General features: G+C 35.3%; 1 protein-coding gene, 2 non-coding genes and 1 pseudogene across 3 annotated transcripts; 1 reads left to right on the forward strand and 3 right to left on the reverse strand.

Annotated features, from left to right (window-relative positions):
- Nucleotides 1–31841: 31841 nt before the first annotated feature.
- Nucleotides 31842–35481, reverse strand: LOC112725214 (G-box-binding factor 1-like; annotated as a pseudogene).
- Nucleotides 35482–38078: 2597 nt separating this feature from the next.
- On the forward strand, nucleotides 38079–40576 carry LOC112725230 (uncharacterized). The gene is made up of 4 exons (XM_025775446.1): nucleotides 38079–39241; nucleotides 39330–39638; nucleotides 39730–39835; nucleotides 39923–40576. Exons 1-4 carry the CDS (start codon nucleotides 38079–38081, stop codon nucleotides 40574–40576), a joined length of 2232 nt encoding a protein of 743 aa, XP_025631231.1.
- A 25345-nt stretch (nucleotides 40577–65921) lies between these two features.
- Nucleotides 65922–66025, reverse strand: LOC112763885 (small nucleolar RNA R71). The gene has a single exon (XR_003182953.1). It is a non-coding gene; the product is annotated as a small nucleolar RNA R71 (small nucleolar RNA).
- Nucleotides 66026–71044: 5019 nt separating this feature from the next.
- Nucleotides 71045–71152, reverse strand: LOC112763074 (small nucleolar RNA R71). The gene has a single exon (XR_003182816.1). It is a non-coding gene; the product is annotated as a small nucleolar RNA R71 (small nucleolar RNA).
- Between the last annotated feature and the right edge of the window lie 937 nt (nucleotides 71153–72089).

The raw sequence follows: 72089 nt of genomic DNA on the forward strand, positions 1-72089 counted from the left end.
CCCACTAGCAACTGATCCGAAGTAACTGTGGATCGCGCCATCATGATCCATAGCATCATGATTGGAGAGGAAGTAGAAGTTCATGAAGTCATCTCTCTAGAACTCTACAAAGTAGCCGAAAAGCCATCCACCTTGGCAAGGCTAGCTATTCCTCATTTCATTTGCCATCTATGCAACTTAGCTGGAGTTGTTATAGAAGGAGACATCCTCATTGAAGAGGACAAGCCCATCACTAAGAAGAGGATGGAGCAAACAAGAGAGCTCATTCATGGATCTCAAGAGACGCATGAGGAAGATCATCATCAAGAAATCCCTGAGATGCCTCAAGGGATGCATTTTCCTCCAAACAACTATTAGGAACAACTCAACACTTCTCTAGAAGGATTGAGTCATAACATGAACCAATTAAGGGTGGAACACCAAGAGCACTCCATCATTCTCAATGAGATTAGAGAAGATCAAAGAGCTCTGAGGGGGGAGCAACAAAGGCAAGGAAGAGACATAGAGGAGCTCAAGGACGCCATTAGTCCTTCAAGAAGAAGGCACCACCATCATTAAGGTGGACTCATTCCTTAACTTCCTTGTTCTTATCTCTCTATTTTTCGATTTTATGCTATATGTTTGTCTATGTTTTGAGTCTTTACTACATGATCATTAGTATTTAGTAACTATGTATTAAGGCTATGAATAATTCCATGAATCCTTCACCTTTCTTAAATGAAAAATGTTTTTAATACAAAAGAACAAGAAGTACATGAGTTTTGAATTCATCCTTGAAATTAGTTTAATTATATTGATGTGGTGACAATACTTTTTGTTTTCTGAATGAATGCTTGAACAGTGCATATTTTTTATCTTGTTGTTTATGAATGTTAAAATTGTTGGCTCTTGAAAGAATGATGAACAAAAGAAATGTTATTGATAATCTGAAAAATCATAAAAATTGATTCTTGAAGCAAGAAAAAGCAATGAAGAACAAAAGCTTGCGAAAAAAATGGCGGAAAAAAAGAAAAAAAAAAGAGAAAGAGAAAGAGAAAGAAAAAGCAAGCAGAAAAAAGCCAATAGCCCTTAAAACCAAAAGGTAAGGGTAAAAGGGATCCAAGGCTTTGAGCATCAATGGATAGGAGGGCCCAAGGAAATAAAATTCAGGCCTAAGCGGCTAAATCAAGATGTCCCTAACCATGTGCTTGTGTCATGAAGGTCCAAGTGAAAAGCTTGAGACTGATTGGTTAAAGTCGTGATCCAAAGCAAAAAGAGTGTGCTTAGGAGCTCTGGACACCTCTAACTGGGGACTTTAGCAAAGCTGAGTCACAATCTGAAAAGGTTCACCCAGTCATGTGTTTGTGGCTTTATGTATCCGGTGGTAATACTAGAAAACAAAGTGCTTAGGGCCACAGCCAAGACTCATAAAAGTAGCTGTGTTCAAGAATCAACATACTAAACTAGGAGAATCAATAACACTATCTTAATTCTGAGTTCCTATAGATGCCAATCATTCTAAACTTCAAAGGATAAAGTGAGATGCCAAAACTGTTCAGAAGCAAAAAGCTACTAGTCCCGCTCATCTAATTAGAACTAAGCTTCATTGATATTTTGGAATTTATAATATATTCTCTTCTTTTTATCCTATTTGATTTTCAGTTTCTTGGGGACAAGCAACAATTTAAGTTTGGTGTTATGATGAGCGGATAATTTATACGCTTTTTGGCATTGTTTTTAGGTAGTTTTTAGTAGGATCTAGCTACTTTTAGGGATGTTTTTATTAGTTTTTATGCAAAATTCACATTTCTGGACTTTACTATGAGTTTGTATGTTTTTCTGTGATTTCATGTATTTTCTGGCTGAAATTGAGGGACCTGAGCAAAAATCTAATAGGAGGCTGACAAAGGACTGCTGATGCTGTTAGATTTTTACCTCCCTGCACTTGAAATGGATTTTCTAGAGCTACAGAACGTCAACTGGTGCGATCTCAATTGCGTTGGAAAGTAGACATCCAGAACTTTCCAGCAATATATAATAGCTCACACTTATTTCGAGTTTAGACGATGCAAACTGGCATTCAACGCCGGTTTCATGCTGCATTCTGGAGTAAAATGCCAGAAACACGTCACAAACCAGAGTTAAACGCCTAAAACACGTTACAACTTGGCGTTTAACCCCAAGAGAAGCCTCTGCACGTGTAAAGCTCAAGCTCAGCCCAAGCACACACCAAGTGGGCTCCAGAAGTGGATTTCTACATCAATTACTTATCTCTATAACCATAGTAGCTAGTTTAGTATAAATAGAACTTTTTACTATTGTATTGAGTGTCTTTTTTGACCGTTGGTCTTTTACCCTATTTTTGAATTCACATGTTATTTGGGGAGGCTAGCCATTCGGCCATGCCTAAACCTTGTTCTTATGTATTTTCAATAGTGGAGTTTCTACATACCATAGATTAAGATGTGGAGCTCTGCTGTTCCTCGAGTATTAATGCAATTACTATTATTCTTCTATTCAATTCAACTTATTCCTATTCTAAGATATTTGCTACACTTCAACATGATGAATGTGATGATCCATGACACTCATCATCATTCTCACCTATGAACGCGTGCATGACAACCATTTCTATTTTACCTTAGATCGAGCGTGTATCTCTTGGATTCCTTAATCAGAATCTTCATGGTATAAGCTAGAATTATTGGTGGCCATTCCTAAGATCCAAAAAGTCTAAACCTTGTCTGTGGTATTCCGAGTAGGATCTGGAAAGGAATGACTGTGATGAGCTTCAAACTCGCGACTGTTGGGAGTAGTGACAGACGCAAAAGAATCATTGGATTCAATTCCGACATGATCAAGAACCGATAGATGATTAGCCGTGCTGTGACAGAGCATTTGGACCATTTTCACGGAGAGGACGGGAGGTAGCCATTGACGCCGGTGAAACCCGAACATACAGCTTGCCATGGAAAGGAGTAAGAATGATTGGATGAAAGCAGTAGGAAAGCAGAGATTTAAAAGGAATACAGTATCTTCACGCGCTTATCTGAAATTCCCACCAATGAATTACATAAGTATCTCTATCTTTATTTTATGCTTTATTTAATTTTATTTTCGAAAACCATTATAACCATTATAATCCGCCTGACTGAGATTTACAAGATGACCACAGCTTGCTTCATACCGACAGTCTCCGTGGATCGACCCTTACTCACATAAAGTATTACTTGGACGACCCAGTGCACTTGCTGGTTAGTTGTGCGAAGTTGTGACAAAGTGTGATTCACGTTTGAGAGCACCAAGTCTTTGGCGCCATTGTTGATGATCACAATTTCGTGTACTACATACCAAACTAATAAGAAATTGAAATTACAATGACAACATGTGACATAAAACTAAGATACAAAGCTAGAAATGGACTATAGAATGAAAGAAAGTGACAAAATATAGAAATATAATATGTTTGTATAACCTCGCTAAATGGACCTCTATGATTACGTTGCATGTGATAGCAATAATCAAGAAATACACGCCCAATGGATGGTAAATAGGGGGAAAACACACAACCTAGCATGTAGGCTACAATTTATTGGTTATATTTAAATTGCTGGAGTACAGTTAAATAAAGTGAAAAAAATAAAGTTAGAACAAATATTGAAGGGCGGAATAATATATAAAATGGCAAGAAATCAGTGTAAGCCATAATTATATAACAGAAGAAAAAATGATACTGCATAAGGGTGAATAAGTTAGTGGTAGAAATTGAAAATAACAATTAAATCCATAAAAATGATCAAATGAGATAATAAAGTTATAATGTAGCTAATGATCATCAAAATGTTAAAAAATTTATATAACCCATTCACCAACTACATATGGAACAACAACCAGTAAATACATTGAATGTATCAGCTTAAAGTTATATCATGAGCTGGTCATTAAAAACTTGTAAAGCTTGATTGTAACATAAAGAATCCCAAAAATAAAAACAAAATAAAAAACTTAAATAGAATTAATAAGCATAGGCAGAATAATATAAATAAATGAATAATATATCTTACTTCAAGCACTTAACATTATAATTAATCATTACATTAATGGATGCATAATTTTTTTTACGTAGCTAGAAAAGCTTACAAAAAAAACCATGTCTAGATACTCATGTACCATGAAGATCATAACATGGTACTTGCATATCTAAACCATACAACCAAAATATTATGGGATTAAATCAATGACATGATATATCCATCAACTAAACAAAAATGACCGAACATGGACAATAAGGGAAAAAACTATCAAGGTTTAGAAATAGATAATGCTAAACAATACTTATTTTTTTATAATCTCTGCATACATGACTCTCTCATCTTCTACTGAAACCATGAACTTAAGCTTGTTACCTACACTTAATAAATTATTCCTAACAAATGCACGCCAGGCCCTGGTCATTAAAACTTCATAATATGACTTCTCTTTGTTAGTCCATCTGAGCACTATGTTGTAAGCATAGCCACCCTTCTGACGCAATCTTACATAATCAAATTGGAAGGAAATGCCTTCTTTGCAAACTCAGGAGGCAAAACTTGATGGAGAATTAATGATAATTAAAAAAATTGATAACAAAAATGAGATAATTTAAAATGCTTAAATGAACGCTTACCAAAGAACCAGACTGGATATCATTGACATCAAGAACACACACACATGGGAAATAAAGGAATGCTGGTATGGCTGGGGTTTAGGGAGAAACTCAATAAAAGTTGGCCGGTTGAGAGCAGCATCACATAGTGGATGGTTAGGGAGAAATACAACATGTTCATTGAAATTCTTTGAAAAAATGTCCTGGAATTTGATTGTACAACAAAACCAATAAATTGATCTGATTCCATGGTGCACAATGGAATTTCCTGAACAACCTGATTGTCATTGTTAACAACATTACATGTACTACTCTGGGCATGTTGATGAGATTGTTCTATCTCCATTAAATTACAATCAGGGGAATGAGGCAGATTAGAAAGATTAAAGATCTTCTTAGATTTTTTCTTTTTGAATTCAACTATAACATTGCTCCTAAAAATCTGTTCTTCATCGTCAGGCAATTTATCCTTACCCTTGTCAGTAACAGTAGCATGCAAATAGCCCGTGTAGCTACGTTTCAAGGCAACCATCGTTAACATCAAGTCATCCCTCACACTAAGAATATAAAAGAATTTTCTGCAAACATATGTTATCTTCAAAGAACCTCTGCATCCAATACCATATATCTCAATAATATTCTGACCCCATTTTTAGGATTTATCTTGTGTTGAATTTATAGAAGATTTTATCAACTTTTTTCACATTTATTCACTAAAATATCATGGTTTTGTAAATTCTCCTTTATTTGTGCTTAAGTGTGAAAACATGCTGTTTAGGTCTTAAAATAGCTAAATTTAATTCACCTTGATTCCATTCGATGCCTTGATATATTTTTTAAGTGATTTTAGGTTTAGAAGGCAAAGATTGGATTGAGGGAATGAAGAAAAAGCATGTAAAAATGGAGAACTCATAAAGAAATGAAGGAACTGCTAAGCTATCAATCCTGACCTCTTCGTACTAAATCAATCATAACTTGAGCTACAGAGGTCCAAATGAGATGGTTCTAGTTGCATTGGAAACCTAACATCTGGGGTTTCAAAATGATATAAAATTTGCTACTGTTTCCTAGCGTTAAGTGATGCCCACACGTCGTTCCACGTGCACGTGTCGCAGGACCAGCGTGGGCCATTTTAAGCAACTCGTGGCCAGCAATTTCTAGCTCATTTTGGACCCAATCCAACTCATTTCTAATGCTATTGAACCCAAGGATTGAAGAGGGATGAAAAAAGTAGTGTTAGTTGGAGTTTTCATCATATTTTAGGTGAGAATTCTAGAGAAAGAAGTTGTCTCTTCTCTCTAGAATTAGGTTAGATTAGATTCAAATCTCTTCTTAAATCTAGGTTTTAATTCTTATTTTCATCTACTTGTCCTTTCAATTTCTTGTTGCTACATCATTACTCTTTTAGTTCCTTTTGTTAATTTCTTATTCTAGTCATTTTTTATATTCATGCACTTTTGTTTCTTTTAATTTTCATTTAATGCAATTTATGTTTTATGTTTCCTCTTATTTAATTGATTTGTTGTTATCTCCTTGCTTGAGTAGTGTTAGATTTTATATTTCTTGTCATTTTATCTTGCTTTCCTTTTATGTCTTCCAAGTATTTGATAAAATGCTTGATTGGCATTTAGAGTAGATTTTTCTCCTCTTGCCTTGGGTTGAGTAATTGGAGACTCTTGAGTTATCAAACTCTCTTGTTGATTGATAATTGGAAGTTGCTAGTTGACTTGAATGCCACTAAAACTAGTATTTCACTATGATTTGACTAGGACTTGTAGACTCAAGTTGATTGTATCCACTTAACTTTCCTTCATAGTTAGAGGTTAACTAAGTAAGAGCAATGGACAATTCTTGTCACAATTGATGATGATAACGAGGATAGGACTTCTAGTTCTCATTCCTTGCCAAGAGCTTTCTTAGTTATTAGCTTATTTCTTTTGTTACTTACATTTCTTGTCTCTTATCACAAAACCCCAAAATATACTTCTCATATCTAATAACATGAACACTTCCCTGCATTTCCTTGAAAGACGACTCGAGGTTAGGATACTTCGGTTATTTTTATTGGGGTTTGTACTTGTGACAAACAAATTTTGATTGAGGGTTCATTGTTGGTTTAGAACTATACTTGCAACAGGAATTTATTTGTCAAATTCTTTACCGGCAAATTTCTTCCTCATCAATTCCGTCTATAATGTAAGCACTGATTCACCGCTAAGGATATGCAGCTCAACTTGATTGTCATGTTCATTAAATAGAATAATGGTATCATCAAAAAAATTCTTGTACCCGCTATAAAAAAGGCTTGGAATCCCATGCAGTGACGACAAACAAAAAATTAAAAAACAATTACTAAAGAGCTGAAAAAACAACTTTTAAAACAAAAGTCTAAATAAATCATAAATGCAACTGAATCAAGTAAAGGTCTCATTAAAGGGGATTCAATTACTGAAAAGGGGTTGCTGTTCAAGTAGAATCCTCTAGCATGCAATTATTGGATAGGTGCCACATTGGTGTTAGCCATTGACATAATGCTTACTACTGGAAGAATTAGAAATAAGTAAAATGATGGAAAGAAAACTTGGTGCAGAATAAATGAAGTAAAAAAAATGATAATGCAGATCTGTAACAAATAGGATTGTTTCAAAGCAAACTTTACTGCTTATGCCAAAGTAAAATGGATAATAATGTTACATATTTTGAAGTGTAGAAAACTTATATGGATTTATATTGTGAAGGAAACCGACTCAATTTATGTTAACTTGTAAGGGACACCAAGGTTTTTTAAATAAACTCATAAAATTAAAGAAAACTATATTTGTATATAGAAAGTGTAAATTTCACCAAGCAAAATAGTTGAGTAAATAACACTGCAAATAAAATATGATTATATCTATTTGATATCATGAACATGCATAATACTTAGATCTAAGATAATTACTTGATTCTGTAAAATGTGAATTGTAATCATAAAAAAAGGCAAGACTTCATTATCCTTTATTGCACTCAATGTAAAACTACTGGTGAATTGTTTGTTACAGCAGATAAGCATTATGTCAAGTTTAGAAATTGCTACTAGTCAGAACTCCAATTGGTTAGAAACACATCAAAAAAGGTAATGATTAGCATAGAGCAGTGCAAAAATCAGTTGAATTTGAAAAGGCTGGGAAGTTCAACAAAAGAGCAAGATAAGATTTATGAATAAATAAATGTTAAAAAGAGATAAGATTACTTAATAAAAAAGGATTTAAAAACATTGACGCATAAATATAATGAACTCCAACATGTCATCTAAAAATGTTGTATTAGACTTTTACTCATGTAATGCTAATAGTTAGAGTTATTTGTGATGTGAAAAATATATTAACTATAATAATTGCTATCCAAAAATAAATATACCTTATTAAGAAAATTTAAAATAGAGAGTGAGCTCATTAAAGTTCCAAGTTGAACATGTAACCAAAACTATTTTATACAAAAAACTATGTTTTGGATAAAATCAATGTGAGTTTCTATTAAATATAAAGATTAGGTAATGTGGTAAAGCTACATATATAGCAAGACATGTAAAAAAATGTATTTCATTGTAACTGTGCATTATCAACACATGTTAATGCATAATAAAATGTATATAATGAAATTGAACGCAAAATCATTGACCGCAACAAAAACATTGATATGAAAAGGTATATAAGAATATAAGAATACAACTAAAAAACACTTGTAGAACTAAGAATAAACTAGTAAAACTACAGGAAGATGTGACATGTGCGAATAAATGGGTAAGTTCAAAGGAATACACAAAATGGAGTTTTATTATCTACGTAACGTAAAAACTAATATTACTCCTCTAATTAAGACAACGTGCAAAAATGAAAAAAAAAAGACAAAAGTAGAATATTTGTCAAACATCATAATAATCTTGTAAGTGGATAAAGCATATAATTGTTAATTTTGTGGTCTAAATATGATAAGAGTAAAAGTTATTACTATATTAAAGCACTGAGAGGTTTAACTACTATAAAGTATTTGCATAAGAAAAATTAATAACAGTTATTTAGGATTGATAGAAAATCAAACCAATGCTATAGAAATGAGAAATAAACATGTATAATCTTATAAACATTAAACATAGATAAACTTAATAATTCCATTTCAAGAAAGTACTCATAAATAAGACCTCCATTGAAATGAATACCTTTAAAAAAATAATTATACCTCATAAAGAACCCGTTAACTGTTTTACATTCATAAGGACATAAATTACACTTGAAGAAATACATAAATGGTTGTCACTGCTAAACCTTTCAATGTTAAAGAATCTTTTGTTCACGTGTAAATTATAAAGTCATAAAACACAATGATAAACATATATGGCTCAAAAAGAGCACGAAGAATTTTACATATGAGATTAAGGTATTGCAATATAGTGATAGAATAATTTATATCATTAGCTGCTAACTTAATTTTAATTAAAAAGAAAATCGGGACAACTTGTATCCAAAATACATGATAGAATTATATATATATATATATATATATATATATATATATAATTTAAACAAAAAATAAATAACAACATACATATCAAAATTCGGTAACAAACTTAGTCTAAGATGCAAAACATGATAAAAAAAAACATAATAAATAAACACTGAAAAGAAAATTACAACAACATAAGTAGACTATTACAAATTAAGTAAACTGGTAGATCTAAAAGCATTGTAAGTTATGTCTCTCCGATCTTAACATGCATTATAGACTCGTCCAAACTACTAACAGAAAATTTAAACAGAGTACCACTCTTGAAACCATATATGGTGGCAAAATCCTTCCAACCCCAGTCAAGTACCGCTGAAACTTCTTAATTTTACCCCCACCTTAGACCCATTGGATAGGAATTCCTATTCTAAAAAACAACCAAAACAGAACCACACCTGCTAGGGAATGCTTTTTTCTGCAAATCTTGAAGGAAGCAACTAATAGATGTAAAAAATAATAATGATTAATTACACATAACTGAGGCATTAAAGGATTTTTCAATATAGTATAAAACAAACACAAATATTACCAATAAGCATATCTCTAATTAATTAGAGGTGAGTAGCTTCTCGCATGTAATGACCTCAGGCGATGGCTTGATTGAGTTGGTAGGTGGCTGCTGAAAAGGGTTAAACATATAACAATGATTAATTTTCTTCAAAGAATCTTTGGCAGGTAACTATAGTTTGTGATTGGAATTTTCAATAGATACGAAATTAAAACCCAAAGGATCACCATGCTGGAGTGGGAAAGGGGACTTGATTGAATTTTAGACAAGTGAGTAATTCAGAATAGGATAACCATGAATAAGTGAATTTTGTAAAACATGATGTTGTTGTCCTTGATGAAAATTGTTCAAAGGATTATTTATTGAAACTAAAGAAGTATTAACACCATCATTAAAAAGACCATTCGGAGGAATGGAGTAAATAACATCCATGTCTGACATGACACCATCAATGAAGAATTGGTCAAGAAAGGGTGGGACATCAGAGTTCATGCTAGAATCTGATGAAATATCAATTACAATATTAGGATTGGATTGTAATGAGAAAACATTCAATGAAAAATCAGTGACATTATTGTTAACAAAAAGATGGCACATATGATCAAGAAAAAGCTTAGTGGGTGGATAAGGAAGATGTTTCTTGAACATGCTAACATCTTTAACCTTGGTGATGATGAAGACATTTTCACCTACAAAGATTAGCTTGAGCCAGCCACCATTCTCCAAACCAAACAATCTAATCAGATTATCAAATGCAAATAGAATATATCTAGCAGATTGGCACATTCCAATAATCAACTTAACCAAGTTCTCATTAAGGTCAATGAAGAAAACTCTCTCACTAAGTTGGTCCTTATATCTCCTATAGAATATTGAAGGAAATTCAAGTTGAACCTACGTGCAACGAAAAATAGAAATTCAAAATAAATTTGAACTAAATCAATTGTAATGAGATAATGATTGAAACAAAATTATAAAATTGTATAAACATAGTATAGAAATATTGAAATAACTTAAACTAACCTCATTAGGATCAACTTCAAAGTTAAAAATCCTATCATCTTAAAAATCAGCAGGAAGAAATCGTCACTTATCTATTTCTATATGCAATAGATTGAACCAAAAAAACATATCAAGAAGAAGATCATCCACATGAACATGATAAAAATAAAAATGTTTGATATGTTTAGAAAAACAAAAAACTTACTCTGTTTGGAGGCCATTGTGTATATGCCAGTAGGCTGGGAAGTGTGTTGAGTATTGGGAAAAGATATTTATAGACCTTTAAAATTAATGAACTGCAGAAACTTTATAAGAAAGCCTCCTAAATTCTACGGTTAACATTAAATATAGTTTAAGATAGCATGGGCATAAAAATATACCGTTTGATCCATTAAGAGATTTTTGTATGATTTGTCAGATAAATCACAGTGTAATGAAAGCTATAATTGGACATAGATGTTGGCTATTGAGTAAAAGAATATAAATATAGAGAGAGGATTAGAAACTACATATCACTCCTATTTTGACTCTTTATGCAACTCTGTCAGTGAGTGATTCTCCACATTTATATATTGCAATATTGTGCAAACCTTTTCTACCTTTGTCTAATTAGTAAATATCATAACTAAATATTAAATGGAACATTTTTTAGCTTATTTAAAATATCTATTTAATGAATAATAACACAAACAAAAAAATGTTATGCCTAAAGTAACCTCTGATGATAAGTAAAAGTGTGTAATGTTAGGCATGAAATAACTCTGCACAATTATAAAGGAGACTTTTTGCATATTCTTATTTTTTAAAATTGTACATGAGGAAGAAAATTGCATTTACATGACAACTAAAGTAATACTCAGTAAAATATATAAAGGATATTAAAGGTAAACTAAACTAAACGTGAAAAATAAACTTCACCAAATGAAATAATATATAAAAATCTATAAAGAAACATTGATTATCAACTATAACATCTATTAACATATATATGCTAAAATAAAGGCCATACATTTATTAATAAGGTCAAGACACAAATAAAAAATATTAATACGAAGTTCAAGATACATTTATATTGAGCGTTAATTGTTCTGCTATGGAAAAAATAAAATTAAATCTAATAGATGTAGATACTAATAATAGATATATGCATGTGAAGAGTATTAAGAATAGAATATCAATTTAATACAGAAATATAAAGGAACATCTAATTGATCGTTAATGCTTCAAAGTACATTAGAATATTGCCATCCTACATGTAATATCAAATGGAAAAAAAAGACAACATTGCGCATATGCATAGAGAACCTAACTACAATAAAGTCATGCTAAATTAGCATGGTAACAGAGCCACATACATGCTTTATTCAAAGCAAAACCTAAAAGCATACATTTATTTAATGGAAATTAATTACAATGTAGATGGCTAAAACATGAGAGATCCTTGAATCTTGTCAATGTGCTCTTTGTCGATAGAGATAGTAGGCTCCTTTGTAATTCTTCTGGATTTAGAGCATGAAGAATTATCCAGGTCGGGAAACACTTCAGATAGATTTTTTGAGCACTCTAACGACGTTATAAAATGCTTAGGGATAACAATATCTTGAGTAGAATCAAGATTTATAATTTCACATGACTAGGAGCTATTGTTCTACAAAAATGAAAATATAATCAGACACATATTTGATAAGAACAAATTTAAAATATAAAAATATCTATACAACTAAACTTACTATAGGAGTAACATCGAATTCAGATTGAGCACTCTGTATTTCGGAGTTCTCCAGAGGCATATTTTCCTGACATGAAAAAAATAATTAGACATAATCATAAATAAATTAAAAGATAACAAAAGAAAACAAATTAAAAGCCATACATCATAAAGTTTGTATTTAAATGCAAATAAAGTTATTAATTGTAAATCTTCACATAGCTTCAGAACTGTGATCTTGCATGGTTGAAAAACATTCATGTCATCTAACTTTACAGAAATTTTAAACAAAAATTTCTTCCTTCTAAATGAATTAATCTCATCTGGAATATCATCCTTAGAAGATCCTTTAAAGACATGAGTAAAACAAAAATACAATAAAATGAATTACATTGTGAAAAGAAATCGATAATTGACGCATAAAACATGAAAATGTAAATAATAAAACCTTAGACAGCTAAAAAGCACGAAGATCTGAAGCAGAAGTGCAAAGAGAGTGAGAAGCTTCTTTGTCATATATGACAAATGCTACATTATCAGTATCATCACATACCCTGACCTGGACACAAAATCTGGATGGAAAAGCTTAATCAATTAGCATGAATACATTTACTTAAATATGATAAATGATGTTTGATAAAAACTGAATAACGCAGTTTGTTAAGACCTAGGGACATGAGTGTTTGGGAAGGAATCATAAAACATGCAGTAATAAGAACTCTCATCTTCTTTCAGAGCACGATAGCACAACTTGCAACCCTTATACCACCATCCATTCTTGTTTTCAACAGAAATAACCGTACCAATAGTACAGTAAAATCAACCCTGAAAAAAATATAAGTCCATCAATTAAAGTATCAATAAAAAATTAATAAGAAAGCTATCTAAAAAATACATAATAACATACATAAGTTAATTCCTTAATCTCACAAACAAATAGGCTTGTAAGGAGTTCTATTCAGCAAATCATCATCCATAGAGTATGCGGTGTGAGAAGGAATCTGAGTTAATGCATTTTTGGGCTTATTATTGCACATAATGAAACTGAAAATAAATAAAAACAACATTTAGAATCACTAAAATAAGAAGTAAAAAATAATAATATAATGCAGCTGATACATGTTGAACAATAATAGATTACCTCTACCGAAAATCCTTCACTTTCTTAAAGTCGGGATTAATTTGCAATAAGGAATTATAATTGGTGTTTGATACATCCATAGCACCTGATACGAATATAAAAAATTATAATATATACATATGGTGATAATATCCATTGAAACATATCTAAACAATAACACCAAAATATTATGTACTCTTAAATAAATTAAACTTTGCAAACTGAATAATTAAAATGTATTCAATAGTTGGATTATCCTGTATGTGCTGAACCAATTGAGTAGCAAACTCTTCCCAAAGAGTACATCTAATGGTACCTTTTCCTCTAAAAATTAAAGACTCATAATTAAACTGAGTACAAAAATAAAAATATGGAATGCAACATTATTAAGTAGGAGAAAATAAAAAATACTTACTGCATATCATCAAGCTCTACAATAATATAGATTGACTTCTTGCCATTTTTAGAGAATTCAACTATGTCCCCTTTGGCAGTAATAAGACCCATAACATCTACATTTACAATTCAAACATAAAAGAAAATATAATCTACTAAAATATATAGTAAACTAAAAAATATTAAGAAAATTAAATTAGCAAATATGACAGAATGAGTTACCTATCAAGTGGAATTGTGGATTCTGTTGAGAGAGAATGAGTTCATTTGGCACAAAATGAAAATATTAATAGGAAAAATAATATTCTCCATATGGCGTAGCTGAGTCTCCCTCTTAAAATATATACGAAGAGAATGAGTAGTGGACTTATATTTTTTATCATTAATAGCAAGGGAGAAGTTTGATATGGAGTAAAGTCTTTCCTCAATAATGTCATTTTCAAAAAGCCTTCTATGGGGGTTTTTAATGGAGCACTGGATTCGATGACCATGAAATATGTTGACAGAAAGCTTAGAGTGACTTGTTCTAAATGTTGTTGAAATTATTTTGCATAAATAAAAAATTTATAAAAATAATAATATCAATTACCAGTTGGTTCATAACAATTAACTCAAGCATTGATTTCTTGTATTTGTCTTCAACAGCAGATAATGACCATATCTTAATCACTCTAACATTGATTCGCCAATTCTACTGGTCAGAGGATACATCAAGATTCTAAAGCATATGGATGGAAGTTGCCATAAGTGGTGAAATGACGAAAATTTATGAAAGAAAAAGGATGTATAGAGTACACAATGTTCAGAAAGTAAGAATAAGCTCTAAATCAGCTATGGACCAACTGGAGAAGGAAATAAGATTATTTATAGATAAAACTACTGCACTTAAATATCAATAAACCTTAAGATTTAAACAATATATTTGACAAAGATACAAAGATAAAAAAAATAAAAACAATGTGACACATATAATAAAAGTCACGTTAACAGTGAAAATCAGGCAATTAAACCTCTGAACACATGACCATTTATGACATAGTTGGTCACCATAGCAGAATGACATTACTTTTCTGATAGGAATAAGATATAAAGTAATCATAGCAGGAAAAAAAGGAAAAGAACTTAAATTGTTAGTTGATAAGGATAAAAAGGGATAACATCTAGGTGAAAAATTATAACCTCACCACATAGGTAATAGCTAAATGTATCTTTACAGAACAACAAAAGATATACTCTAAAAATGAAGAAATACAACATTAGCAAACGTGAAAAACCATGCAATTGAGTGTAGCAGACAGCCAATGAGAAAGATATATTCAACTTGTAAGAAAAAATAATGATAACTATGCATTATAAGGTGGAAACAAATCAAAATTTACTGAAAATGTAAACTTTCAAGAACAATTCATTGGCTCCATAAAAAGAAATTACGATATAACTTATGCATAAAGAAAATAGTAAAATTTGTTGCATATAATTTTTTAATAGAAAATTTGAATATTAAAATGAAAATGGAATTCAATTTTAATTAGTTCATAATTAATTATAAACTACGTATAGAAAAACATTATGATATAGAGCATACATATGCATGAAGAGGAATGGTAATTCACGTTGTGATCATAATTTGAACTTTTAGACTATATAGAAAATTGGGTTCCCTGAATTATTTAACTAAAATTTACTATAATTAACTTGTTTATAGGATTATATGTAAGAAAAATTTAACAATTTCTATATAAATAGAATTGGAACATGAGTGAGCTTTCTAAAGCTTTAACATGTTATCAGGACATGAGTGAACTTCCAATCAATGTTTGTTAACAATTTTTTAACGAAAGCCAGGATAAATAAAATTTAACAGAAAAAATTAAAACCAGACCAAATCAAACTTTGTATAGTCACAAAAAAAATCAAGCTTTGTATAATTCACTGATACCAGAATTATATCATATTTAAAATGGTTCAGTAAATAACATTGCAAATAAAACATTATTATATCTATTTGATATCATGAGCATGCATAATACTTAGACCTAAGAAAAATACTTAATTCTGAAAAATGTGAACTGTACTAATAAAAAAAGACAAAACTTCATTATCCTTTATTGCACTCAATGTGAAACTATTGGTGAATTGTCTGTTACAACAGATAAACATTATGTTAAGTTTAGAAATTGCTACTGGTTAGAACCCCAATTGGTTAAAAGCACATCGGAAAAGGTAATGATTAGCATAGAGCAGTGCAAAAATTAGTTGAATTTGAAAAGGCTAGAAAGTTCAACAAAAGAGCAAGGTAAGATTTATGAATAAATAAATGTTAAAAAAGATAACATTAATTAATAAAAAAGGATTTAAAAACATTGATGCATAAATATACTGAACTCCAACATGTCATCTAAAAATGTTCTATTAAGCTTTTACTCATGTAATACTAATAGTTGGAGTTATTTGCGATGTGAAAAATATATCAACTATAATAACTGCTATCTAAAAATAAATACACCTTATTAAGAAAAGTAAAAATATAGAGTGAACTTATTAGAGTTCCAACTTGAATCTGTAACCAAAACTATTTTATACAAAAAATTATGTCTTGGATAAAATCAAGGTGAGTTTCTCTCAAATATAAAGATTAATAATGAAAGTATTGCAATTAATGAAAATGTAGGCATTGAAAGAAGGTAATGTGGTAAAGCTACATATATAGCAAGACATGTAAAAAAAATGTATTTCATTGTAACTGTGCATTATAAAAACGGGTTAATACATGATAAAATGTATATAATGAAATTGAATGCAAATCATAGAATGCAACAAAAACATTTATCTGACAAGGTATATAAGAATATAAGAATAAAATTAAAAAACACTTATAGAGCTAAGAATAAAATAATAAAACTACAGAAAAATGTGACATGTGTGAATAAATGGGTAAGTTAAAAGGAATAAGCAAAATAGAGTTTTATTATCTACATAAAGTAAAAACTAATATCACTCCTCTAATCAAGACAATGTGCAAAAATGAAAAAAAAAGGCAAAAGTTGAATATTTGTGAAACAACATAATAATCATGTAAGTGGATAAAGTAGATAATTGTTAATTTGTGGTCTAAATATGATAAGAGTAAAAGTTATTAATGTATTAAAGCACTAAGAGATTTAACTATTACAAAGTATTTGCATAGGTTCAATTGGAACTTCTTGATTTTACCCCACCTTAGACCTATTCGGTAGGAATGCCCATTCTGAAAAACAACCAACACAGAACTACGCCTACTAGGGAATGCTTTGTCTGGAAATCTTGAAGGAAGCAACTAACAGATGAAAAAATTAATATTTATTAATTACACATAACTGAGGCATTAAGGATTGATTAGAAAAATATTATACAATGAGCATATCTTTAATTGACTAGAAGTGAGCATTTTCTAGCATGTAATGACCTCAGGCGATGGCTTGATTGAGTTGATAAGTGACAACTGAAAAGGGCTAGACATGTAACAATCATTAATTTTCTTCAAAGAATCTTTGACAGGTAACTGAAGCTTGTGATTGGAGTTTCCAAGAGATATGAAATTAAAATCCAAAGGATCACCATGCTGGATTGGGAAAGGGGACTTGATTGAATTCTGGACATCAGGTGACTAATTTAGAAAAGGATAACCATGAATAAGTGGATTTTGTAAAACATGTTGTCCTTGATGAAAATTGTTCAAAGGATTATTTATTGAAACTATAGAAGTATTAACACCATCATTAATAGGACCGACGATTCGAAGGGATAGAGTTAATAACATTCATGTCTGACATGACACCACCAGACCAAATCAAGCTTTGTATAGTCATGAAAAAAAAATCAAGCTTTGTATAATTCACTGATACCTTGATTATATCATATTTAAAAGTAATTGACATGAAAAAAATTTACATATTTATATATATTGAATTGAAATTGATGATTAACAACATGTTGAATGATTAAAACATATTAATTAAAGACAAATTCGAAGAACATATCCAAAAGACATAATAAAAAACATAGGGAGCTCACAAAAAAACACATAGTTCGATCAAATTAATACAACTACTAAATTAACATGAAACTGCATTATATGAATAGAAAGTTAAGAACATATTCAACTGGAGAAAAACCATTGGACATTGATAAGAAACAAAATAAACATCTCCAAATGGTTACAAAAAAAGATACATCAACTTCTAGTAAAAATCAAAGGCATATAATATTAATTGACATCGTAGTCTCGTCAATGGATGACACACTAAAATGCAAGACGCTACCTTCCATAGCTTATGATTCCTGCAAAACTTGCGCCATCCTTTTGTGAGAAACACCTCGTTGGGCCTAATATCACGCCATCGAAACTTCATCCTTATAGATGGACCAGTTAGTTGAATAACATTTAAAAAATCTAATTTTCTAGGAAATGCTCTTACAGTAAACCTTGCAGGAAGAAGCTGGGAATATATGAACATGATTAAATCACAATTTAGCAAAAAAAATAATCAATATGCACTAATGATGAATTCAGAGTATATAAATGGATAGAAAACAATACGATTGCTTAATGTTTAGATTGAAAAGGAGATAGGACCTTAACTATTAAATACACAAATAGAGAAACAATTGAGGAGGGATGGGGAGGGGAGCAGGAGGAAATTTATTCGATGGGTTGGGGTTATGTGCAGGAACAAAATCATTGACTGAGTTCGAGATGTCATTGCCAATAGCGAAAGAATAATCATCATGATAAAGGGGGTGCGTCCTCATAACATAATGACATCTAGTCTTATAAAGATCAAGAGAAAAATTAGATTGCTTCTCGTTATGAATAAAAGGAAAATGAAGAGGTTCTTGGTGGAATTGTGTTGGGTTATTTCTGTAACGACCCAACTTCTAGCCTGTCATGACAAAGGCTAGTAGCCAGGCGCTACTATTTAGCTAACTTTAAATACTTTAGACCATACATTAAGTGTATACATATGAGCCTATAACGCTAGTCGAGGATCGTGTATCTAGTCGCGTATATTGGAATAATTGTAAATTAAGCAGTTAATACAAGAAACAGAAAAGCATAGCATATCATACTCATATCATACATGAAACGCCCAGAGACTTAACGCATCACAAAACACAAGTTCATACTTAATTACTTACTATATTATGTACATACTCCATCTTTAATGCTTATAGGCCCTGACTCACAAGAGCCACCCTAGACTGGGACCCGATCTACATTATTAAATAAATAAAGAGCTAGCCCTCTAAAAAGACTATTCAAGAGCGAGAGCAAGGACTACTATTATTAAGACTACTATCATTACTACTACTACTACTGCCACTGATATTGGGTCATCAGAAACTGCTGTCACAATACACTGAAGCGAGAGAATCACTCTGACGCGCCGGTGATGTTGCTGCTGCTTGCATCCTCTATGGAGTCCTCTTCCCCGGTCTCAAAAGAGCTAGAGTACAGATCCGTCATCATCTATTCAATCTACGCCTCTGAGCTAAACCTAATTGAAGGTGCAGAACTAGAGCATTCGGGAACCCCTAGCCCATCGAATCCTGGCTCAGCTGTAGGGGATGGTGGTAGAGCGTCGGGCATAAGTTCGTCAGGAACTACTTAATCCTCTTTGGAGTTGAACCATGGTAGATACTGGTGCACGTGTATACAAAACCCACACTAGTTCGTACAATAGCAGCAGTACCAGCAAGTGCACTAGGTCGTCCAAGTAATACCTAAGCGAGTCAGGGTCGATTCCATGAGGATTGTGGCTTGAAGCAAGCTATGGTCGTCTTGTAGGTCTTAGTCAGGCGGAATCAGAAGAAGTTGTAAATTAGCTATTAAGAAGTTAGCTATTAGGAATTATGTGAATGGAATAGAGTTGAGAGTTGGAGTTGTTTTGTCTTTTTGAAGAAACTCTGGTACTACTATCTTCTTTGCATGTGAATGATCTTCTTCTATGGCAGGCTGTAAATGATCAAAGCCACGCCAATGGTCTTTGATCTTCTCTACTACTGAATGAATGCCATGGCCCTTATCATTCATTCAAATGCAGGGTGAAGCTCTAGCAGGCTATTCTCTCGGTGATCTTACTTAAAATTCCATAGACAAGGTCGAATCTTTCGGATCAGAGAACGCTGCTTCTTTGGAATCTAGCCTATACCACAGAGACTTTAATCTCCCCGGAGATCGGCTGAACTGGTGTCTTGAGAAGTCCCCAACGAAATCCTGGATTGTAACACCCTACCATACAGAGTCTTATGCTTAAGTCATAATTCAGAGATGGCAAGGTATTACGACCTCTAAAATAAAAATTAGTATGTATAGTAGTATGAATAATTGATTATAACTAGGAGCCTTTGTAGAAAAAGGGGTAAACAAAAATCGCAACTCGAAAGCGCAACACTCCGATCGATAACGTAACTAACAAGTATAACCAACGCGTGATTATATATATACAAAGGAGTGTCAAAAACAGGAATATCAAGACTCAAGATCCGGCTGCGAAGATAACCGATCCGAGCATAACAATATATACATATGATAAAAATAAGGAAAACCCCAAAGGAAACCCAAAGGGACACAAATACACAAAACCTATTCTCCAAAATCTCCCATAAGAGGAGTCATCACAGTTTGTATTATTTAACGGAGATAAAAGTATCTAAGCAAAACATATAAACCAAAACATAGCCCCGAGAACAAAGGATCTTCGCAAATCAAGAAGTCGCCAGCATGCCTCAGCGAGAAACCTCACGTCCTGCATCTGAAAACCACAAAATCCGCATGGGTGAGAACCAGAGGTCCTCAGCATGGTAACAGCTTCCACATATATAATACATAATAATGGAGGAAAGCCAAAGGCAATCCTAGAACTTCCTCCAAATAATATCAAAGCTTATAAACAAGCTAAACCATAAAAGGGCATCTGACTAAAGATTCTTCAGTCTAACTAATACTTCCCTTTCCAATTCCTTCAAACCTCCCAACCACCAGCAGGATATATTGTAGCAAACACAGTTATATCGAACAAGAAATGTACAAATAGGAACAAGTAAGACATTTAGACAATTAGCAAGTTATATGCAGTCAAATAGGCAATCTCAAACAATTCATATAGTATGCATATGATGAATGCCTGTCCCTAGTGGCTGATGATATCATCTGTCAGTTATAGAGCCAACCCGACAAGTCCTGGTAGCTAACCATTGGACTGTCCCTCTGTCATGCATCCCCAACTCGAGTTATACTCATCATAAACTTGATCATAATCATGATCTATATCCATCACCCTCACTGGTGAATATTTACGGGGGCGAGCTCATCCGGGTCTTTCACAGTGCCCGGCCACACTTATGACATAGGGTCAAAAGAGCTTCGAGTCTCAACCTGGAGCACGTGGTGGCTAGCCACTGCTACTACCCAGGGAAACTCGCATCTCCGATAGTGGAAGTGCAAATCACAATTATCAATAATTCAGCATAAACATGCATGAATTCTCATCCATGGATCAACATCCATATCAGCCATCCGGCTCTCGGTTAAATCCATAACCAGCCAATATTCATAGCATACACAGCTATTCCGGCTCACGGTTCAATCCAGAACCAGCCAATATTCATAGCATACACAGCTATTCCGGCTCATGGTTCAATCCAGAACCAGCCAATATATAAACAATTACGGCCCTTCGGCCAATGGCATAACCAGCACTTCCACCACCATCCTCCGCATCTCACATAATCATGCTTGATCCTCAATGATTATTCATTATTCCCTTGCTTCACTCGCAAGTTACCTCATTCACTAGCCTTTCTCTCATAGCTAGGCATATCATAATGATTTAAGGTATAAGTGGTGAGATCGGAGGCTTAGAAGTATGAAATTTGGCTTTTAAAACTCAAAAAAATCAACTTTGGGATGAAAACAGGTCCGCGCGTACGCGCACTCCACGCACACGCGTGGATGGCCTCAAAAACTTCATCGACGCGCAAGCGTCACGCACGCTAACGCGTGGATTAAACATTTGCCAATCGACGCGTACGCGTCAACCACGCGTACGCGTGGGTACTCTCGTGCCCCAGGCACAAAACTGGCACAGTTCTGGCATAAGTCTCTGGAAAATGGCTGGGCATTGGGTGCAGCACCATCGGCGCGCCCGCGCACATCACGCTCACGCGTGGATGGCATTTTCGGGAAGAACGGCATGCACGCGCCAAGTGCGCCCACGCGCAAGGGGTCATTCTGCTAAAAATTTTCTAAGTTAAAAGCTGCAGAATTCACCAATTTAGACCCCAATCTTCCAACGGACATAACTTTCTCATTTTAAATCATTTTTCACCCGTTCTTCGAACGGCATGGACATCCCGGATCCAATTTCATTTCTAACAGATTTGGCACAAAACAGAGATCCGTAGTCCAAGTTATGTCCCATCAAAGTATGCCCAAAAATCATATTTTTCATAAAAACCACAAAGTGCCATTTTCAAACAAGCCATTTCCAACTCTTTTCAAAATCAATCAAAACATGCCATTTTCATCCCTTTTCTTTGAAATCAATCAAAATACATCAATTTCAACATCAAGCCTCCTCAACTCACACATTGACACTTTACCACAACTTACAAAATCACTATCTCATCATTTTAACCCACTTCACCCAAGTGGCTCAAACTCAAACATATTGACATATCATATACTCTTCCTCATGCCAATTCTCAACAACATCAATTCCACTAAATCATCATGGTATACAATCAACATCATACTCACCATCAACATGGTTCAACCCACAATTCAATCATAACCAATAATCAAGCATATATCACAACATGCATATTTCTCATACATCATACCACCAAGGCATCAATAATCATCATCACATATATGACCACATCATATATCTCAATCATTCAACAATATCAACCATTCAATGCCTATCTTAAGGCCTCTAGCCTAAGTATTTCCTACCACATTACATATTAGATACGGGAAACCGAAACCATACCTTAGCCGACTTTCCCAAGCTCCACCGGAGCACTTCCAAATCACTTATCCACAAGCTCTCAAGGCCTCACACCTCCAAGAACAGATTTTTCACCACCAAGCCCTTTCCAAGCTTTTCAAAATCACCAATCAAGCTCCAATATTCACATATACACAACCTAAACCACAACCATCATACCCATACACAACATCTCAAAACCCAAACATCATAAAATCACAAATCACACTAGGGTTGAGAATCTTACCACACCCAAGGTCCAAGGAGACAAGATTAACCTTCTCCTTCAAGAGAGTTGGGTCCTATAACATCAAAGAACCCAAAATCTCAACATTTCACCCATGAAACTCGAAAATAAGGGCTGAGATTTCGAACAGCAACACGTGGCTTACCTCAAGATTGGTTGTATGGGTTTTGTAGAGCTCTCCGCGGTGAACGCGTGGCCGCAAATGGGGCGGCAATCGGAGCTCTAGATCAAAAGTTATGGTGGCTTGAAGATCAACCAAGGGAGAGAACTTGAGAGAGTGTTCTTCCTCCCTTTCTCTCAAATTTCAGCTTGTGTGTGTAACAAATGAGGAGAGAGAGTGCTGAAAACTAGGGTTTTGGTTAAGTTATGTTGGGCCAAGGGCCTACTTTGGGTCCAATTGGCCCGGTTTGGCCCGTTCGGTCCAATCTTGGTCCGAATTCTATGAAATTGGTACCAAAATTCTCGTCTCAATCTCCTCTATCACATTTAACCATAAAAATCACATTTTGGGCTTTCTAGAATAAATTCTCATTTATGGGTTAATTAGCCGTTAATTAACCGGGTTTTACATGGATTAACCGTCTGAGAGATGTAAATCCATAGTTGTTGGCTCGTACTTTTCTTCCAGGTACTCACACGAACCCAAGTAGAAGCGGGTGTTTGTCAGGTACATTCATCTTAATATGATTAACAGAGCCAATTTGTCAGATTGTCCTATTCATCATGATGAAGATCGGGATATACATCTTAGAGATAGATCAAACACGGATCGAAGAAGAAGAAATAGTACTTTTATTAATTCATAGGACTCAGCAGGGCTCCTCCCCTCAACCTAGGAGGTTTAGAAACTCATACTGAAGTAAAAACAATGGAAAAGCAAAAATAATGGCAAACCTCCCTAGGGGAGTGGTCTGAAAGTGAAAAAGATCATAAAGGTATGAAAAAGGTACGAGTTACATAAGTTTAATCCCTTAAATACTAAACAGATGACTAGTAAGGGTAAAACAATCTATTTAGTGCTAAGATCCACTTCTGGGGCCCACTTGATGAGTGTTTGGGCTGAGCTTTGATGAGATCCACGTGCTTTGAGGCTCCTTGGGCGTGGAATGCCAGCTAGGGGGTCCTCTCTGGGCCTTTGGATGTTGGGCTCTGCTCTTTGGGCGCTGGACGCCTAGAAAGAGGTAGGTGGCTGGCGTTGAATGCCAGTTTTGGGCTTTTAACTTTGAAGCAAAGTGTAAACTATTATATATTTCTGGAAAGCTCTGGAAGTCAGCTTTCCATAGTCGTTGAGAGCGCTCCATTTGGACTTCTATAGCTCCAGGAAAGCTCTTCCGAATGCAGGCATGTCAGATTTCGACAGCATCTGCAGTGCTTTCTCTGTCTTTGAATCAGACTTCTGCTCCAGCTCCTCAATTTCAGCCAAAAAATACCTAAAATTGCCCAGAAACACAAAAACTCATAGTAGAATCCAAAAATATGAATTTAACACTAAAACCTATTAAAACTTAATAAAAACTAAATAAAAACTACTAAAAACTATATGAAAATGATGTCAAAAAGCGTATAAAATATCCGCTCATTACAACACCAAAATTAAAACGTTGCTTGTCTCCGAGCAACTAAAAACACAGTAGGATAGAAAATAAAATTAAGATACAATAAATTTCTAAGTTTCAAATGAAGCTTAGTTAAAATCAGATGAGCGGGACTTAGTAGCTTTTTGCTTCTAAATAGTTTTGGCATCTCACTATCCATTGAAAGTCATCAGAGATGTTAGCATCTTTAGGAACTTAAAATCCAGATAATATTATTGACTTTCTTAGTTAAGCTTATTTTGATTCTTGAACACAGCTTTCTGAGTCTTGGTCGTGACCCTAAGCACCTTGTTTTCTAATATTACCACCGGATACAATAATGCCACAGACACTTTAACTAGGTGAACCTTTTCAGATTGTGACTCAGCTTTGCTAGAGTCCCTAAATAGAGGTATCCAAAGCTCTTAAGCATACTCTTTTTGCTTTGGATCACGACTTTAACCGCTCAGTCTCAAGCTTTTCACTTGACACCTTCACGCCACAAGCACATGGTTAGGGACAGCTTGGTTTAGCCGCTTAGGCCAATATTTTATTCCTTTGGACCCTCCTATCCACTGATGCTCAAAGCCTTGGGCCCTTGTACCCTTGCCTTTTGGTTTAAAGGGTTATTGGCTTTTTGCTCTTGCCTTTTAGTTTAAAGAGCTTTTGGCTTTTTCTGCTTGCTTTTTATTTTTTCTTTCTCTTTATTTTTTGCCACTTTTTTTTCGCACGCAAGCTTTTTCTTTTTCTTTTTGCTGCTTTTTCTTGCTTCAAGAATCAATTTTTAGATTTTTTATATTATCAATAATACTTTTCCTTTTTCCTTATTCTTTCAAGAGCTAATATTCATATATTTCAACTTCAAATATGCACTGTTTATTTCATACATTCAGAAAACAAAAAGCAAATGACACCACATCAAACTAATTAAACTAATCTTATTTTAAACTTGAAATTCATGCATCTCTCAATTTTTTTAAAAAAATATTTATTTAAGCAAGGTGAGAGATATATGGAATATTTTACAACTTTTAAGACATCAAATGCAAATGATCATGCAACTAGAACAAGAAAACAGAAAAATAAAATAAATAGAAAATAGAAAAATAACAAGAAATGAGTAAAAGAGAATGAATCCACCTGAATGATGGTGGCTGGTGCTCCTTGATGCGTGGCAGAAGTTGACCAATTAAGAGAACAGCGTTGCACGTATAGCTCTTAACCAGCTAAAATCTGCCTCACCAATTTAAAAGGGGTTGTCACAAATTTTTTTGAAATAAAAATACTGGGGGTATGAGTCCCAGGTCGTCTCCCAACGAGTTGCAGGAAAGAGTGCTATTTTATTAACTAGGGGTTTTCAGAAAATTCGGGTTTTGATAATGAGTAATCAAAATGATTAAAGATTAAAGTAATAAAAATAAACTAAGAATAATTATTGATACTTTAAATGAAAGGTCTTGACTACGGGAATATTCAAGTGGAATTTCTATCCTTGTTGGGATCTTCTCAAGTTTAGTGTAGAGAGGTTGCTATTCTCACTCGATTAATCCTTACTAAGTAAGAAAAAGTATGGTGATTAAACTAACTCTTACCCACAATTCCTAGTCCTCTCCCTTAGGGAGATCTAGCGTTAGTAGGTGTAGAATTAGCTAACAGCGTCCAATTTAACTAAGCACTTGAGCATTCCAACTCAAGTGTCTTCTCTTGATTAACCCCCAAGTCAAGTGGAATTTCTACTCTATTGACAAGAATAAAACGCTTGCAGAAATAGTAGAAGAAAACATGATAAATAAAATAAGTATTGAAAATTGATTAAAGGAAATGGTAGTGAACTGTATTGATAAATCCAAACATAACATAAATATCTGAACAGGAATAATAAATAACCAAAAGAGTAGGAGAATAGGGAAACAAACTAGAATAGTACTTCCATGGAGGTAATGGCTCTTCAATATCCAAAGCAAAAGCAATTAACTAAAATCTTATCAACGTAGAGAAAACCTAAAGGAGTAGTAAGATTCAGATCTAAAACTAAAACTATCCTAATATCAATGTAAATGAATGTGTGTCGATCTCTCTTTTGAGTTTCTGCATGTTCCCTCGCTTTATTCTGTGTTTCTGGGCCGAAAATTAAGTTAAAATCCAACCCGCAATTATCTCTAGCGTATTCTGTAATTTCTGCAGATCGCGCAAGTCACGCGTACGTGTCGTCCACGCGTCGCGTCATTCAACGGTTTTCCTTGTCACGCGTTCGCGTCGTCCACGCGTTCGCGTCATTCATGCAGACTCCGATCTATGCGATTGCGTCAGGCACGCGTTCGCGTCACTTGCGAATTCTCTATTTCGCGCGCTCGCGTGGGTCATGCGCTCGCGTCAGTGTTCGCTTGTCATCTCCTTGTTTTCTTGTGCTCCTTTCGTTTTTGCAAGTTTCCTCTCAATTCTCTAAGCCATTCCTGCCCTATAAGGCCTGAAACACTTAACACACGGACCACGGCATCGAATGGTACAAAGGAGAATAAAAATACATAATTAAAAGATCTCTAGGAAGCAAGTTTTCACCATGGACAATTTTTTGGAAAGAAGGGTAAATACATGCAAATCATATGAATAAGTGGGTGAAGACTTGATAAAACTACTCAATTAAACACAATATAAATCATAAAATAATGGTTTATCAACCTCCCTATACTTAAACATTAGCATATCCTCATGCTTACTTGAAGGAGATAAAGTAAATGAGTAGGCAAGTGCAAAACTCATGAAATGCAATGCAACCTATCTATATATGAATGCAACTATATGTTTCTTGTCTAATTGGTTAAAAGTAAATAAGCTCTTCAAAACAAGCATAATTCAAATTCCACTAATTCAATTCATATAGTAAGAATAGATAAAAATGCAAGAAGATAGCTCATGAAAGCAGGGAACATAGATTTTAAGCATTGAACCCTCACTGATGGTGTATATGCACTCTAGTCTCTCAAGTGTATAGGGTAATTACTCTATTCTTCTCTAATCATGCTTTCTAAATTTTGTTCTACACCTAACCAATCAACAATATTTAATATACTAATGCAAACATTATGAGGTCTTTTTCAAGGTTGTAATGAGGCTAAGGTAAAGGTAAGGATGTACATATGGCTAAGTGAGCTTACAAATTGAATATTTAATTAACCTAAGCTTTCACCTAACATACATATACTCTATATATCTCCTAATTTCATACCTAGCTACCCAAAATTCCTCACTTTACATTACCTACTCATGCATAAGCTTTTCTTTAATTTTTATCACATATGCATTGATTTTTCATTAGCTTAACATTGGGATAATTTTGTCCCCTTATTTATTTATTTATTTATTTATTTTTATTATTTATTTTTTTTATAGAGACATAAAAACTAAAACAACATATCAATGCATATGGAATTTTTTTATTTTTTGTTTTACATGAGTAGGTACCCAAATTCCCATTATTTTATCATGACATATTTCCTTATTAACCCTTGTTCCCACAGTTTTCCCATACTTAATTAACACACAATTTATATCTTAAGCTAACCAAAGATTCTATTTGGGATAATTAATTTGTTTTTCTGCTTAAGGCTAGTGATGTGGTAAAATATAGAACAAATGGGATTAAAAGGTTCGGCTTATTTGGGATAAGTGAGCTAAACAAATAATGGCCTCAATCATATGCGTGCATATAACACATTAAACATTGGACATATAGGATAAAACAAAATATAAATTACAATCATAGAGAAGTAAACACACAAGAATAAAATGTTTATGGTTAAATAGTGTAACCATATAAATAAGCTCAAAATCTCACGGGTTGTGTGTTCTTTAGCTTAAAAACCATGTTCCAATTACAATCTTCAAACAAGTTTAACATTTAAATTTTGATTTAAATTAGTGAAATTCTTCAAAAATAGGGTTTTAAAAGAAACTTATTATATTTAAACTAAATAGAACATGCATGCAAATAATCCTATTTCTAAACAATCTATCCTAAAGAAAAACTGACTAAATGTCCTACTTTATTGATGTTAGGGAAGAGAAATTACCTCCAGAAGTCAGGTACTGACCAACCTCCCCATACTTAAGGCTTTGCACCATCCTCAGTGCCATCTGTCAGGAACAAAGGTGGGCTGGTAGCAGTATCTCCACAGTCGGGACCGTCATGGCTCCCTGTGCTGGTAAAAAAAAGTGGAGTCCGGAGTGTCTGGGTCTTTGTCAGGTCTGTGGTTTCCTATGAGCAGCTCCTTGAGGTATTTGAATCGGCGCTGGTTGCGACACTCTCGTAGCTTTGCTTTCTGTTCTTGCCGGTCCAACTTCTACGGTATTTGACGGAGCAGTTGACTTGTTAAAGGTGCTTGTTGTGTTGAAGGAGGAATGTCTTCAGCCTGTTCTATAGGTTGGCTGGTAGTGGCTGCTAGAGGTCTGATATATTTCCCGTTAGGGACGTACTGATCACTTTGTGGAAGCATGGCTCTGGTGTCCCCAGTCCTGTAGGAGACTCCAGCTGCGGAGACGAGATCTGAGACCAAGGCGGGAAAAGGTAAGTTGTCCGCAATTTGTACGTGTCCCATGGCATTCAGGATGTGTCTTTGTAGGTTTAGAAGCTGGTCTATAATGATACACTAGAGTAGAACAGCCATGTCTGCAGTGAAGGAGGACTCATGAGTGCTCGGAAAGATGTAATGGGACATAATCACTACAGAAAAAAAGTTATATTGTAGGAGTTTGTTAACGGAAGTTTTAAAAAAATCCTACAAATTTAATTTTTAAAACAAAAAGTTATCTTCCATTTTGTTAAGAGTTTTATTTACAGCAGTTTTTATTTTAAATAGTAGGATTTTTAAAACTCCCCCAAAACTAAATCAATTCCCCAAACAATTTGGCAATGCAAAGAGCTCTTTCTTCCTGCGAAATCCATTTTCCCACCTCGCTAACACCCTTTTCTGCTCCCACTCTCCTGATATAGTAACTGCTTCATTCTTCATTGTTCACCTTTCTTTATTGATTGATGCTGCTATTCGCGGTTGTGCCATTGCAACTGCCGTTCGTATCTTGTTGCTATTAGCGTTCCGATTGCTGCTGCTGTTGGCATTCCGGTTCCTGCTCGTATTGGTGTTTGCGTTTGTGTTGCTACTGATGTTCGTGTTCCATTGCTGCTGATGTACACGTTCTTAGTTGCAGCTGTTCTTCCATAAAAAAAGGTATGTATATGAACTAATTAGGGTTTATAAACTATTTATCCCCTTTCTGATTAGTGCTTTGTATGACAATATCATGAATTTATGGCTCTAAATTTAAGTTTAATTGTGTTTCTATAATTTTTAATTCCATTTCAGTGGGTAATTGCTATTCCAATTTTTTGTCTTCTATTTGCATGTAATGGGCACATTATTATTATCATAGTGCATTGGTGATTTTTTTTTTGCTTTTGATTGTTGAAAAGGAACGAAAAAAGGAATCTACAAGCATCTTAATCGATTTTCCATATCGAGCTCCTTAACGATATTTCTGCAAATTCTGCCATTTCACATTTTCACATTTGGCTTTTAGTTTCATATTGTTGATAGTAACACAAAATCATTTATCACTATTGCTTAAAAATTGTTTCTTATGGTTACCGTTTTATGAATTTTTTATTTTTTCTTAGTAACACCTACTGGTTTTTCTTGTAGTTCATTCCTGTTTTTTTTTTCTTCTTACTTTTGATGTATTATATGTTGCAGGTTTCATTGACAAATGTACAAGGGCATCATCCCTACATTGGACAAGAAAAAGTAAGTTCTACCTATATGTTTAATCTGTTTTTTAAGATTATTTGTGTACAACAATAATGATCGGAAGAAATAAAACCTGTGCACTTTGAATAGCTAATTAATTATTAGCTAGTTTCAAATTTAAAAAAACAGCTATAGAATATATTGCTGGTAATGTATACTTCTTCAAAAAGTGCTTTTTCTGCATCACTTTCATAATATATATATATAATCCAAATAAGAGGGAGTTTACTAAGGAGAACCAGCTGCCTGAGCCAATAACTATTAATAATACTATAACTATTAATAAGGACGTAACTAGTTTTTCTTTGCAACTTTATTAACATATAAGGACATAACTTGACTCATAGTATGACTATTAATAATACTAGAACAGGGTAAAATTAATACATGAAGTGTATATATATATATATATATATATATATATATATATATATATATATATATATATATATATATATAATTGGAATTCTTATAATGTGATTAGTAATGGACATTGGTGCTGTAATAATTGGGTATAGCTTTAAAAGAAACTTAGTACAATATAATCAAACATATATGGCTTTTATTTTCTTGTTTCTTTGCATCCACTTCACTGGTATTTAGCTAATTGAAGTTCATAACAGTGGGTGAAGGGTCTTGATAATTTAGTTAGTTCAATCTATTTGAAATCAAAGTATTTGCAAGCACTGTATATAGAAGTATTGTTTAGTTTCATGCATGACTTGGTGTCCTGTTTCAAAATAATTGTGTTTGGTTTGTATCCTATATTCTGCTCTAGTTGTTTTGTATCACAATACTATGAATTTTTGTTTTCAAATTTATTTTTAATTTCATTAGTTTTGATATAGTAATTTTTTCAATTTTCAATCTGTTTCTGAATACAAGCAGGGACATTAATTAATTAAAAGCATAAAATAGTTTAGCTAACTTAGTTTGGTTATCTTGCCATAGCTGTTGCCAGTTCATGCTGAATCAATTATTGTGGCTGAACAATTTGGACCAGAGTTGGTTATTCCTTCCCATAGAAAACATAAAATATATTCACTACTTTTTGTACCCAACTCACTTGTCTTCTCACTTCTCACACTACCATCACCAATATACTACTTTGCTCTTTTCTCATTTTGATTAATTAATTAACTAAATAAGGAGATCCAAAATTGCTATCATTTCAATTGTAGTCAATACTTATATTTTGTTGTTGTTATCACTTAATTAAGACACAATGACATTGGAAAAGCCTTGAACATCATTCAAGAGAAAAAGAAAATAGTTTCAGTCACAAATGACGTGTATAATAACAACATCAGGAGAATTACAATTGAGTGTTAATTAATGGTATGATAAAATTAGTGAACAAAGGAGAAAAATTATACTATATCCTATGCTCGATTAATTAATAGAACCGGCAGTGATAGAATTGCAGCTGCAAGTCTGTCTCTTCTAGCTCTGGGAATTGATCAGACCTCGGGGTTTCCTTATAATGAAGATAACAAAAAGGTAATTTATTCGAGGCTGGCAATTGCTTCTGGTCCACATAACCTTTCCAACTCTTCCTGTTGACTGTTGACAGCAAAAGTATTGTTAGAGGACATAATCTAAGGTTTTAAGACCATAACCTGGTCAATGCTAATTCAGTTCAATAAAATTTGGAGGTGTAATTTACCTTGATGGAATTATTTTCAGCAGTAAGCTTCTTGCATTCTTCTAATACTATCTGAAGTTCTTCTCTCAGAGTCTAGCTCTCGTTTCCCAGTGACTCCACCTTTCTTTGCAACTCCTCGCACTCAGCCTGGTGGATACAACAAATGAAAAACATTGAAGGATGTCAAATTGTAGCTTTGGAAACACTGAATATTATTGATAACCCTTAACCATTGCTTGCTTGAAGATAACTGTAAACTACCTGCTTGCGTAGTCTTGACTTCCTAGCTGATTCTCTGTTAGACTGTTTTCTTTTCTGTCTCTTCAGGTCACGTTCGTCCTAAAAAAACCGAAATAGGTAAGGAAAGCTAAGGCTCTGCAAGGTAAAGGAAATAACTAAGAGATGCACAAGATAAAAAGGAAACGTTTTTTAAAACAAGGAATATATGGCCTGAAGTTCAAGAAGATAATGTGTAAATCATACTTGTATCCACTGTTCACCAAGTGCAACTTCACGTCCCATTATAGTAGGAGGGTTGACAGCTCCTAGGGCAGGTTGATTGTTTCTCAGTTTCGTAGCATCAGCCTTTGCAGAAGATGCATTCCACAAGTCCATTCCAATATTAAGATTAGTTGCAGCCATTGACACAGCAGCCTTTCCAGAAGATTGAGTTATGGCATTGTTCTGTGCATTGGCTCCTGAAAATTAAGACAAAATTGCTTGAGTAACCATGTAAAAATTAAAGATAGGAAAACATGCAGAAGAATGCAACATACCATTAGCAAGCATTTTGTCAAAGCTTCCTTTCTTGTTTGTAGCTGATTCCTTTCTTGTTTGTCAAAGCTTCCTTTCTTGTTAAAAATTTTAAACTAATTTTCAATTATAGCTTATCAAAAGTCATAACAATTATGTTAGATAATGAGTAGTTTCTAATATTAATTATTGGCTTTTGCTTTGTGTGTAGACAACTCCTGAAATTGATCACACATATTGATTGATTGCTGCTGCTAATCACGGTTGTGCCCCTGCTACTCGCGTTCGTGTTGCTGCTGCTGTTCGTGTTCGCGTTCGGGTTTGGATTTGTGTTGCTGCTGCTGTTCGCGTTCCATTGCTGCTGCTATTGGCGTTCATAGTTGTAGCTGTGCTTCTATGCAAAGGTAACAATTTGATAGCATATATTTGAGCTTAGTAATTTGTTAATGTTATTGAATTTTCCCAATTTGATATTTGGCTTCTTGAAAGATGAAATTATATTTAGTTATTCCAAGTTCATTTGAAACAGAGAATGCTTCATGCTTCATTAACTTTGACCTTCCTCGGTTCCTAATTAAAATCTTATGAGAAAATTTGAAGCAAATCTAATCTTCAGGAATTTAAAGCTTTCAATTTTTAAAAGTTATGTTTTTTTTCCTCCTCTAGACCTATCATGATGTTCTAGACTGGTAGAAATGATTTTTCTTACACAGATGAATTTTGCCATGACCTGTGAGATAGAATTTGGTGCTGCGGATTTGATTTGTGGGAATAGATTAGGGAAAATTAGATGATGAATTCCTTTATAGAATAAAAAAATGTAGATAGTTAAATTGTGAATATAAAAAAATAGAGATAGTCAGTTTTAAATTATTTTGACATGTCTATATAATGGAACTCTTCTTGAAAGCTGCATAGAATACCTTGCCATGTATACATACGAGTCAGTGCCACAACCACTTACAATTATTATTATTAGTGGTAAGAATCATATTATCATGCCCTACTAATTAAAAACAAAATATTAGTTACATGCTTAAGATACAGTCTTTTTTACTTAACTAATAAGTATATTTTATAGATAATAATAGCTACCGTTGATATTGATTTTCTCCTGTGATGCCTAAGATGTAGCTTTTGTCTCGCTGTCACAGCTTTGTATTTAAATTGAGTTCAACCTCTCTCTTATAGTTGAAGTTAAAATAAAGAGAACATTTTTATTTGTGATAATTGTGCCTTCTGTTGCATTTTGTTATTTAAAATTAAAATTTTCTTTTGCTGATGTTCATCCTAAACTATTTTTATCATTTTCTTTTTTCGAAAATTGATTTTGCAGTATCTGAGTAGTTGATTTGGCATACTTGTTGCTCCTATATCACTGATACATTCGGATCTAAACCACACTATTCAGTTGATTCCTTTTATAAGGTAATTCTCTGCCTCAATAAAGTAATTACATGTTCTTTATTCTGAATAAAATAGTTATAGTTTTGAAATTCTATGTATATCATTTTTGGGATACTATTTTTGAAATATCTATTCTCCTTTTTATGTTTTAGTGATTTTTTTCTTTTTCTACTTTTCGATTTATTTAGTTGATTGGCAATGACTGAGCTTCAAAAATATTTTTGAACAGCATAAACTTTAACATAAAAAACATATAATAATATTCACAGGAAAACAAAATGTATAAAATATAACTCATTTTAGAATGTTTTTTGTCGAGTCTTGAATCGTTTAAAATATAATAACTTAATTATAACTTAACTTTTTATAGTTAGAATGCTTGTCATAAAATTTTATAAAATTTATTTTATTGAATATTGAATATATCTATGACTAAAAATTTAATTAAAAAACTAACCAAGTATAAAACAATACCCAATTAATTACATATAAAATAATTATTCAAATCCTTAAAGGTATTATGAAAAATTATATTTGCTTAGGATTTAGTTTAGAAGATTAAAACTTAAATAGTTGTAACTTGTTAAAATTTTCTATCACTCTACACCAATACAATGACACCAATACTTAAAGAATAATTTAGTATTTCTGTGTAAAAAATTAAAAAAAATCAATGTGATATAAAATAACATAAAAAAAATAAACAACTTATTATAATGATTACGATGGCGAGATTTAATGTATTAATTACTTTACAAAACTAAATTACCTATTCCTTCTTTATGTTACAACCTTGTTTACTTTTTGGTTGAATAAATTAGTTACAAATGGATAGAACTTGGATTGAAAAACCTCGAACAACAAAGGAATACATGGATGGCATAATTGGATTTCTTGATTTTGCTTTTGCGAGAGCGGCCATTTCGGATAGAATATGTTGTCCATGTCCACGATGTGCATTTGGAAAATGGCATACAAGAGACACAGTTCAGGATCACCTGCTCTTAAAGCCATTTCCCAGAAACTATGTGATCTGAAATCGTCATGGTGAGATACAACCTGTTGAGCCAAGTAGTGTAGAAGTGCAAGCGCCACCATCTCAAGAGAATCCGCTAAATACATTACTGCATGATGTATTCGGCCACCATGGGGATGAAGGTATAATGGGATTAAATGATGCAGTTATACCCGATGGAGATGAAGACATCGCAGATGGAAGATTACATGAGGGCTCCTTTGATGATGGTAGTGAGTTCAATGAATTTTTAAAAGACGGAAATGAAAAGTTGCACGAGGGCAGTAAATGCACAAAGTTGGAGTTTATAATCAAATTGTATCACATAAAGGTCTTGTGTAGAATAAGTGATAAGGCCATGACTATGATATTGACTTTGTTGAGAGATACTTTCGATGGAATACAGCTGCCTTCTAGTTTTTATAAGGCCAAGCAAGTAATTTGCAAACTCGGCCTAGAATATACTAAGATTGATGCTTGCCCAAATGACTGTATGTTATATCTAGATGACACTCCAGATAACATACAAGATACATGCAAGTATTGCGGTATATCTAGATGGATCCCTAAGAAAAAAAAGAAAAAGCAAGCTGCAAAAGTTTTGCGATACTTTCCACTGAAGCCAAGGTTGAAAAGGTTATATATGTGTAGCAAGACGGCTGAGCACATGCAATGGCATAATTCTGCACCTGCAAGAGATGGATTACTGAGACATCCAAGGGACGGTGAAGCATGGAAGAATTTTAATGCGATGCACACACTATTTGCCGAAGAGCCACGAAATGTTCGCCTAGGTCTTGCAACTGATGGTTTTAATCCCTTCGGAGCCTTGAGTTCTACTAATAGTGTTTGGCCTGTGTTCTTGATTCCATATAATCTTCCACCTTGGATGTGTATGAATCACACTTCTTTCATCTTATCAATGGTTATTTGATGAGCGGATAATTCATACGCTTTTTGGCATTGTTTTTATATAGTTTTTAGTAAGTTCAAGCTACTTTTAGGGATGTTTTCATTAGTTTTTATGATAAATTCACATTTCTGGACTTTACTATGAGTTTGTGTGTTTTTCTGTGATTTCAGGTAAATTCTGGCTGAAATTGAGGGATTTGAGCAAAACTCTGAAGAAGGCTGACAAAAGAACTGCTGATGCTGTTGGAATCTGACCTCCCTGCACTCGAAATGGATTTTCTGGAGCTATAGAACTCCGATTGGCGCGCTCTCAACGGCGTTGGAAAGTAGACATCCAGGGCTTTCCAGAAATATATAATAGTCCATACTTTATTCGAAGATTGACGACGTAACTTGGCGTTGAACGCCAAGTTCATGCTGCTGTCTGGAGTTAAACGCCAGAAAAACGTCATGATCCGGAGTTGAACGCCCAAAACACGTCATAACTCGGAGTTCAACTCCAAGAGAAGCCTCAGCTCGTGGATTAATCAAGCTCAGCCCAAGCATACACCAAGTGGGCCCCGGAAGTGGATTTATGCATCAAATACTTACTCATGTAAACCCTAGGAGCTAGTTTATTATAAATAGAACATTTATCTATTGTATTAAACATCTTTTGACAGTTTAATCTCTTGAATATTCGGTCACTTGATCATGGAGAGGGCTGGTCATTCGGCCATGCCTGAACCTCTTTTACTTATGTATTTTCAACGGTGGAGTTTCTGCACACCATAGATTAAGGGTGTGGAGCTCTGCTGTACCTCAAGTATTAATGCAATTCTATTTTCTTTTATTCAAATCTCTTTTATTCTTATTCCAAGATATTCATTCGTACCCAAGAACATGATGAATGTGATGATATGTAACCCTCATTATCATTCTCACTTATGAACGCACGTGATTGACAACCACTTCCGTTCTACATGCAACAGAGCTTGAATGCGTATCTCTTAGATTCCCCAACAGAATCTTCGTGGTATAAGCTAGATAGATGGCGGCATTTATGAGGATCCGGAAAGTCTCACCTTGTCTGTGGTATTCCGAGTAGGATTCCGGGAATCCGGAAAGTCTCACCTTGTCTGTGGTATTCCGAGTAGGATTCCGGTAATGAATGACTGTGACGTGCTTCAAACTTGCAAGTGCTGGGCGTTAGTGACAGACGCAAAAGAATCAAGGGATTCTATTCCAGTAGGCGCAGGAACCAACCAGTGATTAGCCGTACTGTGACAGAGTGCGTGAGCATAGTTTTCACTGCGAGGATGGGATGTAGCCATCAACCATGGGTGATGCCTCCAGACGATTAGCCGTGCGAGTGACAGCCGCATAGGATCATTTTCCCGAGAGGATTGAAAGTAGCCATCGCTGATGGTGAACCCCTATACACAGCTTGCCATGGAAAGGAGTAAGAAGGATTGAGTAGAAGCAGTAGGAGAGCAGGCATTCTTGAGCCATACAGCATCTCCATTCGCTTATCTGAAATTCCTACCAATGAATCTGCATAAGTTTTCTATCCCTTTTTATAATCTATTCTCTTATTTCTATTTTCGAAAACCCATAAACCATTTTAATTTGCCTAATTGAGATTTGCAAGGTAACCATAGCTTGCTTCATACCAACAATCTCTGTGGGATCGACCCTTACTCACGTAAGGTTTATTACTTGGACGACCCAGTACACTTGCTGGTTAGTTGAACGGAGTTGTGAATTCAAATAAAGATAATTATTGAATAAATCTATACAAGTGCAAAGAACAATGATCACAATTTCGTCCACCATTATTCCAGGAAAGAAGTCCCCGGGAAATAAGATAGATGTGTACTTGCAGCCCCTTATAAATGAATTGAAAGATTTATGGATTGATGGTGTGGAGACATTTGACTCATCATCCGGAAACACATTTAGAATGCATGCAGCTCTTATGTGGACAATAAGTGATTTTCCTGGGTTAGGTATGCTATCTGGTTGGAACACACACACCGGTTTAGCTTGTCCCACTTGTAACTTTGATTCTTTTCCTTGTTATCTCCGCCATAGTTCTAAATGGTGCTTCATGGGTCATAGACGTTTTTTGGGAAGAAATCATAGATTTAGACTGAATCGTGTTCGTTTTGATGGAAGCACAGAGGAGCGTGGTCCACCTAAGAAGTTATTAGGTTCTGACATTCTTGAACAACAACAGGATGTTGAAACACGAGATCAGCAACGAGAAGAATCTCGTAGTGGTGGGAAAAGACCTCGACGAGAAGTTAAGCAGTGGAACAAGCGAAGCATTTTCTTTGATCTTCCGTACTGGAAAACCAATTTGTTGCGTCACAATCTGGACTTTATGCACATTGAGAAGAATGTGTGTGATAACATTTTGTACACTTTGCTTAATGACAAAGCAAAATCAAAGGACAATCTCAAGGCACGGAAAGATTTGAAAGAAATGGGCATAAGGCGTGATCTCTGGCCAAGTGACAATGGATCATATCATTTATTTTTATTTTCACTAACACGTGACACCAAGAAGCTATTTCTTTCGGCATTGAAGAATGTTGTGCTACCAGATGGATACTCAAGTAATATTTCGAGATGTGTGGATGAAGGACAGAAAAAAATTTTTGGATTAAAATGTCATGACTGTCATATTCTTTTGGAGGAATTGTTACCAATAGCAGTTTGTCATTTGCTGCCGGATCATGTTACCGCAGTATTGGCTGAGTTTGGCTCATTCTTTAAGATCCTTTGTGGGAAAAGCTTAAGTAACTCTGAACTTGACAAGCTCCAACAACGCATAGTGGTCGTCCTTTGCCAGTTGGAAATGTTATTCCCTCCATCATTCTTTACCGTCATGGTTCACTTGACAGTCCATCTAGTAGATGAAGCAAAGCTCGGAGGTCCAGTGCATTATCGATACATGTATCCAATTGAGAGGTAAAATATTTTGTATGATGAACTAAAGATCGTTAGAATTGCATCTCTAGTCATGTCATTTTTACTTGATTTTTTTATATTATTTTAGGGAGTTAGGCCATCTAAAATCCCATGTGCGGAATAGAGCACAAGCAGAAGCATCTATTGCCGAAGGATATTTAGCTGAGGAATGTCTCACTTTTTGTTCTCGCTATTTTGAAGATATAGAGACAAGGTTCAATAGAGCTAGACGTGTATGTGATGACCCGCTTGACAAGGGATGCTCAGAATCTTGTCTCTTTCCGCCGGTGGGTAAAGCAGGGAGTTCTGGTACAATTTTTACGTTGAATGAAAAGCAAAAGCTACAAGCCCATAGATATGTGTTACTAAATTGTCCAGCCGTCAAGGATTATGTGAAGTAAGTAAAGATAGAGGTTATTTGCATTAATATATTCAAAATCTATATTCGTGAGTGACGTACTCTGAATCCAAATTAATTCCTAATGCAGTGAATTTAGAGAATACATAAGAAGAAGTTCAAAGGGAAGGAGACCGAACCCCACAGACATAGAGAAGAGAGTATTTAAGGAATTTGTTTCGTGGTTTGAAAAACGAGTAAGTTACTAAATTATTAGAGTTTATGAAATGGAAAAGGTGTTAAGATATAAATGTTTTAACCCTCATAACTTATCCCAATTTCAGATAATGAACCCAGATACCATAGAACAGTTGTCTATTGACATAAAATTTTTAGCACGAGGCCCCTTATCAAATGCAACGAGATATAGTGCTTATAAAATAAATGGTTGCACATTTCGAACTATTGCTCGTGAAGAAGGTTTGAGGACACAGAATAGTGGAGTATATTTAACCTCTAGCACACCATGTGTTGCAAGTCGAGTTGACAAAAATTTAAGACAAGGTGATGTACCCTATTATGGCAAGTTGGAGGATATAATTGAGGTTAGCTATTATGGGCGATTCACTGTTGTTCTCTTCAAATGTAAATGGGCTGATTCCACTCGACATAGAGGATATAGAAGAGATCAATGGCATTTTCATTGTGTTAACTTTGAAAGACCAATTCATACCGGTGAACATGAAGAAGATGAGCCTTATATTCTAGCGTCACAAGCATCAATGGTATACTATGTAGATGATGTCGTTAACAAAGGATGGAGTATCGTTGTTCATTTAAAACCAAGAGATTTGTATGAAATGGGTGATGAAATTGAAGAGGCTGCAGATGAGGACGAGCCACATCAAGAGCAAGCTCTTGATCAATATTTTGGTAACAGTGATGAATACATTCAATTGGCAACAAACCACTTGATCGATGACGTAGTTAACTCATAATGAGAAATCTAAGGTTAAAGCTTATTTATATATTTGTTAATTTTAAGGTTATGGTTAATCCGTTGGCTTGTTCATAAATTTTATCTGTGGCCTAATTTTTGTGTGAAATATAACATGCTTTTTGAGTTATTTTCTCTAACTATTTGTTGTTAAATTCATTTACAGCAATGCCGAAGTGTAAACGGTTTACTAATCCCCTGAGATCAGCTCCTCAACCTGAAAATGGTTTTGATCAGACTAACGACGAGGTATTTCACAATTCACCTACGGATATCTCACCACCTAATCATGATTCACCACCTAATCATGATTCAACAATACAAAGCAATCCGGATAGTAATATGGATCATTCACTGCCTAACCAAGGATCCCAAGAACATACTAGGCCCTTTGGTGGACGTCAATCTTCTGAATATTGGACCGTGGAGACAGTAGGTATGGTGCATAATAAACTTAATTTCTCATGCTGAGTTGCTAAATAAGTGCTTTCTATATAAATGCAAATTTTATATTTTTAATCTTTATATATAATATATTTTTTTTGTACAATCTCTTGTATGAAAGTAGAAAAGTGATGCATTGATAGCTGAACATGCACTATCCCAATTTTTACAGGTCTAATGCTGATTATTTAGCTTTCTATGTGGCTATGGTTGAATAATATTAAAGTTTACTTATTTTGAGGCATATGATAAATACTTCAATTGTACGGAAATGTTGCCCAAAATATTTTTACTAAAAATCTTAAAATTTTCACCCAACTCCCGAGGCATAAAATGAAAATACGAAATAGTACTACTCCTATAATATTACTAGATGACAAAGTGATATGCATATGCATGGTTCTGGCTTTTGTGAAATCACATTATTTATCATCAAATCATTATGATCTTTTCCCTTTCAAATTTCTTTTCTTTTTGTCCAAATTGTTATTTATTCATCTTCTCCTTGTAGTAATAATAAAATTTGGATAGAAAAATAACGAGTCTTTGTCTGGTCAATATTGCAAATTGCTCTCTGTCTCTGTCTCTCTCTCTTTCTCAATTAGATGTCCATTTAATTAACTTGTTCATTAGTTACTTTATAATTTAAATAATATAATGATCATACCCAATAATTAAGGTGGCTAAATTGCATTCTTAATTAAGTGATATCTCAATCCAAGTTGGCCATTCGTAAGTAAGACTAAATTAATTCAAGATTGTATTCCACTGCTAAATCTTTTATGTTTTTCGGTCCACACTATATATATATATATATATATATATATATATATATATATATATATATATATATATATATATATATATATATATATATATATATATATATATGTACTTACCATTTCAATTTGTTTATTTTTAGGATCTAATCCACAGCTGAACAGTGGTGCCCATATGATTTACACGAGTTGTTGATAAATTTGAAATTTTTCATTTTTTCTTAAGGTGTACTCATATGAACTGCGAAATATTCTTGATTCTTGGAGAGTTCGTATTTATTTTTTTTAGGGGCACCTAACAAATGTTCTGTTGCAAACTTAGTCTTCTTTTACTCAAGTGATCTGTTTCTTTCTTGATCCTAGTGTCTAGGAGTGAAATTTTATTCTGGGATTTGTAATGTCCTTTGTGTTACATGTGGATTCTTCATAATTGTTTAAAATTTAAAAGCTTTTAATTGTAAAATGTTTAAAAATTTAATTTTTAAAAGTAAATGTGTACTTACATATAATTAATTTTATATGCAAATACTTTGTGTTTAAATTTTTAATTTAGTTTAAAACTTTGGAAATAAAGGCACAGATGGAACTATTAAGACTAGAAGGCTAAAAGTTAAAGAAATGGATAACTTATCTAGAGATGAGCAAGTTGTTGTGAACGTTGAAGATGAACAAGCTATTGGAGAAGCCCAAGGTTTGCTTGCTGGATATCTAGGAACATTGGCAGTTGATTGTAAGTTATTTCCAATCAATTTCTCAAAGTGGTCAGGACCTTTAGGCATACCTCGATCTAGATTTGAAGAGTGTTTTAGTAACTTGCTAAAGGTATATATTTGAAATATTTAGTTTTACTAAATTCCTATTAAAATTTTCTATTGTTAATGATATCTTGTTATTTATGTATGATTTTTTTTTATAGCCAAAATTTCATTTCAAAATTTCTGAGGGCATTGCAAAAGCGATATTGCAAGCTTAGCCTTGCAAAAAAGTGGTCACAACATAGAATTAAGTTATGGAAAGAGTTCTATGATCCATGCATGAGTAGACAAGCACTCATTGATAATGTCCCGGTCGGCATCGACAGAGATCAATGGGCATCTTTTGTTCAGTATCGGTTTCTACCTTCTACAATGGTAACATGCTAAAATTTTCAAAATATAATATTAATACGTAATCACTTTTCTAATCTTCATTTTTCTTTTTTTATAGGAGATGTGTAGGAGAAATAAGGAAGCTCGCAAGAAGCAAACAATTCCCCATACTGGTGGCTCGAAACCCATCTCAAGGAAAAGACATGAAATAGTATGAACCATCAATCATTTTTTGTTTTTACTAAATTATGATATGCTCTTTAACTATTTTTTTATATTCTTTTGTATAGTTTTTAGAAACTGGTCGAAAAATTAGCCGTGGAGAAATGTACATAGAAACTCATAAGAAGAGAGATGGGTCGTTTGTGACTGATGAAGCAAGGGATATAGCAGTAAGTTGTACTTTTTGGTCTATTTTAGTACAAAGTGTTACTTCAAAATCTGCCAAACCTTAATGTTATTTTGTTAAATTTTTGTTGCTTAAATCTCAAATGCAGGAACAAATTGAAGTACTTATGACTCAAAATGAGAAAGATGAATCTAGACCATCTACAAATGATGCTATTGGAAAAGTGTTTGGGGAGGAGCATTCTAGTAGGGTGCGATGCATGGGAATGGGAGCAACACCTACTAATACTTTCAGAAATGGCAATCATCCTAGCCAGTTAGCTAATTCTTCAACTTCAATGTCATCTACTACCAATTACTCCCAAGCTGATTTTAAGCGTTTGGAGTCTAAATTTGATGGGACATTAGCTGCATTCAAGGCTTATTTTCTTGCTAAAGAAGGAAGAATTCCTGTTGAACTTACTAGTATATTTGGCCATGGAACTCAGGTAAATTGCCATCTCTCGTCAAATCTATGTTGGACTAATATTTTTAAAAATTATGATAAATGATAACCGTTATATTATGCTAATGTTCTAGCATGGTATTAGTCTCGTATATTCTCACTTTTACATGCCTACTCTTACTAATTTGTTGTTCAAGTTTTTCACACAAGAAAAGGTTAATGCCTTTTTAACATTTTTGGTCTTTGAATTGTCGTTATAGTGTCATAGATGTGAGAATTTTTATGTTGACATTTCTATTTTTAATTTATTTTAGGCTAATGATATTGAGAACGAAACTATTACACCGACAATAGGAAGAACATCATCAGGAGGAAGCAATGAAAATCGTGAAGACATTGTTTAGTATTGCTTTAAAGATTGATTAGTTGTTTATTGTTCCACCTTTGTTAGGGTATTATGTTGCATTTTTTTATTAAACAAACTTATTCAAGTAGAGAACTCATTAGTGGTAGTTGTGAGTTTATATTATTTTAGCTTATTTAATTTTTAGGAGTAGATATATAAAGACAGTGATGATTCAGATATTATGCATTTTATTATAATATAAAAAAGTTATTATTTATTTTAATGGGTTATATTTTAGCTTTATACTTTAAAGATTTTTATTCTTATTAAATTTTGGATTCTAATAAATATTATATAAAATAAGAAAAAACTATATATATCATAGTATAAATATTTTGGCATTACATTTCAAATTGTGGGAGTTTACAACTCCAACAAAAAAAAAAATTGTTTTAAGTTTACCATATTTGCGGGGGTTTAAAACCCCCACAACATGAATAAAAAATGCTGCAACACAAAACTGTTGGAGGTCTTCAGAAACCGACGCAATTTAGTTGAAACCCCCGCAAACAGCGGGGGGCAAAAAACGCCGCAATTTGGATTTCAAAATTGCGTCGGTTCTGATAAAACCCCCGTAAAATATTGCAGCACACCTAACTGCAGGAGTTTATTAAACCGCTGTAAAAACCCCCGCAAATTGAAAAAAAAAAACCCGCAAATTAGCGTGTTTTTTGTAGTGAATCTGCGCCCATACTCGAGCTTCTAAGGTAAGTGCGGAAGCCGATATTCCCTTAGGTCGGGAACGATGGTATCCAAAAATCTATCTGCTGCCAGGTTGTGCGATAACTATGAGAACGACGTCCCAATCAAATTGGTATGTCTGGCGCTTGAGTGAGTCTTCTTGGATTGCGTCCAATCCTTCTGGAGCAGGGGAAAAATCTAGAGCTCACTGAATGGTCTCTTCCGTTATAGAGACTTGTTTCTGACGAACGTAGACAGACTGCATAGTTGGCATATGAAAGTTAGAGTAGAATTCTACTACCCACGAAAGGTTAACCTGCCGTGATTGTCTCCGTAGGAATCCCCATTGTCTTTGTTCAATTTGCGGCTCAACAAATTCAGCAATACGGGTCGGGAGGATAAGAAGGTATTCGTTGTTGTAATTCCTTTCTGCCAGGATGGGGAACATCTGCTCACAATAACGATTAGGAAATCACGCAGTGTCCTTTGCTGGGAAGGCTTTCTCTTTTTCATCAACCTTTATAATCCTCTTAATTCTTTTTGTTGAGGGCTTTACTACTGTTGACGATGGCTCTGCCACTAATGCTCTTTTTATTCTTCTCCTTGCTAGTGGTTTGGGAGTAGCTTTCTCCTTGCCTTTCTTGGTGGCCATCCTGAAAAAGGAAAGAGAAGGTAATATGTAAAGTGAATGGTTCGAGCAAGGGAGCGAATATTATGGATGGTAATCAATGCACGGTAAGGAATGATGTCGTTGACACATGGTCTAGGCTACATGTGAAAAGTTCATAAATGGAAATGTAGAAAGTGCATGTGATGGCAATTAAATGCAAGATGTTTATTGGCATGCTGGCAAAGGCATGAGTAGCATAGATCAAGCATTCAATGTCCAAGTTAGATTACCAAGTCTTTCAAACTAATAATCTGTTTGTATTGACAATTATATTTAATCAAGAAAACATGAAAGGGGTTTTGTGAAAAACAGGCATTAAAGTAGTAGGATAACATAAAAGTAGTGCATGATGCCATACGGTCTTTTTCATAAACACATAGCATGCATGGTAACTATGATTTTGAAAATATAAAATAGAACATGCAAATAACCCTTTAAGAAGTAATATTAATTGTCGAACAATTCCATGATAATCCATAAGCAAAATATAGAAAATAATGACCCAAATAAATTTCTAACACCAATTAAAAGAAAAAGAAAACACAGATAATAAAAGTAAAAAGAAAAAAGAAGAAGAAACCATAAAAATAAAAATAAGAATAGAAAAGTAAAGCGGGAAGAAGAAAAGAAAAACCTTGATAATAGTGGGAAAAAAAGGAAGTAGAAAGTGAGAAAGAATGAAGAAGGAAGAAGGGAAAAAATTAGGATTTGGGAAAGAAAAGATAAGATATTTGGCTGATCTGGATAAGCTGTGCGCCGCATGTGACGCAGATGCGTGAGTGACGCCGTCGCGTGGTGTGCGGTGTTTTCAAGTGACGCGAACGCGTGGGTTACGCGGTCGCATGAGTTGATTTGTGCTATTGGCACGAGAGCAGCCTCACGGACGCACGTCTTTCTGTAGAATTCGTATATTTGCCAAAATTTAGGGTGACACGGTCACGTGGTTGACGCAATCGCGTGAATGGCTATACTTAGAAAAATGACACGGACGCGTGGGGCACGCGGTCGCATGACAGGGCTGGTGCTTCTAGCATCATTCCAACCCCACTCCTTCATAACTTACTGCTATACACCTCTTTTACGTCGATTTTAAGGGCACGCGTTCACGTGGGTGACGCGGACGTGTGGGAGGCTTATTTTCCAAATAACGCGGGTGCGTGAGTGATGCGGTCGCGTGGCATGTTTGTGCCTAAGGCACGCCTCCAGCCACACTTTCGCGTGACTCTCTGTTCAATTTGTTTTCTTCCCAACGCACTTGTGACGCGGACGCGTCAGCGATGCCTATGCATCGCGTGCGCTTTTTTCTTTTTTTCTTTTTAAATAATAAATATGCAAAATGCTAATGCAACTATATGCATCTATATGCAGGGATGATGAGAAGAGTCATTAACACCATAAAAATAAAGTAAAGTAAAATAAAACTAAGACTGAAACGGAACGATCATACCATGGTGGGTTGTCTCCCACCTATCACTTTGCTTTTACATCCTTAAGTTGGAAGCTCTTTAGGCTCATTCTGCTTCTCTTGGTGGGTCTTCCAAGAGGAAAACCACTAGTTCTTTCTGATTCTTCATTTTCTCACCATGTTAAAGCTTTAGGCGATGTCCATTTACCTTTCGAAGTTTTGAGCTAGTAGGATGACGCAGGTGGAAAACTCAGTATGGTTTTACCTTCTCTACTCTGTATGGACCTTCCCATCTTGATCTCAGTTTGCCTGGCATGAGCCTCAATCTGGAGTTATATAGAAGAACTAACTCCCCTGGTCTGAACTCTCTCCATTTAATGTGCTTGTCATGGACAGCCTTCATTTTCTCCTTGTAACGCCTGGAGTTGTCATATGCTTCTAGGCGAAGGTTCTCTAGTTCTGCTAGTTGCAGCTTTCTTTCGGCACCAGCTTTCATAAGATTCATGTTGCACTCCCTTACAGCCCAGAAAGCCTTGTGTTCCACCTCGACAGGGAGGTGGCAGGCCTTTTCGTATACCAAGCAGAAGGGGCTCATCCCAATGGGTGTCTTGTACGCTGTTCTATATGCCCAAAGTGCATCTTGTAGCCTGGTACTCCAGTCCCTTCCTATGAGGTTTTACTATCTTTTCGAGAATACGTTTAATCTCTCTGTTAGAGAGTTCTGTTTGCCCATTGGTCTGGGGATGGTAAGCTGTTGCTACTTTGTGAATTATCCCATGCTTCTTCAATAATCCTGTTAGTCTTCTGTTACAAAAGTGGGTGCCTTGATCACTCACGATTGCTCGTGGTGATCCAAAGTGACATATAATATGGTTTCTAACAAAGGAAACAACAGTGTTAGCATCATCAGTACGGGTAGGAATTGCTTCCACTCATTTAGAAACATAATCTACAGCTAACAGTATATAAAAGTAACCATTAGAATTTGGAAACGGACCCATGAAGGCAATGCCCCAAATATAAAAAACTCACAGAAAAGCATAATCTATTGAGGCATCTCATCCCTCTTGGATATATTACCAAACCTTTGGCATGGGGAATAAGATTTACAAAATTCAGCAGCACCTTTAAAAAGAGTAGGCCACCAGAATCCACAGTCTAAGATTTTTTTAGCTGTCCTTTGAGGGCCAAAATGTCCCCCACTCTCAGATGAGTGGTAGGCCTCTAAAATGGAATGAAATTTTGATTGAGGTATACATCGTCTAATTACCTGGTCAGCACCACACCTCCATAAATATGGATTGTCCCATACATAATATTTGGACTTGTTTTTCAGCTTGTCTCTCTGATGCTTAGTAAACTGTGGAGGAAACGTATGGCTAACTAGATAATTAGCTACAGGTGCATACCAAGGAACTACTTCAGATACTACTTGTAAGCTATCAAATGGGAAATTATCATTTATAGGAGTGGAGTCACCCTTAATGTGCTCAAAACGACTCAAGTGGTCTGCCATTAAATTCTGGTTACCACTCCTATCCTTAATTTCTAAATCAAATTCTTGTAGCAGCAATATCCAACGTATTAGCCTTGGTTTGGACTCCTTCTTTGCTAATAAATATTTTAGAGCTGCATGGTCTGAGTACACTACTACCTTAGTGCCAAGTAAATAGGTTTGGAATTTATCCAGAGCAAAAATAATAGCAAGAAGCTCTTTTTCAGTAGTGGTGTAATTAGATTGAGCAGCATCTAGAGTCTTAGATGCATAAGCTATTACAAAAGGATCCTTACCTTCACGCTGAGCCAGCGCCACGCCTACTGCATGGTTGGAGGCGTCACATATAATCTCAAAAGGCTGGCTCTAGTCTGGTCCTCTCACAATTGGAGCTTGAGTCAGGGCGATCTTCAGCTTATCAAATGCTTGCATGCAATCCTTATTAAACTCGAACTCAATATCTTTATGTAGCAGTCTGGATAAAGCAATGCTACCTTACTGAAGTCCTTAATAAATCTCCTGTAAAAACCTGCATGTCCAAGGAACGAACGGACTTCCCTCACGGAGGAGGGGTAAGGTAAACTAGAAATAACATCCACCTTTACTGGATCTACAGAAATGCCAGTATTAGACACAACATGTCCTAGTACAATTCCTTATTTTACCATAAAGTGACATTTCTGAAAATTTAATACAAGGTTTGTACTAACACATCTGTCTAACACTCTAGATAAACTATCCAAGCAAAGGCTAAATGAATCACCATATATGCTAAAATCATCCATAAAAATCTCCATACAGTTCTCAATAAGGTCAGAGAAAAGACTCATCGTACATATTTGAAAAGTAGCTGGTGCATTGCATAAGCCAAAGGGCATTCTCTTATAAGCATAAGTCCCAAAAGAACATGTAAAAGTAGTCTTTTCCTGATCTTCAAGAGCTATATGAATTTGAAAGTAGCCTTTATAACCATCTAAAAAGCAATAATGGGATTTACCTAACAGGCGATCAAGCATCTGATCAATGAATGGCAAGGGGTAATGATCCTTGCGAGTGGCTTGGTTGAGACGCCTATAGTCAATGCAAACTCTCCATGAATTCTGCACTCTAGTTGTCAAGAGCTCTCCATGCTCATTTCTTATTGTTGTGACTCCAGACTTCTTGGGCACCACTTGTACTAGACTGACCCATTTGTTGTCTGAGATGGGGTAGATTATATCTACTTCAAGTAGCCTGGTCACTTCTTTCTTGACAACTTCTAAGATGGTGGAATTCAATCTTCTTTGAGGTTGATGGACAGGCTTTACTCCCTCTTCTAAGAATATTCTGTGCTCACAAACTTGAGGGCTAATGCCTACTATATCCACCAAGCTCCATCTAATTGCTTTCTTGTGTTCTCTCAGCACACTGAGTAGCTGTTCTTCTTGTTGGAAAGTGAGTTCCCTTGCAATGATGACTGAGAACTTCTGCTTGTCCTCAAGGTAAGCATACTTGAGGTGTGGAGGAAGGGGCTTTAATTCGAATTTCTGCTCATAGCTAGGCTCTGGATCATCCGGGGCTGGTGATAATGGTAAAGTCTTCTCATTATTTTCAGAAAGTCCCCCACACCTGGACCTTGCTCCATGTACTTTTCTTCTAATTCTTCCTGGTGAACTTCAGCTACAGTTTCATCAATAATGTCACACTGGAATATAGAATGATCTTCCGGACGATGCTTCATAGCTTCATTTAAGCTTAACTTCACTAGTTTGACCTTTAGCTCCTTACGGAGGTGAGTATGTGATTAGATTGTCGCCCCTGTTAGTAAATTTTCTTCCTGTCCTCTCATGAATGAGCTCTACATGCTCTGGAGATAGAACATGGCTCACTGTATGTGGTAAGGCTGGTTTCTTAGTGAAGACAACTCTCATGCCAGGTGAGAGGCCTTCAGTTGGGATTTTCTTGTCCCTCCAGCCTTTAGGTACTTTTTTTAGTACCTTTGTGCTTAGAGCTTGTTGATGGCTACCCAACACCAAACTTAGAATTGATGTCTGGGGGCTCTACAGAGCTCTGCATAAAAAAAGAAGGTTGGCACACTAGGTGTTGCACTGTTATCTCTCTTTTAGAGGGAGAATTAGGATGATGCATCTTGAATAAGATGTGGTCCTCCCCTAACTTTAGGGTTAGTTCTCCCTTAGCCACATCAATGATAGCATTGGCTGTGGCTAGGAAAGGTCTTCCAAGGATGACACAGTCATCCTCATCCTGTCCTATGTCCAGGACAATAAAGTTTGCCTGGATGTAGTGGTTTTCAACTTTAACCAAGACATCATCTACTAAGCTATAGGGCTTCTTCATTGTCTTGTCTGCCATCTCTAAAGAGATGTGTGCAGCTTGTACCTCAAGTATACCTAGCTTCTCCATTACAGAGAGTGGCATGAAGTTAATGCTCGACCCTAGGTCACACAGAGCCTTTTCAAAGGTCATAGTGCCTATAGTGCAAGGAATCAGAAAGTGTCCAAGATCTGGAAGCTTCTGAGGTAGCTCTTGCTGAACCAAAGCATGGAGTTCTTTGGTAAGCAATGGAGATTCTTCCTCTAGAGGCTTTGTACCAAATAGCTTGGCATTTAGCCTCATAAGAGCTCCTAGGTACAGAGCACTTGCTCTTCCCTAGTGTCTTCATCCTCACTTGAGGATGAGTAGTTATTAGAACTTATGCACTACAGAAGTGCATTCAAAGGAACCTCTATTGTCTTTATGGTTTCCTTTGGTTCTGGGCTAGATGGTTCTTGAGTGGGCTTTAAGCACTCAAAGGGTGTGCCTCTAGCAATCTGGGCGTTGAACGCCCAGTGAAGGCTTCTTCACTGGCGTTCAATGCCTTTCCATTCTCCTTCAATTCCGCCTCAACCTCCATGGTTGTAGCCTTGCATTTTTCTCTAGGATTAACCTTAGTATTATTGGGAAGAGTGTCAAGAGGGATCTCAGGGATCCTCTTGCTCAGTTGACCAACTTGTACCTCCAAGTTTCTAATGGAAGACTTTGTTTCATTAATGAAACTGTGAGTGGTCTTTTTGAGGCTGGAAACCATAATGGCTAAGTTAGAAAGGCTCTGCTTAGAGGTTTCTATATTCCCTTGAGAATATGGGAATGGTGGTCTGTTATTGAACCTATTCTGGTTTCTACCACCTTGATTGAAACCTTGCTGAGGTTTCTGTTGATCCTTCCATGAGAGGTTAGGATGATTCCTCCATGAAGGATTGTAAGTGTTTTCATAGGGTTCTCCCATGTAATTCACCTTCTCCATGGTGGGTTGATCAGGATCATAGGCTTCTTCTTCAAGAGAAGCTTCCTGAACACTGCTTGCTGCAGTTTGCATCCCAGTGAGATGTTGAGAGATCATGTTGACCTGTTAGGTCTAGATCTTATTACTAGCCAGGATGGCATTCATACTATCAACTTTATGGACTCTTTTCTTCTGAGGGGTACCATGGTTTACAAGATTCCTCTTAGAGGTGTTCATGAATTAGTTGTTTGCAACCATCTCAATGAGCTCTCTTGCTTCTGCAGATGTTTTCTTTAAGTGGAGAGATCCACCTGCAGAGCTGTCCAATGAAATTTTGGACATCTCAGACAAGCCATCATAGAACACGCCTATGATGGACCACTCTGGGAGCATGTCTGGAGGACATCTCCTGATCAGCTGCTTGTATCTTTTCCAGGCTTCATAGAGGGATTCACCTTCTCTTTGTCTGAAGGTCTGAACTTCCACTCTAATCGTGCTCATCTTTTGAAGGGGAAAGAACTTAGCTAGAAAAGCATTAACTAGCTTTTCCCAAAAGTCAAGGCTCTCTCTAGGCTGGGCTTCCAACCAGAACTTAGCTCTGTCTCTTAAGGCAAAGGGAAAGAGCATCAGCTTGTAGACTTCATGGTTAACTCCATTAGTCTTTACAGTATGACAGATTTGTAAAAATTCTGCCAAGAACTAATGTGGATCTTCCAGTGGAAGTCCATGGAATTTGCAGTTCTACTGCAGAAGAAAAACTAACTAAGGCTGAAGCTCAAAATTGTTAGCTCCATTGGCAGGTACAGTAATACTTCTGCCATAAAAGTCAGAGGTAGGCATAGTGAAGTCACCAAGGACCTTTCTGGTCTCCTCTTGTGGTTCGGCCATATCCTCTTGTTCTTGTTCAAAACTTTCTGAAAGGTCTCTTCTGAAGTGTTGTGCTTTAGCTTGCTATAAACGCCTCCTTAGAGTTTTCTCAAGTTCAGGATCAGGAGTCAAGAGAGGTTTTTTATCCCTGTTCCTGGTCATAAACAAGAAAAAAAAAGAAAAGACCACGCCAATAGGCAAAACGCTCTTTCTTAAGGTCAAAAGTAAAGGAAGAAGAAGAAGATAAAAAATAAAAATAAAAATAAATAAAAGAAGTAGAAGAAGATTACCTTGAAAAGAGAAGATAAAAGTAAAAAAAAAAAGAGATAGAAGAAGATGGAAAAGAAATCACAAGAAAGCTCCAAGTGAGATGTGAAGAAAAAAAAGAAAGGAAGATAAAGAAGTTGACCTAGATCCAGAGTTGAAAGAAGTAGAGTTGAATGAATAGAGATGAGGAGAGAAGAAGTATAAATAGAAAAAGTAAATAAGATTTAAAATATTTTTATTTTTATTTAATTAATTAATTAACTTTTTCAAACATTAAATTAAATTAATTTTAAAAAATTTGAATTTTAATTGTTAAATTTTCAAAATTAGAGGAGGGAAGAGAAAGAAATTTTTGAAAATTAAGAGAGGAGAGAGTTAGGTAGTTTTGAAAAAGAAGAGAGAGAAGAAGAGAGATGGTTTTCAAAAATTAAGGAAGATAAGAGTTAGTTAGGAGATTTTGAAAAAGAAAAGAGAGAAAAAGAGATATTATTTTTGAAAATTAAGAATAGAAGAGTTAGTTAGGAAGTTTTTAAAAAAAAAAGAAGAGAGAGAAGAAGTGGAGTAGTTTTTGAAAATTTAAGAGAGAGAAAGTTAGTTAGGTGGTTTTGAAAAAGATGAGACAGTGGATAAGATATTAATTAAGAAAAGAATAAAAATAAAATAAATGAAAATAAAAGATAAGATAAGAAAAGATTTGAAATTAGAAAAAGATAAGAATTTTTAAAAAGTTTTGAAAAAGATATTATTTGAAAATTAGAAGTTAGAAAACATAATATAAGAAACAAAAAAGATAAGATTAGAAAGTTGATTTTAAAAAAGATTTAATTTTAAAAATTTGAAATTTGAAAAAGATAAGATAAGATTTTTAAATTTTGAAAAAGATATGAGAGAATTTTGAAAAAGATGACTTTTAGTTTTGAAAAAAATTTGATTTTTGAAAACTTGACAACTAAGATATGATAAGATAAAATTTTAAAATTGAATTATGAATTTTATTTAAAAAAATTCGAAAATTATGCAAAAAATTAGTTAGAAAAGATATTTTTTATTTTTTTGAATTTATGATGAAAGAGAAAATCACATAAAAGACACAAAACTTAAAATTTTTAGATTTGGCACCCCATTATTTTCGAAAATTTGGAGGGAAACACAAAAGGATACCAAACTTAAAAATTTTAAGATCAAAACACATGCAAGACTCAAGAACACTTTGAAGATTTACAAGAACACAAAGAACAAAATTTAAAGACTCAAAGAACACAAGAACATAAAGAAGAACACCAAAACTTTAGAAAACCAACACTAAACTTTCGAAAATTAAAGAAAAATTAACAAGAAAATACCAAACTTAAAGACTTGACACAAGAATTAAACAAAGAAAAATTATTTTTAAAAATTTTTAGAAAGAAAGACTCAAAGGAACAACTATTCACAAGAAAATAGACACAAGGACTCAGACAGAAAAAAGACAAATATTTTAAAAGAGAGTATAGGGAGAAGTTTTAAAATTTTTGGAATTGAAAAATAGGAAACAAGAACATGGAAGACTCAATACCAAGAACAAAAATTAAAAGATTCAAGACCTCAAGACTCAAACAAAGAACAAAAGTTAAACAAAGAAAATAAAAATATTTTTGAAAAAGGTTTTTAAATTTTCAAAAATCTGAAGAAGAAGAAAATAAAAATAAAAATAAAACGCTTTAATCAAAGTTATACTCTTGCAAAAATCAAAGATTCAACAAGAACATAAATTGAATAAAGAAAAGAAAAATATTTTTGAACAACTTTTTAATGATTTTCGAAAAATTAGAAGAAGAAAACAAAAAATAAAGGACTTAATTAAAATAATGTAAAATAAACTTACCTGATCTAAGGAGCAAAACAATCCGGCAGTTTGTCCAAACTCAACACTCCCCGGCAACAGCGCCAAAAACTTGGTGTGCATGTACGCAAAACCCACACTATTTCGTACAACAGCAGCCGTACCAACAAGTGCACTGGATCGTCCAAGTAATACTTGAGCGAGTCCGAGTCGATCCCACGAGGATTGTGGCTTGAAGAAAGCTATTGTCGTCTTGTAGGTCTTAATCATGCAGAATCAGAAGGAGTTGTAAATTAACTATTAGGAATTATGTGAATGGAATAGAGTTGAGAGTTGGAGTTGCTTTGTCTTTCTGAAGTAACTCTGGTACTACTATCTTCTTTGCTTGTGAATGATCTTCTTCTATAGCAGGCTATAAGTGATCAAAGCCACGTCAATGGTCCTTGATCTCCTCTGCTACAGAATGAACGCCAGGGCCCTTGTCATTCATTCCAATGGAGGGTGAAGCTCTAGCAGGCTATTCTCTTGGCGATCCTACTCAAAATGCCACAGACAAGGTTGAAACTTTTGGATCAGAGAACGCTGCTTCTTTAGAATCTAGCCTATACCACGGAGACCTTAATCTCCCCAGAAATTGGCTGAACTAGTATCTCGAAAAGTCCCCAACAAAATTGTGGATTAACCGTCTGAGAGATGTAAATCCATAGATGTTGGCTCATGCTTTTCTTCCAGGTACTCACACGAACCCAAGTAGACATGGATGTTTGTCAGACACGTTCATCTTAATGTGATGAACAGAGCCAATTTGTCAGATCGTCCTATTCATCATGATGAAAATCGGGATATACATCTTAGAGATAGATCAAATACGGATCGAAGAGGAAGAAATAGTACTTTTATTAATTCATAGGACTCAACAGGGCTCCTTCCCTCAACCTAGGAGGTTTAAAAACTCATACTGAAGTAAAAATAATGGAAAACCAAAAATAATGGTAGACCTCCATAGGGGCGAGGTCTGAAAGTGAACGAGATCATAAAGGTATGAAAAAGGTATGAATTACAGAAGTTTAATCCCTTAAATACTAAACAGATGATTAGTAAGGGTAAAACAGTCTATTTAATACTAAGATCCACTTCTAGGGCCCACTTGGTGAGTGTTTGGGCTGAGCTTTGATGAGATCCATGTGCTTTGAGGCTCCTTGGGCGTGGAATGCCAGCTAGGGGTCCTCTCTGGGCCTTTGGACGTTGGGCTCTGCTCTTTAGGCGCTGGACGCCTAGAAGGGGGCAGGTGGCTGGCGTTGGACGCCAGTTTTGGACCTTCTAATCTGAAGTAAAGTATGGACTATTATATTGCTGGAAAGCTCTAAAAGTTAGCTTTCTATAGCCATTAAGATCTCTCTATTTGGACTTCTGTAGCTCAATAAAAGCTCTTCCGATTGTAGGCAGGTCAGATTTGGACAGCATCTGCAGTGCTTTCTCTGTCTCTGAATCAGACTTCTGCTCTAGCTCCTCAATTTCTACTAGAAAATACCTGAAAATTGCCCAAAAACATAAAAACTCATAATAGAATCCAAAAATGTGAATTTAACACTAAAACCTATAAAAACTTAATAAAAACTAACTAAAAACTACTAAAAACTATATGAAAATGATGTCAAAAAGCATATAAAATATCCGCTCATCAGATACTCAGGTTTGTCAATAATCGGAGACTCCAGTATTGGCTCTGCCATATTCAGAGGGTATGTAACACCCTAATATTCAAATCCTTATGCTCGAGTCACAAGTCAATGATAATAAGGTGGTACAACTCTCAAGATGGATTTTTAATATGTAATTATAAGTAAAATTGAGAGGAGTATTAATTGACAATCCTGAAAAGAGTAAAAATAAAATCGCAAAGTCGTATCACTCACGCATCGACAACTAAAGGATAAGGCGTGAAGTCAAAAGCGATATACAGATAAAAGCATTAAGGAGAATAAGAGAAGGATAGTATATAGATATATAACATAAGTAAATAGCCACTAGCCGTGACCCACAATGTTTAGGCCGGCTAGTGTACTTTGTAATAGTAGTTGGCAACAGTATCTCTTGATCACTCCCAAAAGAAACATAAAAACCTCTATAGGCAAGTTTAAAAGAGTTCAATACATAACATAAGCTTTTCAAAATAAAGGTGGAGAGATTCTAAGCACAATATAAAGTAGAGAATATAAAAATCTTCGCCGTCTCTCAGATGAACCACAGCTCACTTCTGAGAACCTGGACCTGTATCTGAAAAAACAAGAGATATATACGAAATGAAAACCTCTAACCCATGGGTTCCCAGTATGGTAAAAGTGCCAAATAAATACAATGCATCGTAATAAAAACTCACTAAGCATCCTAAACTTTCTCTCACCAAATATTCATCCTATGTTCTTGCTAATCCATAAATAGGCAACTGTCATAAGGGAATGCTAAATCTGATTCATATAACTCATGCATCCCAACTTTCTAACTCTCCGACAATTCACAATCAGAATTATAAACAAAACCATTGCCAGCTATTCTGTCTCAACAATTCTATATCATTACCTCATATCCTCACCTGGAGCAAGTGAGATCACTTCACTGTGTCTACCCAGGGAGCTCAAATTATCTCGTTCTCTACCTAAAGCAAGTGAAATCACTTCACTGCATCTACCCAGGGAGCTCAATTTCCTCATTCAATAATCATCATCATTATTCAATTTCATCATGAATTCATCTCATCAAGAATAGCCCTCAGTGTCAACCAACACCAGCATGAGAAACCTCTCAGTTGTACAAACACAAGCACTACAGGCAAGTAATACACAATAAGGTACAAGTAGAACAAGTACCACATATATAATATAGCAATCCAAAATAAATAGGCAAACCCAAATAATTCAATCATATTCAAATGATGTATGCCTCCCTTATGGCTAATGATATCATCTGTCAGTTACATAGCCAACCTGACATGTCCTGGTAGCTAACCACTGGACAGTCCCTGCAAACGTGCATCCCCAAGCTCAAAATCATAATCAATCAAAATAAAATATCCATGGGGGAGAGCTCATCCGGAAAGGTCTAAGTGTCCGGCCACATCTTACAACGCATGGTAAACAGAATTTCGAATCTTAACTTGGAGCAAGTGGAGCTGACCCACTGCATCTACCCAAGAAAATCTGAAACTCAGATAGTTTCAAAAATCTTAAATCAACCTCAACTGGGAGCAAATGGGGGCTAACCACTGCATCTATCCCAGGAGTCTCAAACCAAACCCGGAGCAAGTAGAATCACTCCACTGCATCTTCCCAGGCAGGTATATCTCACCATGTCCCAGAGCAAGTGGAATCAATGCCACTGCATCTACCCAGGCAGGTATATCACAATCAGGATCATATTTAATATCAATCTCTTAATCGTTATCATTCTCAATGACAATCTCATAATCATCATCATCCTCTTTATCAGTCTCATAATCATCATCATTCTCATTAACAATCTCATCATCATCATCACTCTCGATAACAATATCATAATCATCATCATTTTCACGATTCATTATTAATTCTCCCCTTACTTCATCCCCAAGTTATCACCTTTCCTAGATTCTTCTCATTACTAGGCATAATATTCTAATTCAGGACTAAAAGAATGAAACAGGGGGCGTAAAGGTTTAAAATTTGGTTTTAAAAACACAAAATTCATATTTGCTGAAAATAGGACCACGCGTGCACGTTGCACATGCGCACGCATGGAAAGCGAAAAAAGAGAGTGACGCGTGAGCGTCGTTGATGAGCGGATAATTTATACGCTTTTTGGCATTGTTTTTAGGTAGTTTTTAGTAGGATCTAGCTACTTTTAGGGATGTTTTCATTAGTTTTTATGCTAAATTTACATTTCTGGACTTTACTATGATTTTGTGTGTTTTTCTGTGATTTCATGTAATTTCTGGCTGAAATTGAGGGACCTGAGCAAAACTCTAATAAAAGGCTAACAAAGGACTGCTGATACTGTTGGATTTTGACCTCCCTGCACTCAAAATAGGTTTTCTGGAGCTACAAAACTCTAAATGGTGCGCTCTCAATGGCGTTGGAAAGTAGACATCCAGAGCTTTTCAGCAAAATATAATAGTCTATACTTTATTCGTGATTCGACAACGTAAACTGGCGCTCAACGCTAGTTCTATGCTGCATTCTAGAGTCAAACGCCAGAAACACGTCACGAACCAGAGTTGAATGCCAAAAACGCGTTACAGCTTGGCGTTCAACTCCAAAAGAAGCCTTTGCACGTGTAAAGCTCAAGCTCAGCCCAAGCACACACCAAGTGGGCCCCGGAAGTGGATTTCTGCATCAATTACTTACTTTTGTAAACCCTAGTAGCTAGTCTAGTATAAATAGAACTTTTTACTAGTGTATTAGACGTCTTTGGTTGTAAGGTCTTTTGACCACGTTACATCTTTTGGTCTTGATTTTATTCTATTATTCATCTTAGGAGACTATTGATGAGCGGATAATTTATACGCTTTTTGGCACTGTTTTTAGTATGTTTTTAGTACATTTTAGTTAGTTTTTAGTATGTTTTTATTAGTTTTTATTTAAAATTCACTTTTCTGGGCTTTACTATGAGTTTGTGTGTTTTTCTGTTATTTCAGGTAATTTCTGGCTGAAATTGAGGGACCTGAGCAAAAATCTGATTCAGAGGCTGAAAAAGGACTGCAGATGCTGTTGGATTTTGACCTCTCTACACTCGAAGTGGATTTTCTTGAGCTACAGAAACCTCATTAGCGCGTCCTCAATTGCGTTGGAAAGTAGACATCCTGGGCTTTCCAGCAATGTATAATAGTTTATACTTTTCCCGAGATTTGATGGCCCAAACCGGCGTTACAAATCAGCTTCATAATTCCCGGCGTTTAACGCTGGAACTAGCACAAAAATTGGAGTTAAACGCCCAAACTGGCACAAAAGCTGGCGTTTAACTCCAGGAAAAGTCTCTACACATGAAAGATTCAATGCTCAGCCCAAGCACACACCAAGTGGACTCCGGAAGTGGATTTTTACGTCATTTACTCATTTCTGTATATCCTAGGTTACTAGTTCACTATAAATAGGATATTTTGACATTGTATCTTTACCTTATGACACTTTACACGTTTCATATTGTACCTTCTACGGCATGAGTCTCTAAACCCCATGGTTGGGGTGAGGAGCTCTACTGTGTCTTGATGGATTAATGCAATCATTACTATTTTTCATTCAATCACGCTTGCCTCCATTCTAAGATATCACTTGTTCCTCAACGTGATGAATGTGATGATCCATGACACTCATCATCATTCTCACCTATGAACGTGTGCCTGACAACCACCTCCGTTCTACCTTAGACTGAGTGGATATCTCTTAGATTCCTTAATCAGAATCTTCGTGGTATAAGCTAGAATTGATGGCGGCATTCAAGAGAATCCGAAAGGTCTAAACCTTGTCTGTGGTATTCTGAGTAGGATTCGAGGATTGAATGACTGTGACGAGCTTCAAACTCCTGAAGGCTGGGCGTTAGTGACAGACGTAAAAGAATCACTAGATTCTATTCCAACCTGATTGAGAACCGACAGATGATTAGTCGTGTTATGACAGAGCGCGTTGAACATTTTTACTGAGAGGATGGGAGGTAGCGATTGACAACGGTGAAACCCTACATACAACTTGCCATGGAAGGGGCCTTGCGTGAATGAAGAAGAAGACAGTAGGAAAGCAGAGATTCAGAAGATAAAGCATCTCCAAAACCTCAACCTGTTCTCCATTACTACAAAACAAGTATCTATTTCATGTCCTTTTACTTTTCACAATTAAACCTGAGAATTATTGATATCCTGACTAAGAGTTACAAGATAACCATAGCTTGCTTCAAGCCGACAATCTCCGTGGGATCGACCCTTACTCACGTAAGGTATTACTTGGATGACCCAGTGCACTTGCTGGTTAGTTGTGCGGAATTGCAAAAGTGTGATTGCGATTTCGTGCACCAAGTTTTTGGCGCCGTTGCCGGGGATTGTTCGAGTTTGGACAACTGACGGTTTATCTTGTTGCTTAGATTAGGACTGTTTTATTTTTGTTTGTTTAGAGTCTTCTATTTGAGTTTAGTTTTATATTTTAAGTTTGGTGTCAATTGCATGCTTTTGTTTTCTTTTAATTTTTTTCGAATTTGCATGTTCTTAGTCCCTTCTTGATCTAAAAAAAGATTTCTAAGTTTGGTGTCTTCTTTGTGTTTTCCTTAAGGTTTTTGAAAATTTGTGTGTGATTTTCTAAAAAATCTCTAAGTTTGGTGTCTTCTTTGTATTCTCCTCTAAATCTTCGAAATTTTGCATTAATTTTCAATCATATCTTTTTAATTGCTAATTCCAAAATCTTTTTAATCTAGTTTTCAATTTGCTTTGATTTTATTTTCTTTTAGTTTTCGAAATTTTATTTTATTTTCTTTTCTATTTTATTTTATTATTTTCAGTCATTCCTAATTAAAAAAAATATATTTTATACTTTACTTATGAATCCATATCATTTTCCTTTCTCCATCATGGACCTAAGTGGAATTGAGCAGTCCAGAAGGACTCTGGGGTCATTTGCTAACCCATTACAGCTGCATATGGGAGTAGCATCTGTATACCTCCCATTAAAGCAAGCAGCTTTGAGCTAAATCCTCAACTCATTATCATGGTGCAGCAAAACTGCCAGTATTCCGGTCTTCCACAGGAAGAACCTACTGAGTTTCTGGCACAGTTCTTACAAATTGCTGACACAGTACGTGATAAAGAGATGGATCAGGATGTCTACAGATTATTACTGTTTCCATTTGCTGTAAAAGATCAAGCTAAGAGGTGGCTGAATAACCAACCCACAACAAGCATAAAAACATGGAGACAGTTATCAGACAAATTCCTGAATCAATTTTACCCTCTAAAAAGGATGACACAGCTAAGGCTGGACATCCAAGGCTTTAAACAAGAGGATAATGAATCTCTTTATAATGCCTGGGAGAGGTACAGAGGTATGCTAAGAAAATACCCCTCTGAAATGTTTTCAGAGTGGGTACAGTTAGACATCTTCTACTATGGGCTTACAGAAAAAGCTCAGATGTCTCTAGACCACTCAGCTAGTGGATCTATACATATGAGGAAGACGATTGAAGAAGCTCAAGAGCTCATAGATACTGTTGCTAGAAATCAACATCTATAGTTCTCAAGCAGTGAGTCTTCTACAAAAGAAGAAGCTATGGCAGTAACTACTGATCTTAATCCTCAAGAACAGATTGTTGAGCTTAATCAGCAATTACTCTTGATGACAAAACAGTTAGCAGAATTTAAAGAGATGCTCCAAGAAACCAAAATTGCTAACAAGAATATAGAATCACAGTTGAATCAAACAAAACAGCAGTTATCTAAACAGATAACAGAAGAATGCCAAGCAGTTCAACTGAAGAGTGGGAAGACATTGAATAACACTGCTCAAAGTAGCAAAAAGCTAAGAAAGGAACAACTGACAGAGGATAACCAAACCACTGCCCAAAATCCCTCTGTGGACAGTAAGAGCCCAGAGAGGAATACTCCTGGTGTTCAAACGCCAGAAAGGGGGGGAAAGTTGGTGTTAAACGCCCATTCCTTGCTCAGTTCTGGTGTTCAAACGCCAGAAAGAGGGGAAAAGTTGGCGTTTAACGCCCATTCTTCACCCAGTCCTGGCGCTCAAACGCCAATGAGGAATCAGACACCTGAGAGTGCTGATAGTAACCCCTCTAAAAAGGCTTCTCCAACCACCTCTGTAGGGAATAAACCTGCAGCAACTAAGGTTGAAGAATATAAAGCCAAGATGCCTTATCCTCAGAAACTCCGCCAAACGGAACAGGATAAACAATTTGCCCGCTTTGCAGACTATCTAAGGACTCTTGAAATAAAGATTCCGTTTGCAGAGGCACTTGAGCAAATACCTTCTTATGCTAAGTTCATGAAAGAGATCTTAAGTCATAAGAAGGATTGGAGAGAAACTGAAAAGGTGTTTCTCACTGAAGAATGCAGTGCAGTCATTCGAAAAGCTTACCAGAAAAGCTTCAAGATCCAGGAAGCTTTATGATACCATGCACATTAGAAGGTGCTTGTACCAAGACAGCCCTATGTGACCTTGGAGCAAGTATCAACCTAATACCTGCATCCACTATCAGAAAGCTTAGGTTGACTGAAGAAGTCAAACCAACCCGGATATGTCTCCAACTTGCTGATGGCTCCATTAAATATCCATCAGGCATAATTGAGGACATGATTGTCAAGGTTGGGCCATTTGCCTTTCCAATTGACTTTGTAGTGCTGGAAATGGAGGAGCACAAAAGTGCAACTCTCATCCTAGGAAGACCCTTCCTAGCAACTGGACGAACTCTCATTGATGTACAAAAAGGGAAAGTGACCCTGAGAGTTAATGAGGATGAGTTCAAGTTGAATGCTGTCAAAGCTATGCAGCATCCAGACACATCAAATGACTGCATAAGCGCTGATATTATTGACTCTTTGGTGGAAGAGATCTATATGACTGAGAGTTTCGAATCAGAGATAGAGGATATCTTTAAAGATGTTCAGCCTGACCTGGAGGAACTAGAGGAAATAAAAGAACCTCTGAAAATTCCTCAAAAAGAGGATAAGCTCCTAAACCCGAGCTCAAGCCACTACCACCATTGACAACGGTGATGCCCTACATACAGCTTGCCATAGAAAGGAGTAAGAAGGATTGGATAAAAGCAGTAGGAAAGCAGAGATTCAGAAGGAACACAGCACCTCCATACACTTGTCTGAAATTCCCACCATTGAATTACATGAGTAACTCTATCTTTATTTTCTCTTTATTATTTATTATTATTCGAAAACCCAATAATCAAATATTATCCGCCTAACTGAGATTTACAAGGTGACCATAGCTTGCTTCATACCAACAATCTCTGTGGGATTGACCCTTACTCACGTAAGGTTTATTACTTGGACGACCCAGTACACTTGCTGGTTAGTTGTGCGGAGTTGTAACTAAGTGTGATTCATGTTTGAGAGCACCAAGTCTTTGGAGCCATTGTTGATGATCACAATTTCATCCACCAAGTTTTTGGCGCCGTTGCCGGGGATTGTTCGAGTATGGACAACTGACGGTTCATCTTGTTGCTCAGATTAGGTAATTTTCTTTTTTATTTTCTTTTCAAAAAGTTTTCAAAAATATTTTTCAAAATTTCTCACCTGTTTTTGAAAATTTTCAGAGTTTTCAAGAATGAATCCTAGAGTTTCATATAACATGTTTTAGCTTGACTGGCTATTAAGCCATGGCTAATTCACAGGATTTTGATTGAGGACTTTGGATTCATTACTTTCTTTTTCCTATATGTTTTTCGAAAAATATAAAAGAAAATCCAAAAAAATCATAAAATCATAAAAACCAAAAATATTTTGTATTTCTTGTTAGAGTCTTGAGTCAATTTTTAAGTTTGGTGTCAATTGCATATTCATATTGTTCTTGCATTTTTTCGAAAAATTCATGCATTCATAGTGTTCTTCATGATCTTCAAGTTGTTCTTGGTAAGTCTTCTTGTTTGATCTTGATGTTTTCTTGTTTTGTATCTTTTGTTGTTTTTCATATGCATTTTTCATTTGTTAGAGTCCAAGCATTAAAGAATTCTAAGTTTGGTGTCTTGCATGTTTTCTTTGCATAAAATTTTTTTCAAAAATATGTTCTTGATGTTCATCATGATCTTCAAAGTGTTCTTGGTGTTCATCTTGACATTCATAGTGTTCTTGCATGCATAATGTGTTTTGATCCAAAATTTTCATGTTTTGGGTCATAATTGTGTTTTTCTCACTCATCATTAAAAATTCAAAAATAAAAAAATATCTTTTCCTTTTTTCTCTCAAAATTTCAAAAATTTGGGTTGACTTAGTCAAAAAATTTTAAAATTAGTTATTTCTTGTAAGTCAAGTCAAATTTTCAAATTTTAAAAATCTTATCTTTTCAAAACTTTTTCAAAAAATTAAATCTTTTTCATTTTTCTTATTTGTTTTCAAAAATTCTTTAAAATATTTTTCAAAAATCTTTTTCTTAATTTTATCTTTATTTTTGAAAATTATGCTAACAATTAATGTGATTGGTTCAAAAATTTGAAGTTGTTACTTTCTTGTTAAGAAAGGTTCAATCTTTAAATTCTAGAATCTTATCTTTTAGTTTCTTGTTAGTTAAATAATTAATTTTAATTTTAAAAATTAAATCTATCCTATCTTATCTTTTATATCATATCTTTTTCAAAAATTTTATCTTTTTCAAAAATTTGATTTTAAAACATCTTTTCCAACTTCTTATCTTCTTATCTGTTCAAATTTGATTTTCAAATCTTTTTCAACTAACTATTTGACTTTTTGTTTGTTTCTTATCTTTTTCAAAACCACCTAACAACTTTTCTCTCTCTAATTTTCGAAAATACTTCCCTCTTTTTCAAAAATTCCTTTTTTTAATTAATTGTTTTAAATTTTAATTTTAATTTTATTTCTTATCTTTATTTTCGAAAATCATTTAACTCCTTTTCAAAAATTTAATTTCGAAAATTTCTCCCTCTCTCATCTTTTCCTATTTATTTATTCATTTACTAACATCTCTCTTCACCTCTCTTCATCTCAAATCATTGCCCCTATCCTTACCCTTGTGTTTGGATTCTCCTTTCTTTATTCCCTTCTTCTTCTACTAATAATAAGGAACCTCTTTACTGTGACATAGAGGATTCCTCTTCTTTCTCTGTTCTCTTCTCTTTCATATGAGCAGGAACAAGGAAAAAGACATTCTTGTTGAAGTTGATCCAGAACCTGAAAGGATTCTGAAGAGGAAACTAAGAGAAGCTAAATTACAACAATCCAGAGACAACCTTGCTGAAATTTTCGAATAAGAAAAGGAGATGGCAGCCGAACCTAACAACAATAATGCAAGAAGGATGCTTGGTGATTATACCACACCTACGTCCAAGTTTGATGGAAGAAGCATCTCAATTTCTGCCAAAGGAGTAAACAATGTTGAGCTGAAACCTCAATTAGTTGCTCTAATGCAACAGAACTGCAAGTTTCATGGACTTCTATCAGAAGATCCTTACCAATTCTTAACTGAGTTCTTGCAGATCTGCGAGACTGTTAAGACTAATGGAGTAGATCCTGAAGTCTACAGGCTCATGCTTTTCCTTTTTGCTGTAAGAGACAGAGCTAAAACATGGTTGGACTCTCAACCTAAAGATAGCCTGGACTCCTGGGATAAGTTGGTCACGTCCTTCTTGGCTAAGTTCATTCCTCCTTAAAAGCTGAGCAAGCTTAGAGTGGATGTTCAGACATTCAAACAAAAAGATGGTGAATCCCTCTATGAAGCTTGGGAAAGATACAAACAGATGACCAAAAGATGTCCTTCTGACATGTTTTCAGAATGGACCATGATAGATATATTCTATTATGGTCTATCTAAGTTCTCTAAGATGTCACTGGACCATTCTGCAGGTGCATCCATTCATCTAAAGAAAATGCCTGTAGAGGCTCAAGAACTTATTGACATGGTTGCAAAAAACCAATTCATGTACACTTCTGAGAGGAATTCCGTGAATAATGGAACGCCTCAGAGGAAGGGAGTTCTTGAAATTGATGCTCTGAATGCCATATTGGCTCAGAATAAAGTGTTGACTCAGCAAGTCAACATGATTTCTCAAAGTCTAAATGGATGGCAAAATGCATCCAACAGTACTAAAGAGGCATCTGCTGAAGAAGAAGCTTATGATCCTGAGAACCCTACAATGGCAGAGGTAAATTACATGGGTGAACCTTATGGAAACATCTATAATTCATCATGGAGAAATCATCCAAATTTCTCATGGAAGGATCAACAAAAGCCTCAACAAGGCTTTAATAATGGTGGAAGAAATAGGCTCAGCAATATCAAGCCTTATCCATCATCTTCTCAGCAACAAACAGAGAATTATGAACAGAATACCTCTAACTTAGCAAATTTAGTCTCTGATCTGTCTAAGGCCACTTTAAGTTTCATGAATGAAACAAGGTCCTCCATCAGAAATCTGGAGGCACAACTGGGCCAGCAGAGTAAGAAAATCACTGAAACTCCTCCTAGTACTCTCCCAAGCAATACTGAAGAGAATCCAAAAAGAGAGTGCAAGGCCATTGATATAATCAATATGGCCGAATGCAAGGAGGAGGGAGAGGACACGAATCCCAATGAGGAAGATCTCATGGGACATATCTCAAGCAGGAAGGAGTTCCCTCAAAATCCAGGGAAATTCTTAATACCCTGTACCATAGGCACCATGACCTTTGAGAAAGCTCTGTGTGACCTAGGGTCAGGCATAAATCTTATGCCACTCTCTGTAATGGAGAAGCTGGGATCATTGAGGTACAGCCTGCCTTATTCTCATTACAATTGGCAGACAAGTCAGTAAGACAAGCTTATGGATTAGTAGAGGACGTATTAGTAAAAGTTAAAGGCCTTTACATTCCTGATGATTTCATAATCTTAGACACTAGGAAGGAGGAGGATGAATGCATCATCCTTGGAAGACCTTTCCTAGCCACAACAGAAGCTGTGATAGATGTTAACAGAGAAGAATTAGTCCTTCAATTGAATGGGGACTGATGAGCGGATAATTTGTATACTTTTGGCATTGTTTTTAGTATGTTTTTGGTATGATCTAGTTAGTTTTTAGTATATTTTTATTAGTTTTTAGTTAAAATTCACTTTTCTGGACTTGACTATGAGTTTGTGTGTTTTTCTGTGATTTCAGGTATTTTCTGGCTGAAATTGAGGGACCTGAGCAAAAATCTGATTCAGAGACCAAAAAGGACTGCAGATGCTGTTGGATTCTGACCTCCCTGCACTCGAAGTGGATTTTCTGGAGCTACAGAAGCCCAATTGGCGCGCTCTCAACGGCGTTGGAAAGTAGACATCCTGGGCTTTCCAGCAATATATGATAGTCCATACTTTTCCCAAGATTTGATGGCCCAAACCGGCGTTCAAAGTCACCTCAAGAAATCCCAGCGTTAAACGCTGGAACTGGCACCCAAATGGGAGTTAAACGCCCAAACTGGCACTAAAGCTGGCGTTTAACTCCAAGAAGAGTCTCTGCACGAAAAATGCTTCATTGCCCAGCCCAAGCACACACCAAGTGGGCCCAGAAGTGGATTTTTATGTCATTTACTCATCTCTGTACACCTTAGGTTAATAGTTTTCTATATATAGGACCTTTTACTATTGTATTAAAAATCTTTTGATCACTTTAGATCTCTAGATCATCTTTGGACATTTTAGTTCTTAGATCATTGGGAGGCTGGCCATTCGGCCATGCCTAGACCTCATGCTTATGTATTTTCAACGGTGGAGTTTCTACACACCATAGATTAAGGTGTGGAGCTCTGCTGTACCTCGAGTATTAATGCAATTACTATTGTTCTTCCATTCAATTCCGCTTGTTCTTGTTCTAAGATATCACTTGTTCTTCAACTTGATGAATGTGATGATCCGTGACACTCATCATCATTCTCACCCATGAACAAGGTGACTGACAACCACTCTTGTTCTACAAGCGATCAAGGCCATAGTGAATATCTCTTGGATTCCTGATTGCACGATGCATGGTTGATCGCCTGACAACCGAGTGCTCGTCTGACAAACGAGCCAACCATTCCGTGAGATCAGAGTCTTCGTGGTATAGGCGAGAACTGATGGCGGCATTCAAGAGAATCCGGAAGGTCTAACCTTGTCTGTGGTATTCCGAGTAGGATTCAATGATTGAATGACTGTGACGTGCTTCAAACTCCTGAGGGCGGGGCGTTAGTGACAGACGCAAAAGAATCACTGGATTCTATTCCGGCCTGATTGAGAACCGACAGATGAATTCCGCTATGCTGTGACAGAGCATATGCAATCGCTTTCACTGAGAGGATGGGAGGTAGCCACTGACAACGGTGAAACCCTTGCTTAAGCTTGCCATGGAAAGGAGTAAGAAGGATTGGATGAAGACAGTAGGAAAGCAGAGTGACGGAAGGGAAGGCATCTTCATGCGCTTATCTGAAGTTCCTACCAATGAATTACATAAGTATCTCTATCTTTACCTTTGTGTTATTTTCGTTCATCACCATTATCATTTGAGTTTGCCTGACTAAGATTTACAAGATGACCATAGCTTGCTTCAATACTAACAATCTCCGTGGGATCGACCCTTACTCGCGTAAGGTTTATTACTTGGACGACCCAGTGCACTTGCTGGTTAGTTGTGCGAAGTTGTGTAATGCCATGGTATTGAGCCACCAAGTTTTTGGGGTTCATGACCGGGGATTATGAGAGTTGTGAAAAAGTATTGTTCACAATTTCGCGCACCAAGTTTTTGGCGCCGTTGCCGGGGATTGTTCAAGTTTGGACAACTGACGGTTCATCTTGTTGCTTAGATTAGGTATTTTTCTTCAGAGTTCTTAAGAATGAATTCTAGTGTTTCAAGGTGATGTTCTTATCATCACCAAAGCTGATTGATCCTCATCAATTTAGCTCTTGAATGCAATGTCCTGCTGAAGCTTGGCCGGCCATGTCTAATTTCTTTAGACTAAAGCTTTAGACTAACATTGCATGATTCCTGGAATTCTCATTAAGAATTTTGATACCTTTTTCCACTTAATTTTCGAAAAACACAAAAAAATTTTACAAAATCATAAAATCCAAAAAATATTTCTTGTTTGAGTCTAGTGTCTCATCATAAGTTTGGTGTCAATTGCATGAATTCATGTGTCTAAGTGATCTTCAAGATGTTCTTGATGATTTACTTGCTCTGATCTTTGAATTCAATTGACTTGATTGTTTTGTGTCTCATATGCATTTTCATTTTGTTAGTGTCAGTAGTATACAAACTGCTAAGTTTGGTGTCTTGCATGCATTGTTATTTGATTCTTGTTGCATTTTGGTTTGTCCTTATTATTAAAAATCCAAAAATATTTTTAATTTGTGTCTTTTCAAGTCAATAATACAGAGAATTGAAGATTCAGAATATACAGTAGAGGAATTGCACAGAAAAAGCTGGGCGTTCAAAACGCCCAGTGAAGAAGGACAGACTGGCGTTTAAACGCCAACCAGGGTACCTGGTTGGGCGTTTAACGCCCAAAAGGGTAGCATTTTGGGCGTTAAACGCCAGAATGGATACCATTCTGGGCGTTTAACGCCAGGATGGCTAGAGGGGAAGATTTTGTTTTCAAATCAAATTTTTTCTAAGTTTTCAAAATCTTTTCCAAATCAAATCTTTTTCAAATCAATTTTCCAATCAAATCTTTTTCAAAACCAATTTCTTTCCATTTTTAAAGATACTTACTATCAATCAATGATTTGATTCAACATTTCAAGTATGTTGCCTTTTTTGTTGAGAGAGGTTTAATGTTTGAGTCATATCGTTTCTTGTTAGTCAAGTTTTTAATTTTCAAATCAAATCTTTTTAAAATGTTTTTCAAATCATATCTTCTCAATCACATTTCTTTTAAAACCAATCATACCTTCTTAACCACATCTTTTTCAAAATAGTTTTCAATCAAATCTTTTTGATTTCTAATTTCAAAATCTTTTTCAAAAATCACTTGATTTCTTTTCCATTTTCATTTTCGAAAATTAAGTAATGTTTTTCAAAAATGTTTTCAAAATTTTTTCACTTAATTTTCGAAAATGACTTCCCTCCTTCTCACATCCTTCTATTTATGGACTAACACTATCCCTTAATGCAAAATTCGAACTCCATCTCCTTTGTTAAGTTCGAATTTTCCGCTTCTGTCTTCTACTCTTCTTTTCCTCTGACACCTTAAGGAATCTCTATACTGTGACATAGAGGATTCCACATTTTCTTGTTCCCTTCTCTTTCTTATGAGCAGGAGCAAAGACAAAGGCATTCTTGTTGAGGCTGATCCTGAACCTGAAAGGACCTTGAAGAGAAAGCTAAGAGAAGCCAAAGCACAACTCTCTTTAGAGCACCTGAACGAACTCTTCAAGGAGGAAGAACTCATGGCAGCCGAAAACAACAACAATGCCAACAATGCAAGGAAGGTGCTTGGTGACTTTACTGCACCTACTCCCGATTTCTATGGGAGAAGCATCTCTATCCCTGCCATTGGAGCAAACAACTTTGAGCTTAAGCCTCAATTAGTTTCTCTAATGCAACAGAATTGCAAGTTCCATGGACTTCCATTGGAAGATCCTCATCAGTTTTTAGCTGAATTCTTGCAAATCTGTGACACTGTCAAGACTAATGGGGTTGACCCTGAGGTCTACAGACTGATGCTATTCCCTTTTGCTGTAAGAGACAGAGCTAGAGCATGGTTGGACTCTCAACCTAAAGAAAGCCTGGACTCTTGGGAAAAGCTAGTCAATGCCTTCTTGGCAAAGTTCTTTCCACCTCAAAAATTGAGTAAGCTTAGAGTAGAAGTCCAAACCTTCAGACAGAAGGAAGGAGAATCCCTCTATGAAGCTTGGGAAAGATACAAACAATTAATCAGAAAGTGTCCCACTGATATGCTTTCTGAATGGAGCATCATAGGTATTTTCTATGATGGTCTCTCTGAACTATCCAAGATGTCTTTGGATAGCTCTTCTGGAGGATCTCTTCATCTGAAGAAGACGCCTACTGAAGCTCAAGAACTGATTGAAATGGTTGCAAATAACCAATTCATGTACACTTCTGAAAGGAATCCTGTGAACAATGGGACTAGTCAGAAGAAAGGAGTTCTTGAGATTGACACTCTGAATGCCATATTGGCTCGGAACAAAATATTGACTCAACAAGTCAATATGATTTCTCAAAGTCTGTCTGGAATGCAAAATGCACCAAGCTGTACTAAAGAAGCTTCATCTGAGGAAGAAGCTTATGATCCTGAGAACCCTTCAATGGAAGAGGTGAATTACATGGGAGAACCCTATGGAAACACCTATAATCCTTCATGGAGGAATCATCCAAATCTTCCATGGAAGGATCAACAGAGACCTCAACAAGGTTTCAATAACAATAATGGTGGAAGAAACAGGTTTAGCAATAGCAAGCCTTTTCCATCATCTTCTCAGCAACAGACAGAGAGCTCTAAGCAGAATACCTCTGACTTAGCTACCATGGTCTCTGATCTGATCAAAACCACTCAAAGTTTCATGACTGAAACAAGTTCCTCCATCAGAAATTTGGAAGGACAAGTGGGTCAGCTGAGCAAGAAAATTACTGAACTCCCTCCAAGTACTCTCCCAAGCAATACAGAAGAAAATCCAAAAGGAGAGTGCAAAGCCATCAACTTGGCCGAATCCTGGGAGGGAGAAGAGGCAGTAAACGCCACTGAGGAAGGCCTCACTGGGCGTCCACTGGCCTCCAATGAGTTCCCCAATGAGGAACCATGGGAATCTGAGGCTCAAACTGAGACCATAGAGATTCCATTGGATTTACTTCTGCCATTCATGAGCTCTGATGAGTATT

The sequence above is a fragment of the Arachis hypogaea genome, chromosome 2, assembly GCF_003086295.3.
Source record: "Arachis hypogaea cultivar Tifrunner chromosome 2, arahy.Tifrunner.gnm2.J5K5, whole genome shotgun sequence".
Classification (NCBI taxonomy): domain Eukaryota; kingdom Viridiplantae; phylum Streptophyta; class Magnoliopsida; order Fabales; family Fabaceae; genus Arachis; species Arachis hypogaea.

Bases quoted from the DNA above. Each gene is read 5' to 3' on its own strand.
- LOC112725230 (XM_025775446.1), top strand. From the start codon at position 38,079: ATGATCACAATTTCGTCCACCATTATTCCAGGAAAGAAGTCCCCGGGA. The intron at 39,639-39,729 runs GTAAGTAAAGAT...TTCCTAATGCAG, and splicing joins GCCGTCAAGGATTATGTGAA to TGAATTTAGAGAATACATAA. The intron at 39,836-39,922 runs GTAAGTTACTAA...TCCCAATTTCAG, and splicing joins TTTCGTGGTTTGAAAAACGA to ATAATGAACCCAGATACCAT.